The sequence below is a fragment of the Ambystoma mexicanum genome, chromosome 4p (genome assembly GCF_040938575.1).
Source record: "Ambystoma mexicanum isolate Mex_15411 chromosome 4p, UKY_AmexF1_1, whole genome shotgun sequence".
Taxonomy (NCBI): domain Eukaryota; kingdom Metazoa; phylum Chordata; class Amphibia; order Caudata; family Ambystomatidae; genus Ambystoma; species Ambystoma mexicanum.
This window is the reverse complement of record NC_090927.1, coordinates 1,075,191,711-1,075,263,799: the sequence shown is the minus strand read 5'-3', so window position 1 is coordinate 1,075,263,799 and position 72,089 is coordinate 1,075,191,711.

Below are 72,089 nucleotides of genomic sequence, written 5' to 3'. Positions count from 1 at the left end.
TCGGTTCGGGAGGGCTGCCGTTGGCTCCTCAGTCCGAATGGTCTTTCTGATCAGAACCACCTGTGTCCTCTTGGTCTTGTTGATAGGGATCATCCGAGATGTAGTCAATGGGGACAGTCAACCTTCCACATAGTCACCGTGACCCTGATGAGGGGATTCCCTTGAAGTGGGATGAGTTGCGGGTGATGGAACCTCCCATTCCTTGAGCAGTGACCATTTATCCCTTCTTTGCGATGATGAGCAAGGGCTCTTCGTGAAAGACAGTTGTGCTTGTGAGTCTGTTGCTGTTTCACGGTCACTACGTCGCCCACCCCGATCTGGGGTTCTCTTGCCCCTCTATGCATGTTTGCGTATGCTTTCATGAGTTCTTTCGCTGCTTCATCGCGCTCTCTCACTTCTCTGTCTACGTCGGATCGACTGCCGGTCATCTTGGAATGAGGTATCCTCGTTTGGATGTCTCTTCCAAATATTATTTCAGCTGGGGTCTTTCCGGTGGTGCTATGCGGAGTACTCCTGTAGTCCCGCAGTAGCTGATACAGTACTTGCTCATATGTCTGTCCATTGAGCTTGGCTACTTGTAATGCTTTCTTCAGGTTGGCCATGAATCTCTCGATCATGCTGTTTGCTTGGGGCCATAAGGGAGTGATTTTCCGATGATGAAATCCCATGTATTCTGCGAATTGTGCAAAGTGATGTCCATTAAATGGGGGGCCCATTGTCCGTCTTTAACACCTTCGGAATCCCATATGCGGTGAAGATGCGATCCAGTACTGGTATTACATGCTGGACCGCCATTAACTGGGCTTCGGGGTATCTGGAGTACTCGTCTATGATGGCTAGTACATACTGCCCCCTTCAATGGGTCCAAAGAAGGCAGCCGCTACAGCTTCCCATATCCCTTCGGGAGTTCTGACATGTTTAGGGGTTCCGGGTTCCTGTTGGGAGTGATGAGACTGCACATGGGGCATGATTTCAGTGTTTCCTCCACCATGGAGTCGAGATGCGGAAACCAGACCGTCTGGCGCAGCATGTGCTTGGTAGATACCATTTCTCGATGATTTTCATGGGCAAATGCAATGATTTTTTTTTTGCAGGGATGTGCAAATCACTAATTTGCAGTCAAACAATACTATATGATCGTCTGAGTGCACCAGCTCCTATTTCACCTGTAATAATTGTTCTAACTCTATGCGCACAGCTTTGCCCGCTGCCCGGCCTCTCTCTGGCCCTCCTCTAGAGACCTGAGCCTAGTCCTTCGCAAATGATTTGGCAGGCCGTGTCATTTTCAACTTCACGGGCTATCTGTGCAGTATCGATTCTCTCTGGTGCTGCCTGATGTATGAGATATCGGACAAATCTGTCCGCCACGGATGGTTCCGCCACGCACCCTCCTCTGGGAACTCTGGAAAGGAAGTCAGCGGGATTCTCACCTTTACCAGGCCGATGAGTGATCTCAGAGGAGTAATCCTGCAATCGTAGACCCCATGCGGGGCGGTATCTTCGCTTGCAGGTTGCCGTATAGAAATAGCAGAGCTTGATGTTCTGTTATTATTCTAAACGGTTTGCCGTATAAGAAGAGGTGGAAGTGTTTGGACGCCCACACACGGCCAAACCTTCCTTTTCAGCCTGAGAGTATGCCTGCTCAGTGGTGGAGAGGCTCCTGCTGGCGTACGCAACGATGTGGGTCTGGGATGGATCTATCGGGTCCACTTCAGCAAGGATGGCTCTGGGGCCTACTGTGCTCGCATGAACCGTTAGTTCAGTCTTGCGGCTGGGATCGTAATATGACGTGTTTTCAGTTTTTGCAACCCTCTCACGGATGATTTCGAAGGCCTTTTGGCATTTGTCGGTCCAGTTAAACGTGGCCTCTTGCTTGGTCAACATTCTCAAAGGCTCACTCACTGTGGCGAAGTCCTTGATGTAGCGTGGCATAAAAACGATCGCAGCTCCGACACGTTTGAAGGAGGTTTGAAAGAGGTGTTTCATTCAGCGATGCAACCTTTTTGGGGTCAGGTGTCATGCCGGTCTCCGTGAAGATGTGCCCGAAGAACCGCAGTGTGCTTTTTCTGAATTCGCATTTGTCAAGATTTAGCGTGAGATTGGCAGCTTCCAGTGCCTTGCATACCTTTAGTAGAGCTTTGTCATGCTTGTTGGCATCTGTTCCGAAGATCAGGATATCATCGCTATAATAGAGGCAGTTCGGAATGTGCTTAATCACGTTGTGTACCTCAGCCTGGAATATCTTTGTTGCTGAGGATACACCGAAACTTAGCCTCTTGTAGCGGAATAGCCCCAGGTGGGTGACAAAAGTGGTGATATTTCTGCTCTCAGGGCTCAGCACGAGTTGATGGTATCCCTTTTGTAAGTCTAGTTTAGAGAACACCTTCGCTCCTTCCAGTAAATGGACCATGTCGGTTATGCCGGAGCCATGTGCCTCTCTCTTTGTATCGCCTGATTGGGTCGCCTCATGTCGACACATAGCCGGATGGCTTCAGATCCCTTTTTTGGGACAGGCACTATCGGTGACACGCAGGTGGTGGGCCCGTGGCTGGCTTAATTATGTCCTGTTCCAGCAACTTGTGCAGTTCATCCTCCACTTTTTTTTTTTAATGTTGATTGGGATGCCTTTATAGTGCTGTGCTATGGGGTGTATTGATTCTTTTATGTGAAGCTTCACTTGTCTGTTCTTTATTCTTCCAATACCCTTGAATAGGCTGGGGTATAGATTGTTGATCATCTCGACGGGTCGATGTATTCGTGGACCATGATGTTCTATTGTATGCGTATAAGCCCCATGTCAGCAGCCGTCTTGAAACTGAGGACACAGCCACTTTCTGTTTCGGTGGGTAGGACGTGTATGGGTATCTGCTTTTCATGACCTTTGTAGCAACAGAGACCGTCAAATTGTCTGAGGCATTTGAGGGGCGCCTTAGCTCCATATGCATAAATGTCTGCCGTTGCTGGGCTTAGTTTTGGCCTTTGAGGCAGGTCTTTGAAGACTCTTTCACTAACCACTTACACTGTGGCCCCAGTATCGATGAGGAATTTGGTTGGTTGTTCATTCAACTTGATGATCAGGGTTGGACTGCGCTCCGTGGCGGTGGGATTGCCCAGCGCTTATATACGTATGCTTTCTTTCTTTGATCGCTTCCTGATGAACTGGAGTCTGACAGGGATTGTTCCACTAGGTACCGTATGTGGCGCCTGCATCTGCGTTCTGGCCTCAAGCGCATTACGTTTCTTCTACGTTCTCTTCTTTCCCGTCTCTGTCTGTCTTCTCCTGAATCCTTTAACCTTTGTTCCGGATTTGCATGACTTTGTGACCTGTGGAATGTGGAGCCAGGATGTGTTGGCGTTGGAGGGGTGGTCCTCACTTTGACTTTTACCAGTGTTTCTGTGGTCCATTCCTTTCCTTTTTCCCAGGACAGCCTGCATACTGATTTGAAACGACCCTCCTCACCGCATGAGGCGCACCGCTGGCTAATGGCTGGGCATGTGCCGTTGTGGGGGTACTGAAATCCGCACTTGTAACAGAACGGTTCCTGTAATCTCCTCTCCAGCTGGAGTCTATGTACCGTCTCTGTTGGTGTGGGGGTGTTCAAGCACTCCACTTGTGAGTCGACAGCTCTCTCGGCACGAGCCAGTGCCAATATCTTGTCCAGAGTGCAGGCTTTTTGCAGTAACCTCCGCCTGAACGTTTGTGATTCACACCCCACGATTTGTGATTTTAAGGCCTCAGTGTTGGAGTAATTGGCAAAATCACAATGTTTCATTTTTGTGCGCAGCCTCATCACATATGCATCCGTTATCTCTCCTTTGGTTTGTTTGGTTCTATGGAATAGATGGCGCTCATAGTCCACGTTTGTGTCCGGGGTGAAGTAAACTGCCAATGCGTCTTTCAAGTCCTGAATGGAGTCAATGGTATCGGGGGGGCATCTCGTCAATGATGTCACTTGTGGCCGGTCCCACCGCTAGCTTAAAGGCATGGTCTAGTAAAAAAATGTATTTAAAAAATAGATGGGCAACATAAAAAAAAAATACTAGCATTCTACTAGCATTGTTTCAGGCAGAAACAACGCAGCATTGCGGAAAACAACCGCATTGTTTCTGCCTGAATCTGCTTTCCCTTTTGGGGCTCTCGGGTTGCCCACGGGGAGCCCGAGAGCCCCAAATGGGAAAGCATATTCAGGCAGAAACAACGCAGCATTTAGCATTTCCCATTTGGGGCTCTCCGAGAGCCCCAAATGGGAAATCAGCTGTAGGCAGAAACACTACGCGGCGACCCAAAGTGATAGCCACAGCAGGCAAAAACACAACGCGGTTGTGTTGGAAAACGCTGCAGTTTTTCTTTCTGAGTTTCTCAGGCTCCTCCGAGCCGGAGGAACCTGAGAAACTTGGAAAGAAAAACAGCAGCGTTTTCCAACACAATAACGTTGTATTTATGTTTGCGGTCGCTTCAAAAGCGACCGCAAACATAAATACGTTTTTAAAGCTGCGCTTTTATTTCTACGTTTTCCAGGCTCCTCCAGCCCGGAAAACTTAGAAAAAAAAACGCAGGTAGTGCTTATTTTTTTTTTTTTAAATAAATAGCACTTACCGAGATTCAGCTGCAGCTTTCCTGCTCTGGTCTCCGGTCCCCGTCCTCCGCGTACAGCACTAATGAAGGGAAAGCCACCCAGCGGTAGCTTTTGTTTACTACAGCTGGCTGGCTTTTCCTTCATTAGTGCCGCAAAAGCCAGCACAGGAGGGCATCCATTTCACAAAATGGATGCGCCCATGTGCTTGCTTTTGCGAATTTAGAGCTTGAATAGCTCAAAATTTTACATAGGAAGTTTTAAAAAAAGAGAATGCTAGTATTTTTTTTTATGTTGCCTATCTATTTTTTAAATAACATTTTTTACTAGACCATGCCTTTAAGGAGACATTTTTGTCTCTCATCGGCTATGGGCCCTGTGGACCCCATGTATAAGTCAAAATCCCTTATCCATTGGGCCTACCTGGGCCCCATGTTGCTTGTATCGTCACATCAAATGTACCAGGCATCTGGGCTGCGAGAGTGTCCAGTAATCTGTATGGGGCCTTTTTGTGTGCCTGTGGCCCTTGGTCTGGTGGTCCTTGGATTTGGGCTTGTGCCACCTGATTTCCATCTGGGTTAGACATTCTGGGTGCTTAAAAGTTCCTGCTCCTTGAGTAGTGTCCCTCTGTGGCTCCTCAAGCCACCTAGAAAGACACTAGCACTGTGTCATGGGTGTGGGTGGCAACACGAGCCACTGGCACTTCCTGGTGATGGCCGCCTCCTCAGGCACGAGCGCCATCAGTGTTTTTCTTTTTTTTGTGTGGGGCCCTTCTCACCTTGTAGGGGTTCTCTGCTGGGCTGTGGCTGGGTCTGCTCCGTCAGGCGTGTGACCCTGCTCACCACCACAGCTCATGGTTACGAACGCTGCATCCAGTGCTTAAAGTGAGCCGGGGCCGGGCCCCGGCAGTCTCCAAAAAGTGGGACTGAGCCGGGGCCCTGCCGGGGCCCCCCATCCCACACAACATTGGCGGGATGATTTATCCCGCCGTGGCCGCAGCCGCGGCGGGAGATGCGCCCGCCAGTTTAATTTCAGGCGAGCTGACAGAAGTGCCAGCCAGGCACAGCGTCACTGAGGCTGGCTGGCACTTCTGTCAGTCACTGTAACTTCCCTGATGACCCCTCATTTGAGGGGTCATCAGGGAAGTTACAGTTCCTTTATTTGCCCTCGCCAGGTCACTGACCCTCAGCGAACCTGCGGGCTCCATGATCTAATATGCAGATTAGATCACGGAGCCCGCGGGTTTGCAGAGGGTGAAAGGCACCTCGGGCTCAGTGATCTATCTGCTCTGAGCAGAGATCACAGACCCCGAGGCGCCTTTCTCCATCGGCAACGCTTTAGAAAAGATTCCTTGAATTGTGTACGTTTCAAGCCATCTTTTATAAACGTAGAAATATTTCTGTTTATAAAAGACCGCTTGAAACGTGCACAATTCAAGGCATCTTTTATAAAGCCTTGTCGATGGACAAAGCCACCTCGGGTTTTGTCCGTCCTCAACGCTTTACAAAAGATGCCTTGAATTGTTTACGTTTCAAGCCGTCTTTTATAAACATAGAAATATGTTATAAATCTCTATGCTTATAAAAGGTGGCTTGAAAAGTGCACAAACCATAGTAAGGTAAGCACACAAGTGTGCGTAAATTACTATGGTTTGTGCACTTTTCAAGCCACCTTTTTATAAACATAGAAATACGTAACATTGGTATGTTTATAAGGCTTGAAAGGTACACAAACTATAGTAGTATGTATACAAATATATAAATGCTCACATACATTTATATATTTGTTTGCGCACCTTACAATGATTTGTGCACGTTTTAGGCCACGCCCACAATGGGAGCCACGCCCCCAAACGAGGCCCCCCCCCCCTCAATTTCTTACCCCACTTAAAGCACTGGCTGCATCCAACGATTTGCGCACGTTCTAACTCAACGCTCCAGGCCGTGCCTCTGCCTTCTCAATAGTAGGGATTGAAGCACTGGCCTATCGCTCGTGCACCAGGATACACGGCATCGCACCTCCGAGTGCTGAACGTCGTGCGCGGTCCCTCCAGGCAACCGCTCGAGGTGCAGCTGCTCCATCCGTGGTCCGCATCGGCTTTCACACCGCCCGCCTCGTCGCCAGTGTTATGGCCTCGGGTAGACCTCTCACTCAAACTGGGACACGCACAATAAATGGCTGGACACGGAGCGTTGCATTACACGTCCTCTCGTTATTTTCTCGTAACCTCATCTGCCCAAGTCCCGCCCTCACGCGTCACTCCCCCGCCCCCCAGCCTCCCGCCTCCCTCCTCCCTCGTTCCTTCTTCTTCTTCTTCTTAATTATCGGAAGCGTGGGCGGACCCACGCAGGCGCTTCCCCATCCTATAGGATGATGTGCACCGTACCCACTAATTATTATTTGGCTCCATTTAAGCTCACAACTCCTCCCACCTCCCCGTCTGCCTCACAAAATCCAACATCACACTATTCCTCCTCCTGCCTCTCTCCCCATCACCTCCCAGTATAATCCTCTCACTCAGCTCAGCTACACCCAACGCAGTCAACCGAACCCTCATCAATTCTCTCTCTGTAACATGTCTTTCACACCTAATCAAAAAATGTCCCACCGTTTCAGGCACCCCACACACCGCACAGTCCCTTGATTCACGCTTCCCTATTCGAAATAGACAGTCATTCAGCCCCACATGACCTATCCTCAACCGATTCAGCATCACCTCCTCCCCCCTCCTCCATTCTGATCTCCCTGCATCCACCTTCACCGACACTTTCCCATGAACACCGAACATCCACCTGCCCTTCACCCCATTCACCCACCTCTCCTGCCACTCATCCAGGACCCGTCTCATCATCACAGCCTTCACCTCATCCACACTCAAAGGCAACCTCACATCAATCGCTCCCCTCCTCATACCCTCACCCGCCGCCAGATCCACCAACTCATTTCCCAAAATGCCACTGTGACTGGGAACCCACGCCAACTCCAAATCCATACCCCCACGCACACTCCGATCAATCTTCATCCTAATGTCCAAAATCACATCCTTCCTATCACCATCCCCTGCCACAATCGCCTGTAACCCACTCAATGAATCTGAGAACACCACCACTTTCTCATACCCCAACTCATACACCCTGTCAATCACCAATGCAATCGCCACCAACTCAGCCGTACAAATAGACACATCATTCGTCAATCGTCCTATTTTATACTCCCCAATGCCTTCTAGATAATACGCCATTCCCACTCTCCCAGACATAGGATCCTTTGAACCATCCGTAAACACCTTGTATCCTTCCTTTCCTGCCACATACTCCTGACCCAAAGCTTTGATCTCACCCCGCATACCTCTCTTCTTCGATACCACATTCGCCAACTCCAAACACACCTTTGGAGATCTCATCATCACCTCGGCCTTCTCTCCAAATCCGTATCTGTCACAATCATCAAATCACCCACACTCCACTGCACTCCCTTCTCCCACATGTGAAACCCAAAAGTGCCCCCCTTCCTCCTCCACCGATCCCTGTAATAGTCAAACCTCCAATTATGCTTCAAACATTCACGCACCGGATGAGCCACACTCTTCGCACTACACTTCACCCACCATCTCATATTTAACGCATCCCTCCTCAACCCCAATGGCATCTCTCCCACAAGCACCTGAACCGCATTCACTGGGGAGGACCTCTTCACACCCAAACACACTCTCAATGCCCTCGCCTGTACTCTATCTGACCGCAACTTCTGACTCGACGTATAACCCACTGACACCTGACACCCAAAATCCATCACACTCAAAATCAACCCCTTATACAACATTTGTAAACACTTCTGTTGCGCACCCCATTCTTTCCCAGTCACCGCCCTCAACAAATTCAGCCTGCGTTTACACTTATCCACCACACCATCCACTTGCATATTCCAATTCAACTTTCTATCCAGAATCACCCCCAAGTATCGAAACTCTTCCACGCTCTTCACCCTCACACCTTTCAAAACCAAATTCAACTCCTGCTGCACTCTTTTCCTTGAGAACACCATACTCACACTCTTATCCACAGACACCGAGAAACCCCATTTCCCACACCACTCCTCCATGCGTACAATCGCAGCTTGCAACCGTCTCTGTACCAACAACAAACACCGCCCTCTTACCCAGACCACACCATCATCCGCGAAGAAATCCACCTGACATCCAATTCCCGCCAAAGCTCGAATCAACCCATCCACCATCGCATTAAACAGCATCGCACTAATCACACTCCCCTGCGGTGTCCCATTCTCCATCTTCCAAACTTCAGACAGCACCCCCCTCACTCTCACCTGAAATGTCCTATCTGCCAAGAATGCCTTGATCCACCGAAACATTCTTCCCTTCACACCCATCTCCAACAGTCTCACTAACAACCCTCCCTTCCACACCATATCATACGCCTTCTCCAAATCCAAAAAGAACGCTCCCACCAACTCTCCATCACATAATGCCTCCTCCACCCCAGTCACTAATCTCACTAATGGATCAGCCACCGACCGATTCCTCCTGAACCCACTCTGAAAGTCACTCAAACATCCATTCGACTCCAAATAAAACCCCAATCGCTCAACCACTATCCGTTCCATAACCTTACACAACACAACAGTCAACGCAATCGGTCTATATGACTTACACTCTGTAGGAACCTTGCCACCCTTCAAAATCGCCACCACAATCGCTCTTTTCCACTTCTTCGGCAAAACTCCATTCTTCCAGATCTCATTGAACAACGCTAATACCTCCAACTTACATTCCTCAGGCAACTTCTCCAAAAATACATACATAATTCCATCCACCCCAGGGCTAGACCACTTCCCCTTCCGAATCGCTCCATTCAACTCTACCATCGAAAATGAAACCTCATATTGCTCCTCCCAAGGCCCAACATTCGCCACCACCTCTCGCGTTTCCTCCTCTACCACACCCATTCGTATCCTCACCTCTCCTGGGAAGTTCCTTGAACTGTGAACCCCCGCAAAATATTCCCCCAACAAATTCGCCTTATCCCCATCCTCACTAATCACCTCTTCTCCTTTCAACAACACAGACATACCACCCTGCGACCTCATTATTCCGGACATCCGCTTGAACTGTTTCCAAACCTCACTCACACCAGAATCACTTCCCAGGGACCCACAATAGCCTCTCCAATATCCTCTCTTTTTTTCCCTAATCACCCTCTGCACCACCGCCTTAGCCTTCTTATATGCCACCAAATCCACCAACATTCCCGTTCTCACCGCTCTTGCTCTAGCCTTCTTTCGTGCCGCCACTGCTCTTGAACATTCCACTGACCACCAAGGAACCTCGATCTTCCCACCCTTCCCCTTCTCAACCTCCGGAATTGCTGCCACAGACGCTGCTTTCATTCCCTGCACCAGATGCTCATTCCATTCATCCAACCCCCCTCTCTTCCCCTTGGAACAATCAAATCCCGACACACTCCTTTGTACACCTCCCAATCAGCCTTGCTAAAATTCAACCGACTCCCAGTCATACGTGACCTGATCCCTACCTCACCCCTCACAGTTACCAAAATAGCAGAATGATCACTCCCCATGTCTCCATCCTCACGCACCTTCCAATCACATTCTCCTGCAATTGCAGCAGTCACCCAGGTCAAATCCAAGCACAACAGCTTCCCAGTCCTCACATCCAACCTCGTACCCGACCCATCATTCAGCAATACCAGACTCAATTCATCCGCCATGTCTTCCAACAATTCTCCATTCATATCTGTCCTATCACTACCCCACAACGTGTTGGCACTGTTAAAATCGCCACACAAAACACACGGTCCCACATGTCTTCTTATCACTCCAGTCAACACACCCACTTCCACCACCTCACACGGATTATAATAATTCAGCACCAATACTTCCGATCCTCCTACCCGAATCCCTGCCCCAATCGCCTCTACTGCTCCATCCACCACAATCTCCCTTGCAATCAACCAGTTTCGAACTGCTAAAGCCACACCCCCCCTCGCCCCTCCAACCTATCCTTACGAAACAACTCAAAACCTGGTATCACAAATCTCAAATCACCCCTCAACCACGTCTCCTGAATACAAACCACGTCAACATTCAACTCCTCACACAACACGGCTTTCAACTCCTGTCCATTCCTCAACAAACTCCTTGCATTCCACTGCAAAATCCTCATGCCGGCACCCCACTCAGCTTCCGCACTTTGGCAACCTTCTTAAACACATCTTCTTCTGATACATCTACAACATTCAAAAACCTTCTCCCAGCTTCCACTACTCCTTTCGTAAGATCTGATGAACTGATAGATGTATTCCCCTGAACCAGATCCAGCACATTCACTATAAAACACAAAAATTCAGTTTTCGGAACAACCACCATTTCTACACCTTTCACTTCACCCAGCACTTTCTTTCTTCCCACAACCTCATCCACCACCAACTTTTTCTCACTCACCTCACTCACTACCCGTACTGGTTTCACCTTTGCAACAGCCTGCGCATAGGACAGACCTTCCGCCGCCCTCACCTGTACCACTTCTCTCGCCACCCTGTAACTCTCACATCCCCTAAACGCGGAAGAATGCTCCCCCCCACAATTCACACATTTCTTCGGAGTCCCCACCTTACATTCCTTTATATCATGCTCTCCACCACACCTCCCACAATGTCTCTCATTCCTGCATGCTCTCGCCACATGTCCAAATCGTTGACATTTATAACACCTTAATGGCATTGCCACATATGCTTTCACACGATACCTCTGATAAGCCATCTTCACCACCTCCGGACACTCCGTTCTCTCAAATCTCACTGCCACAGTTGTAGACACCACATCCCCATGTGCATCCCTCCTCCCCCAACCTCCACGCCTCCACCACCCCCACTCCCGCTAGTTGCTCCTCCACCTCAGACATACTCATAACCACTGGCACTCCATACAGCACCCCCTTACAAGACACTCCACTTTGATCAAACACTCTTACCGCATGCCTACCCAGACAATGCATCTCCAAAATCTTTGCTTTGCTATCAGCATCCGACCCCTCCACCAACAACCGACCCCCAGCCACCACTTGTACCCGGGAAACATCTCCCACTGCTGCCTTCAACCATCTAGCAATCTCCGTCGGATTCACCCCCAGAAACGTCTTGTCACGATTTTCAGGTTTCAACACTACCTTCCACACACTATCAGACTGCATCTTCTCTTCAGACATACTGCTCACTGAGGCTTCCAGCCCCTCCAAAATGCATTTTTCTGGAGCCCCCGACCCTGAGATATCCCGGACCAGCCCCCCTTCATCATCCCTCTGAGGGGATCTGCTGCGATGCCGTCCCTCATTTCCCCCCTCCCCCCCTCCACAGGTGTAAATTTCACAGAAGATGCCTTTCTCCTCTTTGCCTCCTCCTCCTCCACCCCCCCTTTCTTTCCAACCTTCCCTTTCCCCTTACCCATTCTTACCGCCTCCTCTGAGCACTCTCACTCCTTGCATCCGACTCCAGAGACCGCTCCTCCCCCTCGAACCCAGCACCCTCCACCCAGTCACTGCTCCGCCCTGCCTGGGTCCGCCTTTTCTGAAAGTCTCCTCTCCTCTGCAACAGAGCCGCCGTCCCTAGTTCCTGTTAGAGGAACGGGCCTCTGCTAGCGTCCCTCCACAGTGTTTGCAGCTTCCTCCCTCGTGTCTCGCTCGGATCCTGAAATCGCTCTTCGCACGTGTCTAGCCCAACAACCACCGGTAGCAGTTCCTCCCACGTTGGTTTTCTAGTTCCAATTCCAGAAACGGACAATAGCAACACTCCGCCTCCACTTCATCACATCTCCTCTGCTCTTACGACCAGGGGAGACACACGCAGCCCAGAGCCGCCGAAGCGCTCAGTCGTGCAGCCCTCTAGGAATCGCTCCAAGTCTGACACAGCGGCCCTGCTCCTCTCCCTGCCTCTCACTCCGACACCTCCCAGCGTCTGTCTCCAAGTCTAGGAAGGCGCAGGAGGAAAACCTCCCTCGTTCCTGGAGCACGTCAACGTGACAGCAATAAGCACTGCCGTTGACGCACATGATTTTCAAAGGTTCACTCGGGCTGTGAATCTGCTTCGTGCAAAATTGAATCATAGAGTATAGTTATTTTTTTAACTCTTGACTTCTCACTAGACCATGACATGTGCTTGTTTAATGTAGGAAATGTTCTTGTTTTTGTAGCACTGTACATTTTTTCACAATATTCATAGCAAGACGTCGCAAGCCCGTACAATAATGAAAGCATGCGACTATCACAGGGGTGCTTCTGGGCTGTCTCTTTATAATTTAAAATAAGAATAACGCAAATGACAGTTTACAGCTATCAGGTGTAATATAATAAACCAGTCCTGGTTTTTAGGCCCATTACATTGCATTGTGGTACATGTACTCCCTGTGTATGATGTGAACAAACTACAAGTACTGTACAAGAATGCAAAATGTGACTTGTACGCTTTTCTGTGCTGTGTTTCGCACCATGTGTTTCTCTCTAGCGGTATTAAGTGAGAAAAGTGGGCAGTGGTTGGCTGGCACTATTGGCTTTTGTGGCCTTTTGTATTTGTAGTACTTTACACTAGCATTTGTGTTGTGTTACTTCACTTTTTATACTGTTATGAAGCAAAGCTCTGGCATTTGCAGGTATTTCTGGTGTATGTATATGGTGGAAAATGGTAATGTGGACATTAGTGTGTACTAAATGACAGTGTAAATCTGATGTTTCTGGACAGCTTGTGATCATTTGGAATGCCCTTTTAATTTGTCCTATCTGCCCCCCCCCCAAAAATGCAAGATGGCTCCAGCCATTCGCAACTTAAATGTTACATCTGTCATTTATAAAATATACCATTAAAGATGTGCACGGCTATTCCTCCGCCAGCTCGGCTCGCGTTTGGCTCCGACACTCTGGCCCCTTAATTGTATGTCGCCCCTACTTCTGCTTAATTTATTCTGTGGTTTCATCAAATGTGGTCAGCAGTGAACATAAAGTAAGCACGCTTTATAGTTTTGTTTGCACGATGTCACCTTTAACTAAAGGTGAAAGCATTAGTCTTCTCTGCACCATGCGTTAATGGTGACGTCGTGCTATCCGAGTTAGAATGTTTGATGGGTTTTCATAGTAGGCCACATAGGACAAAGAGATTTATAAATCCCGAAATGTTTTGTATGCGCCGCACGGCCATCTAATCTACGTCGTTCAGAATATTTTAAGAGCAAACTCCACTGCCAAGTACACGTAGAGAAAACCTCCTTTTGGTGTTCCACCCTCCACTTTAATAAACTACACACGAACATGTGCTCAATGTCATATCACCTGTCCTTTAGTAGAGCATTATAAATGACTAAAATCGCTATCCTGTACTGGCAGCCAAGAGTAGAACCAGGCCTGCCCACAGCCACTCCACTCAGGGCTACCATTCTGCATCGGTGGTCTACCTGAGTGACATGCAGTTCCTCCCACCTCTGTCTTATCATCGGCTCCTGTAGCCTTGCACATGCATGCTCAGGCAAACTGCTGACCAATTCAGAAGCCACCAGGCTTGCCAGCACACACCCAGGCACTAGCTCTGCTACAAGAGTGGTGAATTTTGCATGAAAATGACACACAACAAATCTAAGTGAATGTATTGGTAGTAATGTTTCGCAATATTACAACTCATTTCATGATTATCCTTTTAGGAATGGGATGATGTGCGTAAAGGGACATTCTCTAAGGACTTCGTTGGAAAATATCCCAAAGAGGTAAATTGATCTCGTTATCAGTGGTTTCAGTATGAATGTTGGTCACCTTGCTTTCGACAGTAACTGTATACTGTGTGTTACATTTTACAGGTGAAATTGCTTGAGAAAATGCTTTCCGAAGCGCCTGAGAAGAGACCCCGGGCAGCCGACATACTGACGAGCTTGCAAGAAAAGGAGCCAACATCTGCAAAAACATACTAGGCACTTGATTCACACAATGCATAGTGCCCAGGTGCAAAGTCACAGCTAGTCCATCACAAATCATGTGTTGTCCCAGTTATTTCAGATTTAAAATCGATAATAATGTGCTCTCATACAGCGCTGCATGCCAGACTCGTACACCCTCTAAGCGCTGTAATAACAGATGTTATTACCCTATTTTTAGTTTGGGATATTGTCGCATGGTACACCTAAAAGCTGAAACTATTGTATTGGAGTGCAGGTAGGGAGAAATGGCACATTTGGAGTGCCACAGAGTTTGTAGGTGTTGGTTGGTTATGTGCCTCCCCCATTGCCTGCCCATGACTGTTCTAATCCCTTTCTTTGGCCATTGCCACCCATTCCTACCTCTGCCCGCCCAAAACACCTCCTCATGGGAACTCTTTAAGCTCACTATAATCAAGCCTTACCATCAGGCTTTGCATTCAAAGTGCTTGCCAGTGTTGGTTCAAAGCAGTCTTCTGAGAGTTAATTGCTTAATTGGAGTTGTAAGCACGCTACTGGTGTAATAAAAATGTCTTACCAGGTCAGCCTTCAGCCACTCGATTTATAAGCACTCTGCGTGCCCTTCACTGAAGTCCTGTTAAAAACAAGCATTGGCAAAGCCAACATTTTTGGCTCGTTCATAGGTTTTAAGCTTTTGCCAGGCACGGCTATTAGATGCCCAGGTACTCGCACCATTTTGCTCCTGCTACCAACAATAGGTAGTTAATACCACTACGGCTGTTCCTGGTAAGTGCCTTTCCCATACCTACACAAAAGCCCAAACTGTTGGCATTGCCAATGCTTGTTTAATGACTCTTTAATATTTTGCACCCTAAAAGTTTGTTTAGCCGGTATTTATCTTAAAAGATGTCATTCCCTACAGAACTGAAACTCTCACTCAAGGTGTTCGTTTTTATTTTGCTTCATGGCACACTAAAACTTGAGCAAACTATTCAGTTGATAGCACATTTAAAAAAAAGTGGGGAAGGCATCGTCTATGTAGGTGGAACTAGTGTACATATAGTACTGGTAAATGTACTCCAGCTTTCTCAAGACCACCAGACTAGTAGCGGCTATTCATTTTTGTTTTTTTGTATAGTTGTTTGGCGTAATTGTGCGTCCTGAATTACATAATGCAACCTAGGAAAGTAAAGATGCCTGCCCCAGTCTGGTTGTTCCCCACCATAAATAGTGAAAATAGCATTGGCAAAGCCAGCCGATTTTGTTTTTGTACAGGCAGTCATGTTCCCCAATTCATGTTTTTCAACATTACAACTTTTATATGTTAGAGATTTACACAAATCATCCTGAAAAAATGAATAACGTATCATTTCACTACAAAACAAACCCACTAATATGTCACTGACAGTATTTTGGCCTCATTACATGTTTGGCAGACTGGAAATAAGTGTCGGTAATAACGTATAACGGCACTTTTCCAGACTGGCCACCTACAAGTTTGCTGGTAGGGTGGAAGATTCACCTCCAGCTCTGTGCTCTGACTTCATGGAATGGGGATTTACTAGCATTTCCGCTACTTGACATCTGCTGGTAATTCCGGCAGACCAATTGTCGGAAACAGTATTACAGTATGCCGGTATCCCGCTGGTAATACCCCATCCCATGGTGTCCCAGAGGACTCCATTGGGGGATTTTCAGGTATTATCGGCACCAGTTTTTGCCTTTCTGCACGAACGAAAACATGTGAAAAGGTAAGTACTTTAATTCAGAGCTCTCTGGTGCAATGTTTTATTACTTAGAAAAAAAAGGTGCTGATGCCGCACTTTGTAAAGAAGTTTCTATTTTACCCGGAGCTCTTTAACAGCAGCAGCAAGTAACTCATTACATTTCATACAGATTTTTTGCTGGCAGATATCACTGTTTATAATAATCCCTTTCTCCCACAGATTCCTCATTTTAGAAATGTATTCTCCACCAGCACGCTGGCTTCAGAATTTCTTTTCAGCCACCAGAGGCTGCAATGCGACTCCGCATTGGTTCCGCTCATTGTTGGTTGTGCTTAGAACTCTGGATGTGACGTAATGGGCAGTATGTATGGAACCAGTTGTGACAATATCTTCTGTTTATTTTTTCCATGTGGGTACCACTTGGCCTCAGGGAGGGCATTAGCTCTTTGGCTTAATCCTACTCTGTCATTCATAATTCCTTGAAGGTTTAGCCCTGCAAGGTTTGCAGGAGGCAGTCTGACCCTCAAAAAGTGGGTATTTACTGCCTGGGGAAATATCACAACACAGGACTGTGGCTCCTTCCAGGACTTGTGCCGAAGTCTTGCCTTTCGGTCTTTCTTCGGCGCTCAGGATCTTCACCAAGCTGCTGGCAGTGATGGTGGCTCACCTCAAAAGGGAGGGCATTCATGTCTTTCCCTTATCTTGACAACTGGCTCGTCCAAGCTCACTCCTCTGACCATGCACAGCTTTGCCTTCTCCCTGAACCTAAAGTCTGTGGTTTCGCCTTACTAGTTCCTCAGGTTCATCAGGCAGTCTTGGACACTCACCTGGGATGGGCCTACTTGCCCGACGACCGAGTGGCAAATATATTCAGGATGGTTCCATTCCTCAATCACAGGTGTCGGTTCTGGCCTCTGCCTTGCTGGGCTTTATGGCTTGCTGCATTATGATGGTCTTGGAAGCCCTGCTGCGCATGAGGTTGCTTCAGTGGCTTCTCTGTTGTCAGTGGTCTCACTTTCTTGGACACCCATCCGATCTTCTCCGGATCGCTGCGAAGCTGTCCAGAGACATAGGGTGATGAAGGGGGCATTGTTTCTCAAGGTGAGGCTGGGGGTCTCACCTGGAGAAACTGATGGTGAGCACCATGTGTTCTCTGTAGGTATGTAAAGAGAACACATTAACCTGCTGAAGTTAAGAGCGATCAGGCTGGCCTTGGTCTCCTTCCCCCACCATTCAGAAGAGGGCAAATGTGTGTTTCTCCTGACGGACAACACTGTTGCCATGGAGTACCTCAATTTACGGTGTGTTGTGAGGTCCTTGCCTCTGTTCAGAGAAGCTACGTGACTGTGCTTCTGGACACTGGAAAACAAAGCATCTCTGACAGCAACCCATCTGACCCGGAAGGAGAACATCAGAGCGGACGCGTTAAGGAGACAGAATTTGGCCTCCCAATCTGTCGGGAAGTTTGGAGGTGGCTTTCTCTTGTTGGGCGACCCCTCGGGTGGATCTCTTCAGTTCCATTGTGAACAGGCAGGGCAACTGATTCTGCTCCATGGAATTTCTCGACAGGGGGGGCTCTTGGAAAGCACTGATGGTCGAGTGAATTTCAACCTGCTTTATGCGTTCCTGCCCATCCTTGGCATTTCGCTGGTTCTCAGGAGACCTCTTAGGCTCCATGATGACCTTGACCGCTCCAAAATGAGCTCAGAGGAAGTGCTACACAGAGTTGCTGGAGATTTCCATCTGCCCTTCCTGGCGCCTGCTCACCCATCCGGAAGGACGAGTCCTCCACCCAAATCTCAGCAGCCCGAACCTTCATGCCTGGCTGCTGGAATGTTAAGGTATAAAGTGTGGCATTTGTCTGTAGACATCTTAGACCTGCCCCTCTCTGCCCAAAGGCCCACCACCAAATCCATGTATACCTGCAGGTGGCATACATTTTCGGCTTAATGCCTGCAGAGCGATCTGGACCTTTTTACTTGTTATGCACGCTCTGGTTTGGATTTTCTGCTTTCTTTGTCTTTACAGGTCTGCGGGTTGCCACTGCAAAGGGGTATCATGCTGCTATTTCAGTTTTCCAGAGAACCTCAGGGCAGGGCTAGTCTTCCATGATACCCCACACTCGTGCAATTTCTGCCAGGGTTATTTAATTAGTTTCCCCATGCCACTTTGGTTGTAATCTGTATTTAGTGTTAACATCTAGTTAACATCTAGTTTGTTCACATTGCTTACCCTTGAGGTGATTTTGCTGGTCGCCATCGCTTCCATTAGACCGGTGAGTAAGCTCCAGGCATTGCCACTTAAACCTCCCTATTTGGTTTTCTCCAAAGAGAAGGTGACATTAAGAGTGACCTCTTCCTTCCTTCCTTCCAAAAGTGGTCACTGATTTCCATCTTTCTGAAAAGATCCATCTTCCGCCTTTTTTCCTTCGACTCATCCTTCCAAGGCAAAGGAATGATTCCATCAACTGGACCAGGTGCTGGCTCTCAACTACTATCTCTCCCGAATGAGGGAGACCACAAAAGATGACCAGCTTTTTGTTGGCTATCCTGGTGCACGTGCTGGCAGGGCACTCACCAAACAGACCCTGTCAAAGTGGATCATCCTCTGCATTTCAGAATATTATGATCTGGTTTGTAAGGATGTGCCTGAGTGTGTCAGGGGTAATTCCATGACAGGACTGGCTGCCACCTCAGCTCTGCAACGTGGAGTCCTTGTTGTGGACATTTGCCAGTCGACTACTTGGGCGTTTCTGCACACGGTTGCTAAACATTACTGCTTGGATTCTCAGTCAGAACAGGATGCTAGTTTTGGTAGAGATATTGTTCAGAGTTTTGTTTGGTTTAGGTGGGTTCCTTGCTCTCTTCTCCCTCCTCCAGATCTACATACTGCTATGGGAGTCTATCATAGAAGAGGAATCTGAGGAGGGTGACTGGGGGGGGGGGGGTAAATCTATTAGAAGAACAAATGACTTAACTCTCGGATTTTCCTCCCATGGATTCCTCCTCGCCCTCCCTATCTGCCCCTCAGGTGGAGAGCTAGTGCGCCTTGGTTCTGCAGTCCCGCAGCATCAGAGTGCAACGGGAAAAGGGTGGAACTGAGGTCACCAGATTTAGTGCCTCAATATATACTGCCCCCCAACGTCATGACTTCCAAGGGGTGTGTAGAGGCATCGGGTGAAGCTGACGCAAATCCGTGCAGCGGCCCCCTGGCATCGGAAAAAGTTTCTGAAGAGCAGCTACGCTGTGCCGCGTGATATAGATGAGGAATCCGTGGAAGGGACATCCAGAAGAAAGAACATAACCAAGATCTAAGTAATTTGTTCTTTATAATCCTCCAAAATTGCCTTTGAATCCCAGTGCGTATATTATCTCAACACTTACTCTTCAACATTACCTCTCTTTAGAAGATAGTCCATATATAATGGATGCAGATGCATTCTGACTAATACAAGCACTTAGCCCTGCCTAGCTCCCTCCCTGTGTCTGCAAACTCTTTTCCAGGGTTTCCTCCCTTTTACATAACCCTTGCACATGCTAGCCTTCCCATCAGCCTAAGGTCTGGTGACCCAGAATAGAGGCACAAAATGCCTAAACCATCGGATAAGGATTCAGCGCTTTGAAACTATTACATTAGGGACTTGGTGGAGTACAAAAGGACAGTAAGCTAGCATAACATGCAAGTCCATTTGACAGAAACCTTTGATTTATATTGCCTTTGCTCATGTCTGTGATGTGTTTATCAAATACAGTGAAATAGCAAATTCACTTGACCTGCATTTTATATTCAAATTTTTAGCTAGCAGAAAATCAGTCTTTTTACAAGCTTTGTTCATTCAAGCCACTCCACGCACTTTAATAAGCTGAGGTTATTTGCTGTCACAGTGTTCCCTGCTAGTTCCTGCTGCGAACGCGCACAATTTCCTTCCTTAGCTAACATCAGAACTTGTCTTGGGGTTCTAATACTTGCACATTCTCCAAGCCGAAAATGAAAGCCAAGCAACTTCCTAACAATCCCTCTAGTTTCACCATCACCAGAGATGCCTCATGCATAATCGCAAGTCATGGCACCCAGACTTATTTCCCATCAAGCATTATTTCCCACTCAGCTGTTTAAAGCTGTGAAAATAACAGTTTATGTTGTGCTTCATACCAGATTCATTCCAGACTGTAATAATAGGGGTTATTACTTCTTTTAATGGTAACCAATGTATCAACCTTGTAAGGTTGAAGAGCTGAATTGGTCCTGCTGGGATTTGAACTTGTGAAGTACAGGCTTGCTTCATGTCAGAGGTACTCACTTCCCCTGGAATGAGTCCATCAAGATGGCGGCTGGAAAGCATCCTGTCAGACCCACCTCTATCTGCCCTTCTTGCTAGTGAGATCATTTCACAGTGTTGGAATTTCTTCTTCAGGTTCTTTTGGATGATGTTAAATCTGGGCATTTTAATTAATGAGAAAAGGTCCTTTCTTTAGTAATTCCTCTTTCCCCTCTGAGCAATTGCAGATTCAGGGTTAGACCCCCATAATAAGGGGTAGTGGCTCAAAAACAAGTTTACCTTCTTGGCCTTTCCACTACTGCTCTCATGGCATCCTACATCTAGATGGCGTTGCTCAGACAGATCCAGTTAGGATATCCCTGGTCAGGTAAATAAGGTCACAACACAATTGCATTATTCTATATGAATGATCAGGATGATATACACTAATGTTGCATTTGCCTTCCTTCCGAGGAACTATGGTCATGTGTGACCAGATCAAATGGCCCGTCCTGTAATCCAATTGTCTGGTATTAAGAACTAACCAGGTATACTTCTAGCACTCAAAACTGAGAACTCAACAATTCAGTGGTTTCTAATCTGTTCCAACTCTGGGGGTTTCTAGATATAGGTGTTTTTGGGGTGAGTTTGAACCAAAAGTGCTTTGAGTTTGCATCCTCGGAGACCTTTTCAGGAGGCAGTTATGCGCTCAACTGCTAATTTGATGGTTCTAAGCATCTTGGAATGCTACCAAAAGTAGCAGTTCTTCCCAATTCAGGGATACATGCCTTGATGTCAAGGCAGCTTCCATAGTCTTTCAGTGCCATGTCCTTTTCAAATGTAATCTGGCTACTTTGTCAACATGGGTGTTTCATTCAGATCAGATGCTGTGTTTGGGGAAACGCCCCTCAATATTTCTGGTAGTTGTGGTGGTTAATAGACTAACTTCCTGCCCATCACATTCATACTGTAGAGACAATCAATTTTGGAGCACATTCTTTGGTGCTCAATCGGTTGTTATCACTGCAGCTGGCCATAATATTTGAAAAGAAGCTTTAAAGTTGATTGACATTTCCTAACTCGCCAACTCTAATTAATTAGCTGCTTTGGCCAAAGCGATGCTTCAACATTAACTAGTAGTTCCTTGTTTTTAGCACAATTGATATGGCTGATTGTTAGAAAATTATGAATGATGATATGTTTGATTTTTAAAAAATGTTATGATGGGGAAATTTAATTCCAAATGTTTGTTCTTAAACAAATTTTATTTATTTTATTTAATGGTTTTAGATTTTATTTGTAAATGTGCTTAAGGCTTGTTTAAAAACTAAATGCACAATAAAGAACAAATACCACTTATGTACAAGATATTCAATGTTGTAACTCTTGGTGTAGTAGTCCTTATACTCATATATCCCGTCCCCTTTCCTCCATCCTTGTGGCTGTCCCCCAACATGGCGACGGTACCAGAATCTTTGGCAGCGAACCATTGAGCTTCCCCTTTAAATTTAGTATTGCGAGCAGGGGGGCTGCCTCGGACGTGCAAATACCCTGCTGAGGCCCCACCCTCCAGTGCCTCACATCAGTCCCTTTCTCCACACGGAAAGTGTCGGACCTAGCAGCCAGCGTAGAGACTTTTTTAACTCTCCGCTTGCCCCCTGTTTTTAAAAAAAATCTTATTTAAATTCCCTTTGGTGCCTCGCCTCTCTGGCGCGTGTCGGCCGCCGGAAGATTCACAAGATGTGCCTCATGAGACCGCTTGTTCCCGGCCTCAGTCCCCAATGTACTCTGTCTTGAGTGTTTGGGGCCTGACCACCGCTGGAACGCATGTTCGGCTTGCAGCTCTCTCGGTCACAGGGCATTGACGAATCAGTTGTCTCGGTGGAGGGAGATCCTGCATACTTCCTCCTTCCCACCTTAAGGACTTCATCTCCAGGACTTCTCGTCAAGTCAAATTAAGCCCTCTGTTCAGCACGGCTCCACAGTGCTGCAACGCCTTCCCTGGGGTTCCCACGGATCGGGGTTCCTCAGATTCAGGTTCTGGCAGGCGCGAGGCCTATAAGGCTACCGGCTCTCAAGTCGAGACCCCTGGGACTCTTCCAGGTGCTCCGGGGACAGACCTGAGGCCTTCCAGGCTACCAGCTCCCAGGATGAGGGGCTCAGGGGCCCTACCAGGCTGTCTTCGGAGGGACAATCAAGTTCGTCCTCTTCTTCGATCCTGGGGGTAAGGGATCATTGAGTGCCACTTCAAGAGTCTGTCCTCGGCTAGATCCAGCACGGCTACCGACACAGGTGCCGAGGGCATCCAGCCTACCAGAGCTTGCTCCGAGGTCGTAAGGGCGATACGACTACCGGCTGAGGGCTCATCGCCTACCAGAGGAATCTCTGAGGTGGACGCCTCTGCTTCAGGTGCAAGTCCCAAGATGTATCCTCCAGTGTCTGATGCCTCTCTTGGCTCAGGGCCTCTGCGCCCTCCCACCCAGCGCGTGATGCATGGCTTCAAAATAGCAGAGAGGCACATGGTGGAGCCTGCCAGGCCGGTGGCCATCTTGGATCCGGCTCAGGGCCTGCCGGTGCTTTCGCCCATCCAATGGGCTTTGCAAGATTATCCCAGCCCCCTTCCCTCTGGAAGCGGCAGCGGATCCTACAGTGCAGGCTTCTGGTCTCCTCAGGAATACATCTACCCATCATAGCCTTATGGCCACACGCACCAGGCGCCTTAGCGCTTAGACCAGGAGCGGAGACCCAGCACCTCTTATGGCCGGGCCCCTTAGGACCCAACGGCTTGCGAGGACCGCTCCTTCAAATGCTTCCTTTTCCTCCTGCATTCACCTCAGATGAACTTGATGTACGGAGGGCGGTCCTGCACTATATGAACAAAACTAAACCTAAGGAAAATAGACCAACTCTTTATTTCCATAGCACCTGGAACGGAGGCTAATCACGTATTAAAAGAAAGCCATATCCAGCAGATGGATAATCAAATGCATACAGATCTGCTATTCCCTGTCCAAGAAAGTCTTACCTTTCACCCCCAGGGCACACTCTATCAGGGGTACAGGAGCCACCATCTTTCATTGCAAACGTCCCTCTAGACGCCATTTGCAAAGCTGCTACATGAAGTTCCATCCATACGTGCACACAGCATTATTGATTTGACACACTCTAAACCAGATTCACAGGTGGGACAAGTAACCCTAAAACATCTTTTTGCGGCTGTAACTTCTAACTGCCCACCTCCTTCTCCATATACTGCTCGCTAATCTATGCAGGACATGTGATCTAAGCAGATCCACAAGCTCCAGAAGGGATATATTACTCACCGTAATTGTATTTCTGGTGCTTGCATCTGCTTAGATTCACATGCGCCCATCCTTCCTCCCCTTCTGGAGTAGAAGGCGCATGGATGTTTTCTGGGTTATCACTGTTTATGCTTTATCACATCTGTACTCGCACTGTACTTCATGCAACCTCGTGTCAAAAACAATCTGAGGGACCTCAACACGTCAAGGACCATGGGTACAGTACACGTCACACTAGGTATATTTTTACTAACACGCCCTCTCGGCGTGCATTTTTTGAGTTTCGAAAACAAATCTTGTAATACTCTTGGACTACCACTAGATGTCGGACTATACAGAGCATGTGAATCTAAGCAAATACAAGCACCAGGAATACGATTATGGTAATATTTCATATATATATATATATATCTATATATATAGATATATATAGATATATATTTATTTGTATGCATTGCTCCATTATCTAGAACTCAAAACATTGATAAAAGCAAAACAGCTGTGTAGAATCCAGGGGAATCTGTCTGAAGACAACATTTAAGATGTATTGCCTATAGAGAGCACAAGCCTATCTAGGGGCACTTCCTATACTCCGAGAAGGTGCACATATTCGGCGCTCAGGGTTTTACTGTGTCTTTACGTTTAAAGAATGGAGAATAGCCCTTCTTAAGCCCATACTAACAGAAGTGGGCAAAAAGACAATGGAGACGGCCTTTTGAATATAGGTTATCTGGCTTGAATTTGTCAGTACTAGTTAGCTTGAAAAAATATCTGCATTTTACAGAGAAATTCCTCATAGAGTAGCAAAAAGCTTATAAGAAAAGTTCACTTATATTCGGCCAGTTGACTTTAGGCACTTGATTTTGTCCAAATATATTTTCCAGCATCAAATTGCTTTTTAGTGATTGTATTCATTGCAAGATATATGGTTACACAGGCAGATCTGAGATGGGAAAAAATCGATATCTCTGAGATAGCATTATTGCTCAGTGACCTCTCGTACCTGGTAAAAAGCATGTCACTTATCGTGTATCAGTCCAAATAATACTGAAAATAATTGTATAACAATGTAAGCTGAGGAGAAGTGTGAGAAGTGTGAGAACTAACGAAAAAGCGGAAGGAGCTGCATTTGCATACAAGTGTGGGAACAAACCTTTGACAAACCAGCCTAGATTTCTCTTTGGTATGGATCAGCATAACAGATCAGGATATCTGTTGCTGGCCAAAATCTGAATTTTATTAAAAAAAATGTATTTAAATGTGAATGTACAGCAGACATCACTTCCAGTGCCATTGATGCTGTGCCAATTCACCTCCGGCTGGAGTGTGGGGAATTGAAAAGCTTTCTGAGACCTGGTTGAAACTGATGAAGGTCCTGTAGAGCAGTCTCTCTGTGACAGCGACCAGCTGGAACACACTAGCATTCCCACAAAGTTCCTGCAGCGCCATATCTAAAACCACTTACACATAGTGACCTCAAAATGAAAAGAAAAATAATCCAACTTCCACCACAATAAAAGATTTGTACGACAAGCAAACACTACTAATTGAAGAGCCCCTTATTATGAATTGCTTCCTGCCTACCTCTCTAATGCCAGTCGTCCATGCAATTTGATGCCATGCTTTCTGTTAGTGTTTGCATTTAGTTTAGAGAACACCATATATGGATGTCATAAGAAATTAATGTTGTGCCAACGTATTTGTTGCTAGGGAGACATCTTGCCTTCTATTTGTTCGAGATTTTTTTCTGCCTTGAAGCAAAGTAAAGAAGAGCACCTACAAATATGTGATTTTGATGCAATTTAATTCAGTAACATGGCTGCTAATTGGCACAGTCGTCCTGGAAAAAACTGTGCACCTTTTATTTTTTTACACTGTAAAGTGAACTTGTTATAAATATAAAGACACTTTCCGTTACAATATGTAGCATCAAATACATAATGGAATATTGATTGGCATCGTGTGTAAGTAAACATTCAAATTGCCCAGATCTTCCCCACCAGGTCTGACATGGTCTAGGACTGTAAATTGTATTCCTCTGCATTAATTTCGTGGTACTCAACCTTTCAGTCAGTATGTTGGGTGCTCTTTCCTGTCCTGCTATTTCGGCCGAGTACCATTCTGATGTGCAAAATTTGCTGTTAGCTACTAGTCCCACGCATCTCTACAGAGAGATGGATTTTCTTGGGTCATCTCTTTTCACACTTTACCTGGTGTGCTACAACATGGCCTTTTGAATACATGCCAAGATGGGAGTATCAGAATTAACTGCGGCTGAAATGTTATGGATGTGTTTGCCCAGGTGCAACCATTGGAACAGCAGTCATCTGTTGATAAATGAACATGGGCTTTGCTTTTCCAATATATCTGCATTTTAGAGTTCGACCTTTAGATTTATCATAAGTTGTATGTATTTTGGTATGAAACAGTAATTGTGACCGAAAGCGAGCTTGACAGCTCGTTTCAGCAATTGGTAAACTTAGCAAATGCCTAAGAAAAATGAAACCAACAGTAAAATAACCAAAACAGAACATTCAATTGACACATTCTTCTGCAGGAATATGTAACTATATATGTTGATTGCACAACATGATTAAGGTTCATAGGATTTTAAATGTAAGCAAATGCTTTGCACTACCCCTATTGTTACGTACAATAACCCCCAAAATACCCTAACCAAGTCATATGATTTACATAACCACTAAGCGCCAGAAGGCAATACAAGTTGAGCACTAAAAAAGTTAATGCTGTCATAAAAGTGGTCTAGTCTTTGTATTCAAATGTGCCGGGGCATGAATTTGCCTGAGAACAGATGAAGCTGGATGTTGCAATACTTAGTCACTTTTACCCACATATTTGATCAGATTGTTTTGATTTGTGAAACATTTGTTTTTATAGATATTTGTGTAGTGTCAATCATTTATTTTAAGTGGGGCCTCTGTGTCACAAAACCGACATTGTGCTACCTTTTGTGGGAGCACAGTTCAATCACAAATTCGGTTTGGTCTTCAGAATCTCACTCAGGACCCATGGACCCTTTTATGGGCATCCAGAGGTTCAGGCTTCTCTTTCTCCTTCTTTCTTTTTCTGTAATACCATCATGACCTCTACAGAACCCTTTAAAATGTCTAATCTCTTTGAGCATGAGCTAAATCCCTTGGATAAGCATACTTCTGTTCATGTTCACTGTGTATAAATGAAAGATAGGTCTTGCTACCTTCCTGGACATGGTGCTCTTCAATGCTTTTTTGCCCATGAAATTCAGAAGAATGTCCACTGTGAGCTTGATCCTTTCAGCGTTGCAGGAGGATGTCTTGGTGCATGCAGTCAATCTCAGGGGTCCTTACTTCTGTATCCTAATCTGAAAGAGGGCTCTAATTGCTCAATCTAACAATCTACCCCAAGAGATATGTTTGGTAGTGCAAATGAGGAAAAAATAAGGTAGGTTTTATTTGTCTGGAAGTTCCATTACCTACCTTCATCAGACACTCACCTTCGCCCTACAATGGGGAACAACCAGGACAAAGGCAGGTGCAGAAACACTCTCTGACATGAATGGTAAAACTACAGGCTAGAAGCCATTTATTGTGGCTCATAGGACCAAGAAAATGTCCCTTAGTTTAACATAGTTTTCCATCAAGAATATTGGCAGGATGCTGTGCTGCCCCTTTGAGGTCAAAAATACTCCACAGAACCTTTCCATAAGTGATGGAGTGAGTTTACTGCCTATCTCCTAAACCCTACTATTCTTGCTAGAAACCACACAGCATAAGATTTTTTGGCCAGAGTGTCAAAGACCCCTGTCTAATTCTGGTTACCATGGGTACTTACTGTTACCCCAGGCTTAATGGATCATGTGCCTGGGGTGGTATGGGAAGGACTCCAAGGTCACTCCCACCTAGCTCCTTTCATAGGTGAAGGCTTGGTCACATGGAGCCTTTCTACCAAATGACAAGTCGGTAGCGCTAGTCCAACCATGACGCTACAACCACCAAGATCCTTTCCCTACATATACCTACAAGCGATGCAGTTAAGCAACAACTTGGATCCTATGAAGAGCCACCCTTTAACCAGTTGTTGTGTTCCTTCAAATGTATCTAACATCTCGACATGGACATAGAGCTTTACGAGTTTGAAGTGATGCATCAAAATGTAGGGGGCGACTTTCATGGGTGGGAGAGATAACACCTGAAGAAAACACACACAGTCAATGAATAAGCTAACCTTTCATGAAAATGGACATCGTCCACCAGAAAGCACAGTTTTACAACACACAAGGGTGGACAATATGTATATTTCTTATAGTAGAACCTAATTCTAAACTTGTCCTGTCCCTCAGGAAGAAATAACTTATCCTGAGTCTCTGCTGACCCTAGTCACCGGTGATCTGGCACTTGTCTGATAGGGATAGCGAGAAGAATATCTCTCTAAAAACTAATCTAAACTCAAGTCCTAAAATTACCTAATCCCACAGACCCAAGACTACTGCGGTTTCAAGTAAACTATTATCTCAGAGCAGTCAAACGGGGATTTTAGTCATTGATTTGGCCCTTGCCTGAGTGTGCGCTGGGCATCCTAATATTCTGTCAGTTAAAAAGAGAGCAAACCACTCCGCAGTTGATCACAAAACTGGGAGAGAAGTACATAAAACTGCTGTGACTTTCTAAATGTATCCCAAATAATGAAAGGATATCAGAGGCAAATGGTCGTATCCCAAATAGTGAAAAGGATATCAACAACAAGTGGTTGACTTGTTTCAGTGACTTATTATAAATTATGTCACCTTCATCAGGACCAGGGAAATCATTCTGTCATGTCAGAGATCATCATATCAACTGCTCATTAGTTAAGCACGTCTAACAATGAACTGGAATCTCACAACAGGCGAAAAGAGGGGATGTCTGTGTCCTTCATCCTTCAATAAAATCATCCATTATTTCAGCTGTTAACATTGGAATAGAAGGCGGGTTGCCGCCAACCTGTACTATAGGAGCCTATGCACGATGCCTGATGATCGTATTCCTCTTGCCTAGGCGAGTTGTGCTGAGATTACAGGTCATCGATAGATGTGATCAAAAAGTTTAGAATTGGGTTCTCCTATTAGAAATATACATATTGTCCACCCTTGTGTGTTGTAAAAGAAAGAACACCTGGACAATATAGGACTGCTAGTCAAAAAAATCAGGACTGCATCAGAGATCGCACCTGGCCAGAGATAGATGCCTAGGGGTGAGACCCTGATCTCAAGGGGTTAGTCCTTTGGCAGGAGGAGGAATACGCTTGTGGCATGGCTTTCGGGAGGGAAGAAACTGCATAGAATTAGATCGGCGGTGATAGATCAGGACCCTATAACAGGGAGGTGGTTTAGCCCTCTGATGTGCCCAGCAAGTCAGGATAGGGTTTTAGCAGAGGTTAAGAAAGGCCTCAGTTATGCTGACTCCTCGCAACTGAGACCTAGCGGGGTCAGCTGCAGCTAGAGGAGGAACAGATGAGGCAAAGCCCCAGAAAAGCTCCATAAGCCACAAGGGAAAGGCAGTGAAGTAGTAGGGTTCAGGAAGCCCTCCAATCAGAGAGCCAGGTTGAGGGACACTTAAAAGCAAAAGAAAAGCAGGGTGCCGGAAGACCAGGACAGAGACCTGGGGATGCGGGAACCCTCAGATGACAACAAAAAGCAGCATGTGGCAAACCCTTAAGCCCAAGACTCAGATGCAGGGGTGAGGGGACCTCAGATTGAATCAAGAAGCCGAGAACCCTTTAGGCCGAACGACGAGACTGCAGAGCCATACTTTCTTTTTTCCTCCAACATCCCCTCCCTTTTATTTTTGTCTGATAAATTCTATTATTTGTTTTGGCAACTGTTTTTCATACACCCAAAATAAACAAATGTGAACACTGTGCCTTGGCCTACTTCTTGATACCAAACACCTCTCTAGAGACAAGTTACTATGAGGGTGCACCCAGTTAAAATGATGTCATCAAAAAACAGATGCATAACATCTAACATATCTGCTGTCTGTTTTTCAGCACAGCATGAGAAGAATAATACCAGATAGTACAAACACCAATAATGAGACAAATCCCATAAAATGTGGTGAATAAATCATGCAAAGCACTCTACCCTGCTTTATTTCATTCTTGGATGCCAACACAATAGCTGATATACAACAAAAAACAAGCGAATAAGTTGGTGCCTAATTTGACCACCATTCTCTCTTGTGCACACTTCTTTGTTCATGTCTGTGGATTGCCCCCATCTGATCGGCTTCCCTTACTCTACTGCCATGAATCCAATAATACTTTAGGTGATGAGGGTTTCAGAAAATGTATACCTTATTGTTGTTGAGCCACCTTTTAATGAAGCAGGTAGTCTGATACTGCCATAGCTCGTGCTATAGGCATTCCTTTATGATCTAGGTTTTGTCTCCTTTGATTGACTGTTGGATAAGATCAGATGCTCTCTAGGTGACTGAAAAAAACTTTGTTCTTCTTTGCATTTATTCGAATTCTCTTCTTTTCCACCCTTCAGCCAAGCTATCAGTGCTTGACATCTAAACGTACTGCCTCTATCTTGCACCTCGTTTCTGTTTTATTTCGTTCAGTTTCCATTATTTCTGTAAGGATCTACATGCTCACTGTGTGTCCCGTTATTGCAAATGTGAAAATGCTGAATCAGAAAACAGAGGCACGCTGTGATCACATAGATCCCACTGCCATGCATTACCCCTACCCACAACCCCTCTATCCTCATGCACCTTTTCTCTGCGGTCCTTTGTTCCCACTGGCAGCTCACCTCGGCCATCTTCCTGCAACTAAGGCTTCCTATTCCTAAAGTGTGTTGGGACTTCCGTTGTAGCGTTCTCTTCCTTTTTTTTCCAAATCTTTGTTTTCCTTCCGCTTTCGTTATAAGCCTGCAGAGGTCACCCCTGCTGCCTCTGAATGACATTACACCGTAAATGGGGAGTGGGGGATACCCTCGTAACCCCTGCTCCCATTGTTTGCTATAGTGGCATTCAACATTTTTGTCACTGCTGAATGTACGGTAAATAGACATTCTGCATGTTATTTCTGCAGTAAACGGGTCATTTGTTTCTGTAACATGCCACAATACTTGGCATATGACCACTGGGGTCCTGGTCCAAGCTTCCCATCCGTCCGCCCCTAATGAAGCACTTGGAGTCTGGATCCTACATTCGAGGAGACTTTATGCCATAATGTTTTTTCTCTCCAGTCTGATCTCCAAAATGTGTTTTTATTAATCTATTAAAGGGTTGTTTAACCTTTCAACGCATCACATCTAGATACCCTAACAATTAATTGTAGCAGTATGATTTCATGTTTAGCTTTTTCAAGTACAAGTGTACTCTAATAATATCATAATTTACTTATATTTGAACAGCTTTCAATCCAAGAAGGTCACAATATGCCTAGAACATTCCTAATGAATTTGACGGGGATGCATTTCACATATGTACATTCTGAACTTTTGGCTTTGACCTTTTCTCGTTTCAAGCGCAAGCAAATAATGTACAGACAATTACTGTACCCTTTCAGATTGGAGTATAGGGTTACAAACACACCAATTTCAATTGATATGAGAGGGAGCTAGAAGAGCCACAAAACAGATGTGCATTTGAGCTGCATTTTCTTCCAAGCGGAAAGCACAGATAAATACGTACCATGCAAAGGCCTAATCTATATCCTGCTTTGCTTACAAATTGTTTTTCAAAGCAAATGCTCCATGTTCTGCCGCAAGGGCGCATAGCCATTGTTTCTACTTTGATAATACAGTGGTGACAGCATAACAAAAGTATGACTGTTTGTTAAACATGAGAAGTATATTTTGAAAAGGTTTCATTAAAACACTGCAAAACATATGCAACAATTAATAAACATTCATAGCACGGCTTTGTAAAATAGTCTGTTTTCAATGATTCTCATTTTAAAAATGAATGCAACTCAAAAACTATTAAATCCAACATATTGGAATGTGATATAATGCAAAGAGCAAGGGCTTTTTCATGCACGTTCCCTTTAAGGAAGCAGATGCTGATTGGCTGTAAATGTGAAAGGTGCTAGTACATGCGGGAGTATAGCTCGGGGGCAACACGCTCGCCTTGTAAGCAAGACGACAGGAAGACAGGAAGCAACACAGGTTCGATCCCCGGGTCCGACTTTTATAAAAAAAAGAATTACAATTACAAAAATGTTTATGTAAACTGAAAATGGCAGACATCCATTTAAATGTACATTCAAACTGAACCAGTGCATACATATTATTGTGATGTGCTGATGCAACCAGAAATTATTTTGTTGTGAGCGGTTTAACCATTCTGGTTTCTTTGGCAAGATCAATCTCTAGTGAGATACACTGATCTTGCACTTCATTGTTCAAAGACAAACAGACATACATGCCAGCTTTTCTGATCATTTGCTACTGATTACATGAATAACATCTCATCTGTTAGGGCTGGATTTGCCATCAGGGAAACGGCTGGGACAAGCTAAACGGGTAGGAAGTGTACCACAGGATTTGACCTGCCAGGGTAAGAGCGCAAGCAGAACAGTTAATGACTTGGCTAAGACTGTAATTCTACTCTATGGGCCTACAAAAGCATTTTGTTAATTGTTCTAAATTGTGATTTTTAATGCATGCTTTGAATGGATTGTGTCCTCCCACGTATTCCTCATCTTAGATATATTCTTACCTCAGCTTTGCTGCTTTGGATAAAATGTTCTCTCTCCACCAGAGGCTGCTCAACTTGAGGCTGCGGCGTCAATGTCCCTAAGCCGCATCCGTCGAGCGCCAACGTCATCCACTGTATAAATGCCTCGAGCGCACCCGTTGGCCTCAGTTCTGTTTTTCCGTTAGCTTCGTTTCGGATCGAGAAACGGTGCTTCGGTTTGTAGAAAGGTCGTCTTCATCTAATCCTTCCATGCCGAAGACTGGATTCGAAAAAAGGTGCCAGAATGTGGGAGAAAGATGTCGCTGACTGATCTCCATCGGAATTGCCTCTGGTGCCTCGGTTCCGACCACCATATAGACGAGTGCGGTTCCTGTCAGTCAATGACCCATAAGGCCTTAAAGGAACAGAGAGGTAAACTGGTGGTAGGGGAGGAATCTTCGAAGTTTTCTTCGAGAGGGAGAAAAGACTCAGCTGTGTCTTCATCAAAAGTCACAAAAAATCTAGGTCAAGGAGTAGATCCAGGAAGTTCTCTTCTTCCTCAAAAAGGCGAAGAAAAGACAACACCAGTGTCCCTCTTCCTCAACGTCTTCTGAGGAAGTCATTACATGTTTGTCTAAACATGATTCTCCAACAAAGTAGGAAGCGTTCAGAACATCTAAGCTAAAGATTTTTGAGAATGTGGCCCAGACCCGCTCAAAAAAGTCTAAGGCGAAGAGAATCTTACCAGGTGCCTCATAAAAAACACGTACCGGTGCAAAAATCGGGGGTAGAACTCAAAAGAATGGCATCAGATACTCGTAAACCATCAAAATCCTCGTCTAAAACTTCCTCGAAACCTCTATCGAAGGTGGTTGAGCACAAGGTGTCCACAACCCATCCCAAAAATGTTACGTCAGTTGCACAGTCAATGGTGTCGAAGGCTCCTTCAACAGAGTCGACAATTCCTTCGAAGGTGATGACTACAACGTCGACACCATCTGCGGTTTTGTCGACGTCTTTGTTCATTCCAGTTACAAAATCGACACCTGTGGCGAAGCCTATGCCACCTGAGAAGGTATTTCATCCAGAAAATAGACAGGATTTCTTTAGAACCATGTCCTCCATTTATGAGGGAGATTCATCAGCAGAAGATGTTTCACCTTCTGGTGTGAAATTTGGTACAAAACAAGTCCCTGAGGAGTTGATTGACTCTCAATCTAAGATGGCGGACTTATAGGAGTGCTTGCAGTCAGCAAGTGGTCTGGACACATCTCCAGAATATGAATTTGAAAAGCCTGACCTGGTTCAGCATGCTGATGCAGGATATAGAAAGTTGATGAACAGAGTAACTGAATTCATGGGGTGGAGTAGAAATTCACCTGTTTATCAGGAGGATGATATGACTGACATCCTTTCAGGGGGACCTCAGCAAGACCCCATACTTCCTTTTCATCTAGCTTTACAAAGGAGGGTGAACACTGCATGGGAAAACCCTGAATCTATTCTGGCAGTGAATAAAAAATATGTTTCAAAATATAGGCCCTGTTATTCAGATCCTGAATATTTGAGTAAACACCCATCACCTGAAAGTCTTGTAGTTCAGGCAGCTACTTCTACTAGAAATGCTGCATATCCTACAATTCCCCCAAATCGAGATGATAAAAAGATTGATGCATGGTCTCGAAAGATTTTTATGTCAGGAAGCATGGCTTTAAAATCTACAAATGTAGCTTGTACTCTTGCAAGATTTACATATACAATGTGGGACTGTGTGACAGTGGAACATATCCCGGAAGAGGAGGAACGTGAAGGGTTCCTGTCCATAGTAAGGGATCGAAAGGCGGCTTCGGGGGAATGCCTTCAATCAGGTTTGGAAACGGCTGATGGTTTGGACACAGCTGACAGTATCAGTAGATTCACGTCTACCTCTACCTGGACGATTGGATGATAAGGGCACGTTCTCCAGAACAAACCCAGGAGCATCTGTCCAAGACCTGGTACTTCCTTCACAAACTATGTTTTTCTCTGAATTTAAAAAAGTCAAACATGATACCATCACAGAAACTCCAGTTTATCGGAGCAGTCCTGGATACTTGTTCAGGCAAAGCCTTGCCTCCTGAAGAGAGAGCTCACCACATTCTGCAGATGGTGACAAAATTTCAGAATGCCCAGCATCTACCAGCCTTCGATTTTCTCAGGTTGCTTGGTCGTATGGCATCCTGCATTATTCTGGTGCCAGAAGCCAGATTGAGGATGAGATCCCTTCTATGGGCCCTCAGGACATAATGGCCCCAATTCTCAGGGGAAATGTCAGATCTTTTACAAGTTCCAACCAGAGTCAATGGTGGGCTTGCAGGGAACATATCCTCAGGGGAGAATCTTTTTGGTAGCCATGGCCGGAGAGAACGGTAGTGATGGAAGCCTCACTCACGGGGGGTGGCGGGGAGCTGACACCAACGAGTTGACAATCAGCAGTCTTTGGTCTCCATCCGAGTCCAAACTACACATCAACCTATTGGAGCTGAGGGCAATCAGACTACCGCTGAAGGCCTTCCTGTCCTCTGTATGGGGAAAGAATATCCTGATAATGATGGACAACAAGGCGGCCATGTACTACCACAACAAGAGAGGAGGAGTAGGGTCACTACCACTGTGCAGAGAAGTAATGCAGCTCTGGTTCTGGGCAATGCAAGAAGGGATCTCTCTGTCGGCAGTTCATCTAGCCAGAGAGCAAAACACAGCAGCGGACACTCTGAGCAGGCAGAGCACAGTCTCCCATGAGTGGGAACTAGGTCAGGAAGTCCTTCAAGAGATCTTCACCCTTTGGGGAACCCCACAAGTGGATCTGTTTGCAACCAGTGTCAACAGGAAATGTGAACTGTACTGCTCAAGGGAATTTCCTCCGAGAGGAGCTCTACGAGACGCGTATGTGGTGGACTGGGAATTTCAACTCCTGTACGGGTACATGTGTGACTTCGACATAGGTGTCGATTGTGTAACTGAAATGAATGAAGACGTCCATAAAAGCGTTTACGTTGTAGTCATCACCTTCGATATAGTCGAGGTAATTTTCTACACCTTTGAAGGAATTGTTGACCCCGTCGACACAGTCGAAGGAGCCTTCGACACCGTCGACTGTGCAACCGATGTAACCTTTTTGGGATGGGTTGTCGACACCTTGTGCTCGACCGCCTTCGATAGAGGCTTCAAGGAAGTTTTAGACAAGGGTTTTGATGGTGTATGAGTGTCTGACCCCATTCTTTTGAGTTCTACCCCCGATTTTTGCACCAATTGGTGTTTTTTATGAGGCGTCGGGGAAGATTCCCTAGACAACACCCTAGACGATTTTTTGTCGGATTTTCTTGTTTTAGATATTCCCCCGTCACTTTTTCTATGAGCAGAGCCATAGCCTTAGCTGGACTTTTTTGAGGGGGTCTGAGCCGCATTCTCAAAAATCTTTAGCATAGATGTTCTGAACGCTTCCCACTTTCTTGGGGAATCATGTTTAGACAGACATGTAATGACTTCCTCAGACAACGTTGAGGAAGAGGGAGACCGGTGTCGTCTTTTCTTTGCCTTTTTTGAGGAAGAAGAATAGGACTTCCTAGATCTACTACTTGACCTAGATTTTTTGTGACTGACGTTTTGATGAAGACTCAGCCGAGTCTTTTCTCCATCTCGAAGAAAACTTTGAGGGTTCCTCCCCTACCGCCAGTTTACCTCTCTGTTCCTTTAAGGCCTTATGGGTCATCGACTGACCGGAACCGCACTCGTCTATACGGTGGTTGGAACCGAGACACCAGAGGCAATTCCGATGGGGATCAGTCAGTGACATCTTTCTCCCACATTTCTGGCACTTTTTGAATCCAGTCTTCGGCGTGCAAGGATTAGTTGAAGACAGGATCTACGAACTGAAGCACCGTTTCTCAATCCGAAGCGAAGCTACCAGAAAAACGGAACTGAGGCCAACGGGCGCGCTCAAGGCATTTATACAGCAGATGATGTCGGCGCTCGATGGATGCCGCAGAGGGACATCGACGCCGCAGCCTCGAGTGGCGCGCCCTCTGGTAGAGAAAGAATCTTTTCTGAAGCACCAAAGCTAAAGGTAAGAATATATCTAAGATGAGGAATACGTGGGAGGAACATCCAATTGAAAGAATGTTACAGTTGGTAAGTAACTTGTTCTTCTATAACTTGGAGGCAAACCTAAATTACAAAACTGAACTGCCTTGGAAATAAACAGCAAATATCTTTCAGATGCCTCCCCCTGAGTCAGTAAAGTACTAACAGGGATAAAAATGTGCACTTTACCAATAATTAGAAATTCTAATTTTTACTCCGTTCCAATATTTCAAAGGCTGAACTATGTAATTTTTACCGCTTTTTGCAACATATATTTTTCTTTTTCATTGTTACCCCATTAAGATACACCATGATGTATTTTTGATAGGTTAGCCTATCAACTATCCCTTTTCTGGTGAAAGACTGCGTTTAAGGGTATCCCGGGAGGATAGCTCAGCAGCAACGTGCTCGCCTTGGAAACAAGACAACACGAAGCAACACAGGTTTGATTCCCTGGGTCCGCGCTTAGAAACCTCTGGGTATTAAGCGCGTTATAAATATGCAACTAAGTCATATTCCTGTAACAACGCCTCGATGCCCCCGGGCTGTGTGAGCGCTTTAAAAATGCAAATAAAATAAATAAATAAAATAAGGTGGTATTGAGTTTCAGCACAGCATCCAACTATAACCTGTCCTGTCCCTCGCACTTCTTTGGCCAGGATACATGGATTTATTAAACCACAAAGAGAGGGCTAGAGGAATCCTTGCAGGAGGATTTAAACTGTTTTTCCTGTAATATTTTCGATCCATGGGTGTAGAACGTTTTTTAGGTTGTTTCTAGTTAACGGCCCATAAAAGCCATGAACCTTTTGGCAGAGATTTTAACCATTTCCACCTAATGGGTTATTCAGAGGTTGGTCTCTATAAACTCACCTGTCCCCTGGCCTTCCAATCCACAGCATCACAATTTTGATTATGATTTTAAGTTGCACTGTGCCACAATATCTACACACACTGCTGATTTGTTGTAGGTAGTTTTTAACAAATTAGGATTGGACTGAAGAGTAAGATACTGGGTATCTAACAACTACATTTTGCTGGTATTAGGAACCGTACATTGTTTTCCTCTTCTATGTTTAAGGGTCATGTAGTACCCCTGCAATAGAATAATTATACAGAAATGCTGAACAAGAGAGTGAAACCATCCTTAATGTGTTGCTATGTTTGAATATAAAAGACATTCTGAGGGAAACACTTGTTGGTTTAGTGATCAAACTGTATACGGAAGATATTGATAATTGATAGCATCTAATGTTTATCATATGTATATCGGTAATAAGCATTGGTATATAGATAGTCTAGAGGTAGACCCACAACAATATTGCTGTCCAAAAGTAAGCATGTAAGGTCCTCAGGGGTTTGAGTTTCTCTTGCATTAAAGTGCAGAGAGACCACTTTCCTCAGCTTTGCTCCGGGTGGAGCACTATTCTCTGCCATAAAACCTACCACAGCCGCCTGTGTGCATTTAAACCACCTTTGGGCTGAAAGTTGGGCTCTGACATGCAGATATTGATATACATCATTACAGTTGGCGCTCATACTTTAAGAAACGGTTTTGGGTCTTGGGAAGCCAAAACAGTTGGCTCCCTATACCTTTAATAGCAACTCTAGGTAGTGTGGCTACCTGGCACCCTTTACGTTCAGAATATAGGTCACCATGACAATTGGCAACCTTAATGTTTAATGAGATGTGGGTAGAAATAGCAGGTGCCCATACAGTACCTAGAACAATATCTCTAGAGTTAAAATCTAGAACGTCTAAGAAATGTTTATTTTTCCTTCCTACAAAAACATCTTTGTTGGGGAAAATGATTGTAAACTCTCCCTATTTAGTCACTGCCAAAGGGCATCTAGGGTGTTGAAACTTGACATTAAAAGATAAATAAATCTAGTCAAAAGAGATACTAAAATGGCCAAACTACAACATATTGATGTTCCAATACCTGCTGAATGCCATCAACTGGTCAATAAATTACCGTTGGTGATAACACTAATTTTACTGTGGCAGTGGTACAACAGGAGATCTGCTTAAGGTTAGACGTTTCACTTACATGAACAAACCTGCTGCAAAAGTAGTGGGTTTGTTTGAAACCCTTTGCTTAATAAAGGATATAGGACAAACAGAAAATGCCCCATACTGGTATTCTGAATTAACCTTTGAAAACGTACACCATACAAATTGGTTTGGGTCAATTTAAGATATCCTGAAAATGCTGCTAGAAATGGACACTTAACATCAGAGGAATTGGCACCTTGTCAGATTTCTCCCAAACAGAAAGCATACAGATCCTTTTTCTAAACATCAGTATATAATCTTGACTAGACACGTTGACACAGTCAGAGCATGTGCTAGGATCTTCTCCAGCAACAGCTCATGCTTCAGAAAGTGAAGAACTTCCATTCCGTACCCTCAAAGCTCTGATGGGTTCCTACCCAACATAGCAAGAGGAGATACTCAGATGGTACTCCACTAAATTAAGTCATCTTAAGGCAGCATTTTCTCAGGTTATTTCATAACAAAGATATAGATCACTAGCCATGCTCATGCCAGCAGGATGCAGTTTAACATTGGAAAACAGCAATACCTGGGTTTCAGTTTATAGTTGGTTATATTTGGCGCTCATAGACAGTACAAGGGTCAACCACAGAAATTAGTTTAGTATTAGCCATAGCTGGGGCAACTACACCCTAATAGAAGGAACAATAATGCCACTCCTAAAAGGAGAACCTGTCAAATTGGATATTGCAAGGAGAAGGGAAAGTTTAAACAATAACTTATAAATACATTATGGTGTCTCTTAATGGTTCGACCATGGAAACGAAAAAATATATGTTGCAAAAATGAGTAAGAATTGCTTATTTCAGCCCATAAAATATTAAAATAGTAAACAAATTAGAACTTGGAAAACTTTGAAAAGTGCCAATTTTTTGCCCAATGGGTAGTTTACTATCTCAAGTTGAAGGTATCTGAAAGCTGTTTGCTCTTTTTTTCTAAGCCAGTTCAGCTTTGTAATTTAGGGTTGTCTTTAAATTATTGAATGAAAAATCAAAATTTGGAAACATTTGCACAAAGTCCCACCTTGTAGGTCCATAGACTAGAATTAGTGTTCGCCTAGTCATTACATTTTCGGCTTGTTCTATTACCAAGGTGGGTCGAAATCATGTGGTTCCGCTGTTGTCCTACAGGTTCTGATCTTCAGTAATGCAGCCTCCGGCCGTCTTTTTGGAATAGCTTATGGCTGTCTGAAAACAGCTGGTTTATAAAGGAGTAGTGTCTCCCTTTCAACTTAGTTTGTTGCACCCCTGTTTCCCTGTTAGCCAGTCTAATCCTAACAGATGAGATGTCATTCATATAATAAACACTGTGCACATATAAACTGTCTGTTTTTGAACGAGGAAGAGTACGACCAGTGTTTCTCATTCATGACCGAATTTACCAAAGAGACCAGAACGGCCATGCCACTTAAAACGAAATAATTTTTGACTGTATCAATTTATCACAATAAAACGCTATGGATGTCAGTCTTTTTTTATGTAAACCTCTTCATCTGTGGACATTTGTAAACCCATACCACAATTACATCCCATCAGAATCTGTTTCCTTGAACTTCTAGTTCATGAATAAGCCTTTTCTCTTTTGACTGGCATTACATTTCAATATGATGGATTTCCTAGTTCTCGAGTTGCATGGTTTTAAAAATCAGAATAATTTAACACGTGACTATTTTACAATGCCGTGCGCATGGTTTCGCGTTTGTTTTGCGGTGTTATTAAACCATTTCAAAATATGCCTCATGTTTTATAAATACTCACCCTTTTGTTTTGGATTGCTCTGCTTTCCGTTCTGTATTTTTAAAATATGAGCGAATGACAGATAAAATGCTTAAGTGCGCTCATGGTGGCATTTGCTTTAAAAATCGATTTGTAAACAGGACAAGTTAGAAATTAGTCATTTGCGTGGTCCATCTATGTCTTTTCCGCACTGAAGAAAATGCAATTTGAACGCACATCTTTTTTGTGGCTTTAACAGCTCCCTCTCACATCAATTGCAATGAGTGTGCTTTTAACCCTGTAATGTAATCTGTAAATGTTCAGAAATGCTCTGTATAATTGTTCATATGTGCTTGAAAAGAGAAGATGCAAAAGCCAATCATTCAGAATGTGCATTGTGACGAATCGGAGGATGTCCTCCCTTCCTTCCTAAGGGTAGACCTTTTCCATGTGGCAGGTCCGGTGTATCCACAGTACAATAGTCCCGCTGGTGGTGGTGCACCAAGGGAGGATCACATGGGGAAGGAATCCCCCTATGCGATTGGAGACGAGCATCACCACAGAATGCGGTATCACCCCACTTTGCCAAATCCCTTTTCCAAGTCCTTCTGCCCCCTCCCTGGATGCAGCTAATATATATATATATATATATATATATTTCTGAGGCTTGTGGAATCTGCTTAGATCACATGCTGTGCATAGGCCGACATCTAGTGGAAGCTGCGGAGTATTACAGTTTGTTTTTCGAAACTCGAAAATGGGCGTCGACACAGGCGTGCCAGTAATACTATCCCTAGTGTGACGTCCACTGTACCCAAGATCCCTCACGCGTGTAGGATCCTCAGATTGTTTTTTTCCGCCATACTGGTCGGAAGCATCTTGCGGAGTTCCCTGGCCTTAGCCATACTTTTGCTGTTATTATAATTATAATTCTTATTCTTTCCCTTCCCCACCCCAACGTCGACCCTCAACCTCGACGACGGCTGGAGAAGTCATCGACCGTCGACTGCTGCACGACGGATCTGGGCCTTGGAAGGCCGCTGGCCTCGGCCCGGGCCTAGTAGGCCGCTGGCCTCGGCCCTCACAAGTAGGGAGAGTGGGGGGTGGTACATACTCTTCACTCTTTATATAAAGTTACATTTATATATTCCTACACTTAGCAGCCCGCTGCCTTAAGGTGCGTATGGAGGGTACCCCTTTTCAATTCTGCCCCAAGTGCAATCGCAAATACCCTTGGGTCGACAGGCACGCCACGTGCAATCTCTGCTTGCCGAGAGATCACCTCGAAGCGTACTGCAGAGCGTGTAGTAGGTTTAAACCTAAGACACTTAAGGACCGTTCGACAAAGCGTTGGGCCCACCACGCCAGGCAAGAGGCCATGGCAGCGGAGGGCGCCTTCAGCGATGGCAGCGACGCCGTACTTTCGGACGGCGAGGGCATCACGGCGTCTAAAGACAGCCGACGAGCGCAGGTCCCCGACCTCGGAAGGTCGTCCGGCAGGGCGGCTATGGGGAAGACCCCCGGCGACGCAAGCGCTACACACTCAACACACACTAAACACACTAAGACCAACCGGACCTCGACGACGTCGACTTCCCGGAAAGAGGCACAAAAAGAACGGTCCGACTCGGCGTCCTCTGGGCGCTCTCGATCGAGATCACCTCACGACGCAAGGCAATCATCCACTCTTGCCAAGAGTGCCTCGCTACACACATTAACGGAAGTTCGATCGTCGGGAGACGAAGACGACTTCCACCCCCAGGCCGCGCTACTAGATACCGAGACCGCGGTTAACACCAGTGAGGCCCCACGCTCCCTAGACCCTCGACGCCAGGCGCCGAAAGTCTCGGGGGGCCCCCAAGGGACAAGGAAAACACTTTTCCACACACGGGGAGGGGGGGAAACAGCGGAAAGCACAGCCTTCCACCCCTGTAAGGCCATCCTCTCACCCTGGGCAGACAATCAAGCACAAGTCTACCCCTAAAAAGTCCCAGAAATCACCTGCTAAAATAATACCCTGTTCCAGGGAATGGTCCAGTGAGGACATAAACAGGGTTATGTCTAGGATGTCTTCCTTAGCTGATTTTTATGATAAGAACCCAGAACACTTTCTTTCATATAACCCTCAAGGGGCCACTCCCTCAGGCTCCTCCGATCCCATCCCGCTAAGTAAAAAGCCCCGGTTCGAAAGACCTGAACCCTTCGAGGTTCAACCTTACTCCACTCCATATTCTACTCCACTCCCCAGTTACCAGGGACAAGCTTTCCCTGAAGAGGACCAGGAGTTTGACATTATGGAAGAACAGACCAGGACAGATTACTATGCAGAGGATGAGGACTTGGAGGGGGGAGAAGATGAGGAAATCTACAGAGTAGATTCCCCAGTACAAAGCGAAGCCCCAGTTACTGACTCTCCAGTAGATAACCAGCCCCTCCTTAACGAGGTTCTCGCGCGAGCAGCGGAACACTTCCACATCGACACCCACGGTGTACAGGAGGAAAGGGACTTCGCGGAAGAATTTGTAGGAGAGAAAAGACCGGTCGCTCAGACCATCCCTATCCTCAAATCCATCCAACGAAGAATAGATCCTTCCCTGGTGAATCCGAACCTCACCAGAGCTGTCAACCCCAGAATTGAGAAGATTTTCCGGGCAGCCCAGTCTGACCCTCTATATATAAGGGGACATCTTAAACCAGATTCCCTAGTGGTTACCAATACTAGAAAAAGGGCTGGCACGCCCTTATCTTCATCAGAAGCTCCTCCCGACAAGGAGAGCAAAAAACTTTACGGGTTTGGCAGGAAGGTAGCCTCAACGTCCGCCTACCAAACAAGGATTGCGAATTCCACCACCCTGTTGGCTAGTTACAATTGCCATCAATGGGAAGAAGTCGCGGCGCTCATTGCCTCTGCTCCAGAACCGTTAAAAGGCCAGCTGGCTCGGATCTCGGCAGAGGGGAGAGCCGTGTCGGGTTGCATTTTAAAAGCAACCTTCGACGCCGCTGACAACGCAGGGAGATTGATAGCAGAAGGTACGGTTATCAAAAGACATGCGTGGTTACGGCAGTCGGGATTCAAGACAGAAACCCAGGCTTCTTTGATAGACAAGCCAGTGGAACCCGACCTATTGTTTGGGAAAGCGGTCGAAGACGCACTTAAAAATGCCAAGGAGGAATATGAGACTCTCAAATCCCTTGGCCAACTTACCAACAAACCCCCTAATCAGAGGGGGAACAGTAATTTTCGTCGCCCACGCGGCCAAAATTCACAAAGAGGCAACTATGCCCAGGGACAGGGTACACAATGGAATAACAACCAGCAGTCTACCCAAAGTTATGGCAGGGGTAACAAGAGAGGTCGTGGAAAAGGCAGAGGCAGCCCCAACAAGGGAAGTGCCACTCCTCCACCAAAACAGTGACGCTCAGTTCAGGGTCCCTTCTCACGCAACCCCAGTAGGGGGACGCATTTCCACCTTCACCCAGGCTTGGGAAGGGATCACCTCAGACAGATGGGTGCTGTCAACAGTATCCGCAGGATATTGTATAGAACTACTGCAGCGTCCCCGGAACCATCCTCCAAGACAAAGAGTGCACTCCCTAGAGCATCAAAGGATCCTTCTCGAGGAGATTGCCATTCTGCTAGAAAAGGACGCGATAGAACTCGTCCCAGGACTCCAGGTAAACAAGGGTATCTATTCAACCTACTTCCTTGTGCCAAAGAAAGATTTGACAATGCGCCCAGTATTGGACTTACGGCCTGCCAACAAGTATGTCAAGCCCCAAAAGTTCCGTATGACCACGCTACAAGAGGTAATCCCCCTCCTAAAAAAGGGGGATTACATGGCAACCTTGGATATGAAAGATGCTTATTTTCATATTTCCATGCTCCCAGCGCACAGAAAGTACTTGCGCTTCAAGGTGGACAGTCGCCACTACCAATTCAAGGTACTGCCCTTCGGGATAGCTTCAGCACCAAGGGTATTCACCAAGGTACTGGCGGTGGCGGCTGCACACCTACGCAGGGAGGCAATCCCGGTATACCCTTATCTAGACGACTGGCTCATAACGGGGGAAACCCCAGGAATTTGCAGGTCAAACATTCAGAGGACTATCGACCTCCTTCACGAATTAGGCTTCTCGATCAACGAGAAAAAGTCAAGTCTAGTGCCAAGCACCTCAAAACAGTTTCTAGGAGCTATCCTAGATACTCAGGAAGGACTGACCTTCCCTTCAGAAGAGAGAATTCGGAATATACTCCAGCAAATTCCGCATTATCAGTCAGGTCAACAGATAACAGTACGCAAAGCTATGCGGTTACTGGGCATGATGGCGTCATGCATTTACCTGGTTCCCCACGCGCGTCTGCGCATGCGTCCCATGCAGGAATGGTTGGCGAAACAGTGGTCTCAGGCAAGTGGTCATTGGGACGATCTAGTGGTCGTTTCGCCAACACTCGTACAGAACCTACACTGGTGGACAAGAGACAACCTCGCAAAGGGGAAACCCTTTTACGATCCCGAGGTACAAGCCGTGGTTACTACGGATGCATGCCTGACTGGGTGGGGAGCGCACCTTCTCCACCACACAGCTCAGGGGCTCTGGTCCCACTCAGTAGCCAAAAACCACATCAATCTGCTAGAGCTTCTGGCAGTATTCCGAGCGCTAAAGGCGTTCGAGCCCCACCTACGGAACTTGTCGGTGCAGATCAGGACGGACAGCACGACAGCCATGTTCTACCTGAACAAACAAGGGGGGACTCGTTCGCCAAATCTGTCCAAGCTTGCCCAGAAAATCTGGATATGGGCACTCAGACGGAACATCTTCCTGTCATCGCAACATGTTCCAGGGGAGCTCAACTTCCTAGCGGATGCGCTAAGCAGAGACTCCCTCCCAGGAGAACACGAATGGGTCCTTCACAGAGACGTGGTAGAAGATCTCTTCTCTCAGTGGGGTTTCCCCACTATAGACCTATTCGCCACAAGCGAAAACAAACAATGCCCAGGATTTGCATCCAGGTTCCCCCAACCGGACTCCCAAGGGAATGCCCTGTGGATGAACTGGTCAGGGATGTTTGCGTACGCTTTTCCACCAACTCCTCTCATCAGGAAGGTGGTGTACAAGATGAACAAGGAATCGATGACGCTCATTCTAGTCGCTCCCATGTGGGCGAGACAACCATGGTTTCCACACCTACGCAGGATGGCGGTGTGCGAGCCCATCAGACTCCCAGCCTGGTACAACCTACTGTCCCAGCAACAGGGTCAAACAGTGCATCAGGAACCCAACTCTATGAACCTAGCAGCATGGCTCCTGAAGTCATAGAGTTTGGACATCTCAAATTACCACAGAGGTGTATGGACATTCTAAAGGAGTCCAGGAAACCAAATACAAGGCACTGTTACTTTGATAAGTGGAAAAGATTCGTTATCTGGTGCCAGAATAAACAAATCAACCCGGTTGATTGCACTCCTTCCAACGTTGTAACTTACATGCTCCACCTGCTGGATGCAGGGTTGGTTTTTAACTCGCTGAAAGTACACCTGGCAGCCCTCTCGGCTTACACCACATCCCATAACAAGGTCTCGTGGTGGAAAGTACCAGTAGTTAAAGCCTTCATGGAAGGAGTAAAGAGACTTCACCCTCCTATTTCGAACCCACCGCCAGGATGGGATCTCAACGTGGTGCTAGCTAAGCTCATGGGACCCCCATTCGAACCCATGCATAAAAGTAGTCTCAAACACCTGACTTATAAAACGGCCTTCTTAGTAGCCATTACCTCCATAAGAAGGGTCAGTGAAATTCAGGCTCTGTCAGTGCAAGATCCTTTCTTTACTATCCACAAGGACAAACTGGGTTTACGCACACACCCTAGGTTCTCACCTAAATTCATATCCAAGTTCCATGTAAACCAGTCCATCGAGCTGCCGGCTTTCTTCCAAAACCCGCAAAGCTCGGCTGAGGTGAAACTACACACCCTAGATGTGCGTAGGGCGGTCCTATACTATGTAAATAAAACCAGACCGCTAAGGAAAACAGATCAACTGTTTGTCTCCGTAGCTACAGGCAGAGAGGGAGATCGCGTCTCTAAGGGCGCTATCTCGAAGTGGATTATCAACTGTATACAGCTGTGTTACTCTCTTTCTGAGAAGACTCTGCCTTTTACGCCAAGGGCCCACTCGACTAGAGGCATTGGTGCCACTCTGGCTTTCATTGCAAATGTTCCCCTCGACACCATTTGCAAAGCGGCTACTTGGAGCTCTATTCACACTTTTACTCAGCATTACTGCATTGACACTCATTCCAAGACAGATACACAAGTGGGACAAGCGGTTCTAAGACACCTGTTTGCTCATGACCCTTCTCACTTCCCACCTCCTTCTTCTGGTACTGCTCGCTAATCTATGCACAGCATGTGATCTAAGCAGATTCCACAAGCCTCAGAAGGGATACATTACTCACCGTAATCGTATTTCTGATGCTTGTATCTGCTTAGATTCACATGCGACCCACCCTTCCTCCCCTCCGAGAGAAGGCGCATGATTGCTTGTAGTCTTACCTTTCTGTCTATCTGCTTGGATTATCTGTACTCACGCTACTCCTCATGCTTCCTCATGTCAGAAAAAATACAATCTGAGGATCCTACACGCGTGAGGGATCTTGGGTACAGTGGACGTCACACTAGGGATAGTATTACTGGCACGCCTGTGTCGACGCCCATTTTCGAGTTTCGAAAAACAAACTGTAATACTCCGCAGCTTCCACTAGATGTCGGCCTATGCACAGCATGTGAATCTAAGCAGATACAAGCATCAGAAATACGATTACGGTGAGTAATGTATCCCATATATATATATTGCTGTCAAGTTAGCTAGACTACATACCTGACAACACTGAACAAACAGATAATACAAAGTATTATGCATATAGCCAAACAAACCTAAATGACGATATAAAAAAAAACAGATAATGTAAAGTATTATGCATGTAGCCTTAAGGATTGTACTGGGACGAAGAAGATGGCCAGGAGTATAAGGATCACTCATGAGCAACCAAGCACGCAGTCTAGTTTCCAAAGGCCAGTGATTGGCTCTAAGGAAAACATCAGTCCGACGCAAGAGTTCCAACAGTGTTTAAGCTCAGGCTCAAACGAAAGTGCCAGAGAGAGGGAGAGCCGTCCCCCAAAGAGGAATAGTGGGAGCCATACATGGACACGAGGTGGGCGCAGAGATAGAACGCGCAACTGGCGAGAAGCCTCACTCTGCAGTTACACTTGCAGAAACCTTCTGAATGCCCGAATGCTCCTGGATTCGCCAGGAAGGATACAGCTGCCTGCGAACTAATGATACTGCCAAACAAACAGGTACACAGGTTGCCCAGGAGCTGTGAGATGTCCGGGGAAGTATCGGGGTGAGCTAAGGAGCCAGAGAAAAAGGGTCTGGGACCCTAGAGAGCATAAGAGACAGTTGTATACTTGGCAGGAGAGACATTAGAAGAGGAAACACTTGCTTGGCAGGGAAGCGCACTAAGCCGAGAAAAGTATTGCAAGTCTGTGAACCGCACTCGCATGCGAGATTGAGATCTCCAACAATTTAAGACTAGAAGAAATATATGGGAAAGGAGCACAATCTGGAACATTATTTTGCATCACTTTGTACTACTAGTGAAACTGGAAACCTTTCTGTTGGTTGAAAGCCCAATGGGCACTTTTTGCTTTGAGAAGAGACCATCCTTGAACGGTTTACCTTATATTATTAGTGTTAGGGACAGAAGTAGATTTTGGGACACATCAATGACAGACTTTTTAGTTTGGGACTTCCTGACAATTTCATTAGTTTCCTTTGAGGTAGGGAAACCCCTCTTAGCTTTAGGGACATTCATTTTTCCAACCCTCTTTATATTAATAAAAGTCTATATCCAAAAGCATGACACCATTGTGTCTGAGCCTTACTTCTGTACCATTACAGCATATGCAAAATGCATCCCGGTCAAATTCAGTTGGAATATTCCAGACATATTGTGACCTTCTTGAATTGAGAGCTGTTCACATAGGTAAATTATACAATTTACCATTTCCTTTCAGTTTCTGTGCAGTTTCTGTTAAGCTTGTTCAATTGCTGTCAGTACTGGATCTCATTCCTTCAATTTTGAAAGTTGTTTTGGTGAAGATGCAACACTGCAGTTGCCCCTCACCTTTGTTTTCAGTTGCTGTTTATGGGACCTTTCTTGTGGCCTGAAACGCTAGTTTGATATTGTAATTTTCAGTCAAGTAGAGGGTTGCGATTATGGAACCAAAGAAGGGAAGTTCCTCTTGCAGGCAGGAGGAAATTCAGTGCACTGACAAGTCTCCAACCAGAAATGTGAATAGAAATAGGTTTCCTTCACCACTTAAAAGAAGCTATGGGGGGTCATTACAAGTTTGCCGGTCCAGAAACAATGGTACCGGTAAGCTTGCCGGTACTGTTGTTTCTGGACCAGAAAACTATGAGTTCTGCGAGCGGGTGCCTTTCACAAGGTCTGACCTGGCGGGTGGAACAGCACCTGCTCGTAGACCTTGACGGATGCACCGGCCGGCACCATTCATAAATGGTGCTGGTGCGTCCGTCCTCCCCATTCCCCATGGGACTCAAATGGGAATGGGGAGTAATATTTTCCGGTGCCCGGGAATGGGCAATTGCGGGGTGCGCCGGGGCTGTAATGCCCCGGTAATTGCCCATTCCGTGGCGCCGGAAAATGCATGACGCCGGCGACAGCCATACAGGTGTTTACTGGCACGGCTACCGCCAGAGTCATAATGAGGCCCAATGTCTTGGTTCTGACACAATAGTTACGACATGTTGAGTTACACATTGTATCAAGTGCCTTCCAGTATCTTCTATCAAAGCCCCAGTAACAATAAATACCTTGAGTTTTTCACATAGCGCTTGCTCCCGTAGTTTTGCCATGTTATGGTGGTCTGAATTTCAGGAGTTTCTGTTACCAAACTTACTGGTAGTCAATGTATCGCCCTCAGAAGGACAAAGGGCAAAGTCGATCCAAGCAGAGTTTGTCTCTGTGACCTGAAAAGGGCCACACTGATGTCAACAAGGGATAAACTGCTTTGGCCGTGATTATTTTTGCATTGATTAGTGTTTCTCTACAACAGTAAGACAGTTCAGAATTTAGCTAATCTGTGCCATGTTTCTCCAACTTCCACCCTGTTAGCTACTCGCAAGTAAAGTCTAATGCATACGCACTTACGAAATGTGGCTATATTATCCTGATTATTTTTGATAAAAAAGCATCCGAAACCCCAAATTACAATTTCTCCCTGCAGATGACCAAGACTTCCCAAATACAATGATGTGCGCTTCAGCAAGTTCTGGTCCTCCTTGCCAATGGGGTAGCCTTGAAAGGTTCAATGGGCTGGGGCTTTCACCCTTGGTGTTGAAACATGGAAAAGAGAACAGGGGTGATTCCTATGATCGACTTGCATTTAAAAAATAAAGTGAACTGGCAACCCTGCATACTGTCTTCCATTCAGGCGGGAGGGCGGTTGGCACAATATCTGCTTCTTCATTCCAGTCTGCATAATTTAAGCAATCTCCTTCATCATGCACCTTTTCCTCCCTAGAATGGGCTATCCATTCCCAGGAGGGGATTGTTATCCTTATGATATGGAAGAAAAGTGATTGCGAACTGCACAGGCCAAGGTTGCTATAGTGATACATTTCATTTAATATGCTATTGTCTGTTTATGAATTTGTAGCCAATTTATGGTAATTTGCAGGAGCTTGTCAACCCCGCCATTTTCTCTAATTGAACTTTCATGCAAATTCCAGTTTTCCCTGTTTCACTCATAACCATTTAAGCCCTAAACCGTTTTGCTATTAAATTGTGGAATTTTGTAGACCGACAGAATGTTAATTTGTCAGTGGAGGTCTTGGATTCTAACTGTTTTATAAATTGTTAATTTGTGTCAAATACCTTCCAATGCTGAAAAAGACCTTAATAAAATGTTTTACTTTGCCATCTTCTGACTTGGTTCATTCAATAGTCTTTCTTCCCAAATATTTTTCCATAAGCTGCACACTAGAGTATATAAACACTTTACTTAACTATAAAACTGATAATGCAAATTGTGTATGTGCAATGCCCAACAGTATTGTGAGATTGCCTGCAAGACATTAAAGGATCGATGAATGCCACCAAAGAACATATGCAGCATCCTTACAAGTTTGACGGTGCAGTAAAAAAGTGGTGAGTTTGGCCATGAACTGGAGGTAAAACCTAACAGCAAAAATCAGCAGATTTACCACAGCAGAATTACCGCTTGGGGTAAATCTTCCAAAATCTGCATGGAATCCTATGCACTCCAAAAATGGGGACTAACACCACCTGGCTACCACTCTGAAGCCCTGGTAAGTATATGGAACTGAGTGGTGGTAACGGTAACCGATTTTGGCAGTAATTCTGTGTATTAGCTGCCAAATTCGGAATGAGGCCCCATGGTGCTCCATCATTAAAGATATCAGATTGTACTTCCTTAATTGAACTCGGTGTATAACTGTTTGAAGTCCATGCTGTAAGGTAAGGTGGTTTCTTAAGGTCATGAAAGAGCTGTTTTCAATGGGTATGCCTCCTATGTTGATTCTTCGTTTTAAGTGTCCTGCGGCCAGGTTGGGTACCTAGGAAAACCTTTAATCACAGTTGCATGGTACAAGAGATAGCTTTCACACACATCACTGCGTGGGTGCCTCATAAAACTTACCGAAGTGACAGTGGCATGTTCATAAATAGCGTAACTGCCCTGAGCCCAGCGGCTCCTTTTCCATTGCACAGATATCAGGACTTTGGAACACACCTATTGTCTTTGAATCCAACATTGACGGACAAATGTTGTTCCAACTGCTCTCAAGGCTGCTTGGGTCACACCATTGTTGAAAATAGCCGTTGTAGACCCTCTGATCACAGACAACATAACCAATGTACCATTCATTCTGAAAATATTAGACAAATTGGCATATACTCAACTCAATGCACACATTGAAGAGCACAACATCTTGGGTATGCAACAGTCTGGATATAGAGCACAGCATGGGACAGAAACTGCCATGCTTGACCTTAAGTCCACCTTGGCTGTCATGGCAGACACAGGTCATCCTGCCCTGCTGATTCTCTAAGACCACTCCGCAGCCTTCAATCTTGTTGATCATGCACTACTAGTGACCAGGCTTTGGGATGTCGCCCATTGCTCCACCTTAGCATCCAACTGGATTGTCTCTTTTTTGGGTCCTCGCATTGTGCAGGTATGTGTTGGGAATGAACACTCCTTTCTTTTCCAAATATACCAACTATGCTGATGATACCCAGGTTGTCCTTCAGCTCAGCGGGCACTATAAACAGGACCTTGACATCCTTAATACCATCTACAATGCCATTCAGAACTGGATGGCCTGTAATTCCTTGGCACTCAATTGTAAAAAGACTGAACTTATGATTGTTGCCACCAAAGCAGGTTGGAGTAAACTTACATCCGACTATTCCAGCTTTTCCATTGTGGGTCACGATATTCTTGTCTCCAAGAAGGTAAAAACCCTGGGAGTTGTTTTAGATGATGAATTATCCATGAAGCCTCACGTATCAAACATCCGTTCTACATGCAGTCTTATCACCATCCATCCCTTTATCACCACAGAAAATATCACCACAGAAAATGGTGCCCTGCTTTCTTTTGCTTTGGTCAATTCCAGGCTTGATTCCTGCAATAGTCTGCTGGCTGGTACCACCGCTTTCAATATTAGAGCTCTGCAAGTCACCCAGAACAACGCGGTACGAGCAACTTTTGATCTCCCCCGCCGAACACATGTTTCAATATACAGGAAAGTCCTATACTGGCTTCCCGTAAAACAAAGAATTTCACCCAAAAAATGTTAAATTTGCGCCCCAAATATTTATCCCACTCGTGTCCTGCATATCTATCTGATCGTGCCAAGTGTAATATACCTACCAGAAATCTTCGATCATCCTTGGCACCCACATTTGGCCAACCAAGAGTTAAACTTGTGAGTACTGCACACTGCACTAGTTTTGATGTTCAGGCACCCCTTCTTTGGAATGCTCTTCCTGCTTCCATTCGTCTTATCAACAACCTCTCTTCATTCAAGAAAGCCATTAAAACACACCCTTCAATCTTAGCCCTGACTAATCTGTAACTATGTCTTGCTGCTGGGTTTCTTGGTATATCTGTTTATTGCTTTTGTTGTTTGTCTTGCATTGTTTTCTGTGCGCCCTGAGGCCTACGGGCATGTGGCGCATTACAAGAATTTAAATAAATAAATAAAATTCACAAAAGTTTTCGAATTCAGATTTTTTTATTTTTTTTATTTTGCTAAAGTACTTTATCAAAATGAGCATTAAAGCTTCAGGGTTTAAGGCTTCTGCCAAGCGATGATGATAATGATGACTGTCTGCCATGACCGTGTATTTGGTGCTTTGATGCCCATTATCACAGTGAAAATGGTGAGGCCTGTTGCAGTCAGACTTAAAAAGCAACGTGCGCCACAGAGTATAAGGTGTACATGTGCCATGCTAAGGTGACTGGCTTGCAGCTGGAGGGACACAAGGATCAGTGGAGCTGGAACAGGCATGTTCAGAGTACTTGCAAGGGAGGTACTCCAGGCATAGTCCTTCTACTCGTTCCAGCCATAGGAAGCTCAAGATGAAATAGGACTGCAAGAGAGTGTCTCCAGATACAAGCATTCTGAGTAAAAGAGAAGTTGTCACCACGTATTGATTCCCCACAATTGCTGTTCAAGGCGTAGAAAGCTGCCTTTATGAAGCTTCAGATGGTGTTAGGGCCATCTTTGGCAAACGTTTGGGGATAGGGAATACTTATAGGGAGTGATTCTGTGTTGTCAGACTGAAGCAGCTGTTGCCATGCCTGCTTCTAAGCGTGGATGCACAGTGCACAATTTGCCATCGTCTGGGGCTCCTGATGGCTAGGCTAACGAGCTAAATGCTATAGTTATAGACTGGCATGGCTCTGTGGAATTCCAATGAATCATCACGGTTGCAGGCTTCAGATGCAATGCTAGAGGGTATTGGCCTGGTGTCTGATTAGACGCTGGGGGTGTCATGTGGCAAGGGGACTCCAGGTGTGAAAATCCCAGTATGGTAGCATCCTTTGCTGGCTATTACACCTAATTAGGGCATAGCTGATTCAGGGGATGCTTTCTCCAGAGCTAAAGGAAGATCCAGAGATTGCATCCCACAAGATGAAATTGTGGCTGCTTAAATGCTGCAGGACATGGAGGATGCAAGTTGATTGGACATCACTCCAGAGCAGATACTTAGCAAGCTGTAAACTTTGTGTCAAATAGATTGAGGATGAGATCCCTTCTATGGGCCCTCAGGACATAATGGCCCCAATTCTCAGGGGAAATGTCAGATCTTTTACAAGTTCCAACCAGAGTCAATGGTGGGCTTGCAGGGAACATATCCTCAGGGGAGAATCTTTTTGGTAGCCATGGCCGGAGAGAACGGTAGTGATGGAAGCCTCACTCACGGGGGGTGGCGGGGAGCTGACACCAACGAGTTGACAATCAGCAGTCTTTGGTCTCCATCCGAGTCCAAACTACACATCAACCTATTGGAGCTGAGGGCAATCAGACTACCGCTGAAGGCCTTCCTGTCCTCTGTATGGGGAAAGAATATCCTGATAATGATGGACAACAAGGCGGCCATGTACTACCACAACAAGAGAGGAGGAGTAGGGTCACTACCACTGTGCAGAGAAGTAATGCAGCTCTGGTTCTGGGCAATGCAAGAAGGGATCTCTCTGTCGGCAGTTCATCTAGCCGGAGAGCAAAACACAGCAGCGGACACTCTGAGCAGGCAGAGCACAGTCTCCCATGAGTGGGAACTAGGTCAGGAAGTCCTTCAAGAGATCTTCACCCTTTGGGAAACCCCACAAGTGGATCTGTTTGCAACCAGTGTCAACAGGAAATGTGAACTGTACTGCTCAAGGGAATTTCCTCCGAGAGGAGCTCTACGAGACGCGTATGTGGTGGACTGGGAATTTCAACTCCTGTACGGGTACATGTGTGACTTCGACATAGGTGTCGATTGTGTAACTGAAATGAATGAAGACGTCCATAAAAGCGTTTACGTTGTAGTCATCACCTTCGATATAGTCGAGGTAATTTTCTACACCTTTGAAGGAATTGTTGACCCCGTCGACACAGTCGAAGGAGCCTTCGACACCGTCGACTGTGCAACCGATGTAACCTTTTTGGGATGGGTTGTCGACACCTTGTGCTCGACCGCCTTCGATGGAGGCTTCAAGGAAGTTTTAGACAAGGGTTTTGATGGTGTATGAGTGTCTGACCCCATTCTTTTGAGTTCTACCCCCGATTTTTGCACCAATTGGTGTTTTTTATGAGGCGTCGGGGAAGATTCCCTGGACAACACCCTAGACGATTTTTTGTCGGATTTTCTTGTTTTAGATATTCCCCCGTCACTTTTTCTATGAGCAGAGCCATAGCCTTAGCTGGACTTTTTTGAGGGGGTCTGAGCCGCATTCTCAAAAATCTTTAGCATAGATGTTCTGAACGCTTCCCACTTTCTTGGGGAATCATGTTTAGACAGACATGTAATGACTTCCTCAGACAACGTTGAGGAAGAGGGAGACCGGTGTCGTCTTTTCTTTGCCTTTTTTGAGGAAGAAGAATAGGACTTCCTAGATCTACTACTTGACCTAGATTTTTTGTGACTGACGTTTTGATGAAGACTCAGCCGAGTCTTTTCTCCATCTCGAAGAAAACTTTGAGGGTTCCTCCCCTACCGCCAGTTTACCTCTCTGTTCCTTTAAGGCCTTATGGGTCATCGACTGACCGGAACCGCACTCGTCTATACGGTGGTTGGAACCGAGACACCAGAGGCAATTCCGATGGGGATCAGTCAGTGACATCTTTCTCCCACATTTCTGGCACTTTTTGAATCCAGTCTTCGGCGTGCAAGGATTAGTTGAAGACAGGATCTACGAACTGAAGCACCGTTTCTCAATCCGAAGCGAAGCTACCAGAAAAACGGAACTGAGGCCAACGGGCGCGCTCAAGGCATTTATACAGCAGATGATGTCGGCGCTCGATGGATGCCGCAGAGGGACATCGACGCCGCAGCCTCGAGTGGCGCGCCCTCTGGTAGAGAAATAATCTTTTCTGAAGCACCAAAGCTAAAGGTAAGAATATATCTAAGATGAGGAATACGTGGGAGGAACATCCAATTGAAAGAATGTTACAGTTGGTAAGTAACTTGTTCTTCTATAACTTGGAGGCAAACCTAAATTACAAAACTGAACTGCCTTGGAAATAAACAGCAAATATCTTTCAGATGCCTCCCCCTGAGTCAGTAAAGTACTAACAGGGATAAAAATGTGCACTTTACCAATAATTAGAAATTCTAATTTTTACTCCGTTCCAATATTTCAAAGGCTGAACTATGTAATTTTTACCGCTTTTTGCAACATATATTTTTCTTTTTCATTGTTACCCCATTAAGATACACCATGATGTATTTTTGATAGGTTAGCCTATCAACTATCCCTTTTCTGGTGAAAGACTGCGTTTAAGGGTATCCCGGGAGGATAGCTCAGCAGCAACGTGCTCGCCTTGGAAACAAGACAACACGAAGCAACACAGGTTTGATTCCCTGGGTCCGCGCTTAGAAACCTCTGGGTATTAAGCGCGTTATAAATATGCAACTAAGTCATATTCCTGTAACAACGCCTCGATGCCCCCGGGCTGTGTGAGCGCTTTAAAAATGCAAATAAAATAAATAAATAAAATAAGGTGGTATTGAGTTTCAGCACAGCATCCAACTATAACCTGTCCTGTCCCTCGCACTTCTTTGGCCAGGATACATGGATTTATTAAACCACAAAGAGAGGGCTAGAGGAATCCTTGCAGGAGGATTTAAACTGTTTTTCCTGTAATATTTTCGATCCATGGGTGTAGAACGTTTTTTAGGTTGTTTCTAGTTAACGGCCCATAAAAGCCATGAACCTTTTGGCAGAGATTTTAACCATTTCCACCTAATGGGTTATTCAGAGGTTGGTCTCTATAAACTCACCTGTCCCCTGGCCTTCCAATCCACAGCATCACAATTTTGATTATGATTTTAAGTTGCACTGTGCCACAATATCTACACACACTGCTGATTTGTTGTAGGTAGTTTTTAACAAATTAGGATTGGACTGAAGAGTAAGATACTGGGTATCTAACAACTACATTTTGCTGGTATTAGGAACCGTACATTGTTTTCCTCTTCTATGTTTAAGGGTCATGTAGTACCCCTGCAATAGAATAATTATACAGAAATGCTGAACAAGAGAGTGAAACCATCCTTAATGTGTTGCTATGTTTGAATATAAAAGACATTCTGAGGGAAACACTTGTTGGTTTAGTGATCAAACTGTATACGGAAGATATTGATAATTGATAGCATCTAATGTTTATCATATGTATATCGGTAATAAGCATTGGTATATAGATAGTCCAGAGGTAGACCCACAACAATATTGCTGTCCAAAAGTAAGCATGTAAGGTCCTCAGGGGTTTGAGTTTCTCTTGCATTAAAGTGCAGAGAGACCACTTTCCTCAGCTTTGCTCCGGGTGGAGCACTATTCTCTGCCATAAAACCTACCACAGCCGCCTGTGTGCATTTAAACCACCTTTGGGCTGAAAGTTGGGCTCTGACATGCAGATATTGATATACATCATTACAGTTGGCGCTCATACTTTAAGAAACGGTTTTGGGTCTTGGGAAGCCAAAACAGTTGGCTCCCTATACCTTTAATAGCAACTCTAGGTAGTGTGGCTACCTGGCACCCTTTACGTTCAGAATATAGGTCACCATGACAATTGGCAACCTTAATGTTTAATGAGATGTGGGTAGAAATAGCAGGTGCCCATACAGTACCTAGAACAATATCTCTAGAGTTAAAATCTAGAACGTCTAAGAAATGTTTATTTTTCCTTCCTACAAAAACATCTTTGTTGGGGAAAATGATTGTAAACTCTCCCTATTTAGTCACTGCCAAAGGGCATCTAGGGTGTTGAAACTTGACATTAAAAGATAAATAAATCTAGTCAAAAGAGATACTAAAATGGCCAAACTACAACATATTGATGTTCCAATACCTGCTGAATGCCATCAACTGGTCAATAAATTACCGTTGGTGATAACACTAATTTTACTGTGGCAGTGGTACAACAGGAGATCTGCTTAAGGTTAGACGTTTCACTTACATGAACAAACCTGCTGCAAAAGTAGTGGGTTTGTTTGAAACCCTTTGCTTAATAAAGGATATAGGACAAACAGAAAATGCCCCATACTGGTATTCTGAATTAACCTTTGAAAACGTACACCATACAAATTGGTTTGGGTCAATTTAAGATATCCTGAAAATGCTGCTAGAAATGGACACTTAACATCAGAGGAATTGGCACCTTGTCAGATTTCTCCCAAACAGAAAGCATACAGATCCTTTTTCTAAACATCAGTATATAATCTTGACTAGACACGTTGACACAGTCAGAGCATGTGCTAGGATCTTCTCCAGCAACAGCTCATGCTTCAGAAAGTGAAGAACTTCCATTCCGTACCCTCAAAGCTCTGATGGGTTCCTACCCAACACAGCAAGAGGAGATACTCAGATGGTACTCCACTAAATTAAGTCATCTTAAGGCAGCATTTTCTCAGGTTATTTCATAACAAAGATATAGATCACTAGCCATGCTCATGCCAGCAGGATGCAGTTTAACATTGGAAAACAGCAATACCTGGGTTTTCAGTTTATAGTTGGTTATATTTGGCGCTCATAGACAGTACAAGGGTCAACCACAGAAATTAGTTTAGTATTAGCCATAGCTGGGGCAACTACACCCTAATAGAAGGAACAATAATGCCACTCCTAAAAGGAGAACCTGTCAAATTGGATATTGCAAGGAGAAGGGAAAGTTTAAACAATAACTTATAAATACATTATGGTGTCTCTTAATGGTTCGACCATGGAAACGAAAAAATATATGTTGCAAAAATGAGTAAGAATTGCTTATTTCAGCCCATAAAATATTAAAATAGTAAACAAATTAGAACTTGGAAAACTTTGAAAAGTGCCAATTTTTTGCCCAATGGGTAGTTTACTATCTCAAGTTGAAGGTATCTGAAAGCTGTTTGCTCTTTTTTTCTAAGCCAGTTCAGCTTTGTAATTTAGGGTTGTCTTTAAATTATTGAATGAAAAATCAAAATTTGGAAACATTTGCACAAAGTCCCACCTTGTAGGTCCATAGACTAGAATTAGTGTTCGCCTAGTCATTACATTTTCGGCTTGTTCTATTACCAAGGTGGGTCGAAATCATGTGGTTCCGCTGTTGTCCTACAGGTTCTGATCTTCAGTAATGCAGCCTCCGGCCGTCTTTTTGGAATAGCTTATGGCTGTCTGAAAACAGCTGGTTTATAAAGGAGTAGTGTCTCCCTTTCAACTTAGTTTGTTGCACCCCTGTTTCCCTGTTAGCCAGTCTAATCCTAACAGATGAGATGTCATTCATATAATAAACACTGTGCACATATAAACTGTCTGTTTTTGAACGAGGAAGAGTACGACCAGTGTTTCTCATTCATGACCGAATTTACCAAAGAGACCAGAACGGCCATGCCACTTAAAACGAAATAATTTTTGACTGTATCAATTTATCACAATAAAACGCTATGGATGTCAGTCTTTTTTTATGTAAACCTCTTCATCTGTGGACATTTGTAAACCCATACCACAATTACATCCCATCAGAATCTGTTTCCTTGAACTTCTAGTTCATGAATAAGCCTTTTCTCTTTTGACTGGCATTACATTTCAATATGATGGATTTCCTAGTTCTCGAGTTGCATGGTTTTAAAAATCAGAATAATTTAACACGTGACTATTTTACAATGCCGTGCGCATGGTTTCGCGTTTGTTTTGCGGTGTTATTAAACCATTTCAAAATATGCCTCATGTTTTATAAATACTCACCCTTTTGTTTTGGATTGCTCTGCTTTCCGTTCTGTATTTTTAAAATATGAGCGAATGACAGATAAAATGCTTAAGTGCGCTCATGGTGGCATTTGCTTTAAAAATCGATTTGTAAACAGGACAAGTTAGAAATTAGTCATTTGCGTGGTCCATCTATGTCTTTTCCGCACTGAAGAAAATGCAATTTGAACGCACATCTTTTTTGTGGCTTTAACAGCTCCCTCTCACATCAATTGCAATGAGTGTGCTTTTAACCCTGTAATGTAATCTGTAAATGTTCAGAAATGCTCTGTATAATTGTTCATATGTGCTTGAAAAGAGAAGATGCAAAAGCCAATCATTCAGAATGTGCATTGTGACGAATCGGAGGATGTCCTCCCTTCCTTCCTAAGGGTAGACCTTTTCCATGTGGCAGGTCCGGTGTATCCACAGTACAATAGTCCCGCTGGTGGTGGTGCACCAAGGGAGGATCACATGGGGAAGGAATCCCCCTATGCGATTGGAGACGAGCATCACCACAGAATGCGGTATCACCCCACTTTGCCAAATCCCTTTTCCAAGTCCTTCTGCCCCCTCCCTGGATGCAGCTAATATATATATATATATATATATATATTTCTGAGGCTTGTGGAATCTGCTTAGATCACATGCTGTGCATAGGCCGACATCTAGTGGAAGCTGCGGAGTATTACAGTTTGTTTTTCGAAACTCGAAAATGGGCGTCGACACAGGCGTGCCAGTAATACTATCCCTAGTGTGACGTCCACTGTACCCAAGATCCCTCACGCGTGTAGGATCCTCAGATTGTTTTTTTCCGCCATACTGGTCGGAAGCATCTTGCGGAGTTCCCTGGCCTTAGCCATACTTTTGCTGTTATTATAATTATAATTCTTATTCTTTCCCTTCCCCACCCCAACGTCGACCCTCAACCTCGACGACGGCTGGAGAAGTCATCGACCGTCGACTGCTGCACGACGGATCTGGGCCTTGGAAGGCCGCTGGCCTCGGCCCGGGCCTAGTAGGCCGCTGGCCTCGGCCCTCACAAGTAGGGAGAGTGGGGGGTGGTACATACTCTTCACTCTTTATATAAAGTTACATTTATATATTCCTACACTTAGCAGCCCGCTGCCTTAAGGTGCGTATGGAGGGTACCCCTTTTCAATTCTGCCCCAAGTGCAATCGCAAATACCCTTGGGTCGACAGGCACGCCACGTGCAATCTCTGCTTGCCGAGAGATCACCTCGAAGCGTACTGCAGAGCGTGTAGTAGGTTTAAACCTAAGACACTTAAGGACCGTTCGACAAAGCGTTGGGCCCACCACGCCAGGCAAGAGGCCATGGCAGCGGAGGGCGCCTTCAGCGATGGCAGCGACGCCGTACTTTCGGACGGCGAGGGCATCACGGCGTCTAAAGACAGCCGACGAGCGCAGGTCCCCGACCTCGGAAGGTCGTCCGGCAGGGCGGCTATGGGGAAGACCCCCGGCGACGCAAGCGCTACACACTCAACACACACTAAACACACTAAGACCAACCGGACCTCGACGACGTCGACTTCCCGGAAAGAGGCACAAAAAGAACGGTCCGACTCGGCGTCCTCTGGGCGCTCTCGATCGAGATCACCTCACGACGCAAGGCAATCATCCACTCTTGCCAAGAGTGCCTCGCTACACACATTAACGGAAGTTCGATCGTCGGGAGACGAAGACGACTTCCACCCCCAGGCCGCGCTACTAGATACCGAGACCGCGGTTAACACCAGTGAGGCCCCACGCTCCCTAGACCCTCGACGCCAGGCGCCGAAAGTCTCGGGGGGCCCCCAAGGGACAAGGAAAACACTTTTCCACACACGGGGAGGGGGGGAAACAGCGGAAAGCACAGCCTTCCACCCCTGTAAGGCCATCCTCTCACCCTGGGCAGACAATCAAGCACAAGTCTACCCCTAAAAAGTCCCAGAAATCACCTGCTAAAATAATACCCTGTTCCAGGGAATGGTCCAGTGAGGACATAAACAGGGTTATGTCTAGGATGTCTTCCTTAGCTGATTTTTATGATAAGAACCCAGAACACTTTCTTTCATATAACCCTCAAGGGGCCACTCCCTCAGGCTCCTCCGATCCCATCCCGCTAAGTAAAAAGCCCCGGTTCGAAAGACCTGAACCCTTCGAGGTTCAACCTTACTCCACTCCATATTCTACTCCACTCCCCAGTTACCAGGGACAAGCTTTCCCTGAAGAGGACCAGGAGTTTGACATTATGGAAGAACAGACCAGGACAGATTACTATGCAGAGGATGAGGACTTGGAGGGGGGAGAAGATGAGGAAATCTACAGAGTAGATTCCCCAGTACAAAGCGAAGCCCCAGTTACTGACTCTCCAGTAGATAACCAGCCCCTCCTTAACGAGGTTCTCGCGCGAGCAGCGGAACACTTCCACATCGACACCCACGGTGTACAGGAGGAAAGGGACTTCGCGGAAGAATTTGTAGGAGAGAAAAGACCGGTCGCTCAGACCATCCCTATCCTCAAATCCATCCAACGAAGAATAGATCCTTCCCTGGTGAATCCGAACCTCACCAGAGCTGTCAACCCCAGAATTGAGAAGATTTTCCGGGCAGCCCAGTCTGACCCTCTATATATAAGGGGACATCTTAAACCAGATTCCCTAGTGGTTACCAATACTAGAAAAAGGGCTGGCACGCCCTTATCTTCATCAGAAGCTCCTCCCGACAAGGAGAGCAAAAAACTTTACGGGTTTGGCAGGAAGGTAGCCTCAACGTCCGCCTACCAAACAAGGATTGCGAATTCCACCACCCTGTTGGCTAGTTACAATTGCCATCAATGGGAAGAAGTCGCGGCGCTCATTGCCTCTGCTCCAGAACCGTTAAAAGGCCAGCTGGCTCGGATCTCGGCAGAGGGGAGAGCCGTGTCGGGTTGCATTTTAAAAGCAACCTTCGACGCCGCTGACAACGCAGGGAGATTGATAGCAGAAGGTACGGTTATCAAAAGACATGCGTGGTTACGGCAGTCGGGATTCAAGACAGAAACCCAGGCTTCTTTGATAGACAAGCCAGTGGAACCCGACCTATTGTTTGGGAAAGCGGTCGAAGACGCACTTAAAAATGCCAAGGAGGAATATGAGACTCTCAAATCCCTTGGCCAACTTACCAACAAACCCCCTAATCAGAGGGGGAACAGTAATTTTCGTCGCCCACGCGGCCAAAATTCACAAAGAGGCAACTATGCCCAGGGACAGGGTACACAATGGAATAACAACCAGCAGTCTACCCAAAGTTATGGCAGGGGTAACAAGAGAGGTCGTGGAAAAGGCAGAGGCAGCCCCAACAAGGGAAGTGCCACTCCTCCACCAAAACAGTGACGCTCAGTTCAGGGTCCCTTCTCACGCAACCCCAGTAGGGGGACGCATTTCCACCTTCACCCAGGCTTGGGAAGGGATCACCTCAGACAGATGGGTGCTGTCAACAGTATCCGCAGGATATTGTATAGAACTACTGCAGCGTCCCCGGAACCATCCTCCAAGACAAAGAGTGCACTCCCTAGAGCATCAAAGGATCCTTCTCGAGGAGATTGCCATTCTGCTAGAAAAGGACGCGATAGAACTCGTCCCAGGACTCCAGGTAAACAAGGGTATCTATTCAACCTACTTCCTTGTGCCAAAGAAAGATTTGACAATGCGCCCAGTATTGGACTTACGGCCTGCCAACAAGTATGTCAAGCCCCAAAAGTTCCGTATGACCACGCTACAAGAGGTAATCCCCCTCCTAAAAAAGGGGGATTACATGGCAACCTTGGATATGAAAGATGCTTATTTTCATATTTCCATGCTCCCAGCGCACAGAAAGTACTTGCGCTTCAAGGTGGACAGTCGCCACTACCAATTCAAGGTACTGCCCTTCGGGATAGCTTCAGCACCAAGGGTATTCACCAAGGTACTGGCGGTGGCGGCTGCACACCTACGCAGGGAGGCAATCCCGGTATACCCTTATCTAGACGACTGGCTCATAACGGGGGAAACCCCAGGAATTTGCAGGTCAAACATTCAGAGGACTATCGACCTCCTTCACGAATTAGGCTTCTCGATCAACGAGAAAAAGTCAAGTCTAGTGCCAAGCACCTCAAAACAGTTTCTAGGAGCTATCCTAGATACTCAGGAAGGACTGACCTTCCCTTCAGAAGAGAGAATTCGGAATATACTCCAGCAAATTCCGCATTATCAGTCAGGTCAACAGATAACAGTACGCAAAGCTATGCGGTTACTGGGCATGATGGCGTCATGCATTTACCTGGTTCCCCACGCGCGTCTGCGCATGCGTCCCATGCAGGAATGGTTGGCGAAACAGTGGTCTCAGGCAAGTGGTCATTGGGACGATCTAGTGGTCGTTTCGCCAACACTCGTACAGAACCTACACTGGTGGACAAGAGACAACCTCGCAAAGGGGAAACCCTTTTACGATCCCGAGGTACAAGCCGTGGTTACTACGGATGCATGCCTGACTGGGTGGGGAGCGCACCTTCTCCACCACACAGCTCAGGGGCTCTGGTCCCACTCAGTAGCCAAAAACCACATCAATCTGCTAGAGCTTCTGGCAGTATTCCGAGCGCTAAAGGCGTTCGAGCCCCACCTACGGAACTTGTCGGTGCAGATCAGGACGGACAGCACGACAGCCATGTTCTACCTGAACAAACAAGGGGGGACTCGTTCGCCAAATCTGTCCAAGCTTGCCCAGAAAATCTGGATATGGGCACTCAGACGGAACATCTTCCTGTCATCGCAACATGTTCCAGGGGAGCTCAACTTCCTAGCGGATGCGCTAAGCAGAGACTCCCTCCCAGGAGAACACGAATGGGTCCTTCACAGAGACGTGGTAGAAGATCTCTTCTCTCAGTGGGGTTTCCCCACTATAGACCTATTCGCCACAAGCGAAAACAAACAATGCCCAGGATTTGCATCCAGGTTCCCCCAACCGGACTCCCAAGGGAATGCCCTGTGGATGAACTGGTCAGGGATGTTTGCGTACGCTTTTCCACCAACTCCTCTCATCAGGAAGGTGGTGTACAAGATGAACAAGGAATCGATGACGCTCATTCTAGTCGCTCCCATGTGGGCGAGACAACCATGGTTTCCACACCTACGCAGGATGGCGGTGTGCGAGCCCATCAGACTCCCAGCCTGGTACAACCTACTGTCCCAGCAACAGGGTCAAACAGTGCATCAGGAACCCAACTCTATGAACCTAGCAGCATGGCTCCTGAAGTCATAGAGTTTGGACATCTCAAATTACCACAGAGGTGTATGGACATTCTAAAGGAGTCCAGGAAACCAAATACAAGGCACTGTTACTTTGATAAGTGGAAAAGATTCGTTATCTGGTGCCAGAATAAACAAATCAACCCAGTTGATTGCACTCCTTCCAACGTTGTAACTTACATGCTCCACCTGCTGGATGCAGGGTTGGTTTTTAACTCGCTGAAAGTACACCTGGCAGCCCTCTCGGCTTACACCACATCCCATAACAAGGTCTCGTGGTGGAAAGTACCAGTAGTTAAAGCCTTCATGGAAGGAGTAAAGAGACTTCACCCTCCTATTTCGAACCCACCGCCAGGATGGGATCTCAACGTGGTGCTAGCTAAGCTCATGGGACCCCCATTCGAACCCATGCATAAAAGTAGTCTCAAACACCTGACTTATAAAACGGCCTTCTTAGTAGCCATTACCTCCATAAGAAGGGTCAGTGAAATTCAGGCTCTGTCAGTGCAAGATCCTTTCTTTACTATCCACAAGGACAAACTGGGTTTACGCACACACCCTAGGTTCTCACCTAAATTCATATCCAAGTTCCATGTAAACCAGTCCATCGAGCTGCCGGCTTTCTTCCAAAACCCGCAAAGCTCGGCTGAGGTGAAACTACACACCCTAGATGTGCGTAGGGCGGTCCTATACTATGTAAATAAAACCAGACCGCTAAGGAAAACAGATCAACTGTTTGTCTCCGTAGCTACAGGCAGAGAGGGAGATCGCGTCTCTAAGGGCGCTATCTCGAAGTGGATTATCAACTGTATACAGCTGTGTTACTCTCTTTCTGAGAAGACTCTGCCTTTTACGCCAAGGGCCCACTCGACTAGAGGCATTGGTGCCACTCTGGCTTTCATTGCAAATGTTCCCCTCGACACCATTTGCAAAGCGGCTACTTGGAGCTCTATTCACACTTTTACTCAGCATTACTGCATTGACACTCATTCCAAGACAGATACACAAGTGGGACAAGCGGTTCTAAGACACCTGTTTGCTCATGACCCTTCTCACTTCCCACCTCCTTCTTCTGGTACTGCTCGCTAATCTATGCACAGCATGTGATCTAAGCAGATTCCACAAGCCTCAGAAGGGATACATTACTCACCGTAATCGTATTTCTGATGCTTGTATCTGCTTAGATTCACATGCGACCCACCCTTCCTCCCCTCCGAGAGAAGGCGCATGATTGCTTGTAGTCTTACCTTTCTGTCTATCTGCTTGGATTATCTGTACTCACGCTACTCCTCATGCTTCCTCATGTCAGAAAAAATACAATCTGAGGATCCTACACGCGTGAGGGATCTTGGGTACAGTGGACGTCACACTAGGGATAGTATTACTGGCACGCCTGTGTCGACGCCCATTTTCGAGTTTCGAAAAACAAACTGTAATACTCCGCAGCTTCCACTAGATGTCGGCCTATGCACAGCATGTGAATCTAAGCAGATACAAGCATCAGAAATACGATTACGGTGAGTAATGTATCCCATATATATATATTGCTGTCAAGTTAGCTAGACTACATACCTGACAACACTGAACAAACAGATAATACAAAGTATTATGCATATAGCCAAACAAACCTAAATGACGATATAAAAAAAAACAGATAATGTAAAGTATTATGCATGTAGCCTTAAGGATTGTACTGGGACGAAGAAGATGGCCAGGAGTATAAGGATCACTCATGAGCAACCAAGCACGCAGTCTAGTTTCCAAAGGCCAGTGATTGGCTCTAAGGAAAACATCAGTCCGACGCAAGAGTTCCAACAGTGTTTAAGCTCAGGCTCAAACGAAAGTGCCAGAGAGAGGGAGAGCCGTCCCCCAAAGAGGAATAGTGGGAGCCATACATGGACACGAGGTGGGCGCAGAGATAGAACGCGCAACTGGCGAGAAGCCTCACTCTGCAGTTACACTTGCAGAAACCTTCTGAATGCCCGAATGCTCCTGGATTCGCCAGGAAGGATACAGCTGCCTGCGAACTAATGATACTGCCAAACAAACAGGTACACAGGTTGCCCAGGAGCTGTGAGATGTCCGGGGAAGTATCGGGGTGAGCTAAGGAGCCAGAGACAAAGGGTCTGGGACCCTAGAGAGCATAAGAGACAGTTGTATACTTGGCAGGAGAGACATTAGAAGAGGAAACACTTGCTTGGCAGGGAAGCGCACTAAGCCGAGAAAAGTATTGCAAGTCTGTGAACCGCACTCGCATGCGAGATTGAGATCTCCAACAATTTAAGACTAGAAGAAATATATGGGAAAGGAGCACAATCTGGAACATTATTTTGCATCACTTTGTACTACTAGTGAAACTGGAAACCTTTCTGTTGGTTGAAAGCCCAATGGGCACTTTTTGCTTTGAGAAGAGACCATCCTTGAACGGTTTACCTTATATTATTAGTGTTAGGGACAGAAGTAGATTTTGGGACACATCAATGACAGACTTTTTAGTTTGGGACTTCCTGACAATTTCATTAGTTTCCTTTGAGGTAGGGAAACCCCTCTTAGCTTTAGGGACATTCATTTTTCCAACCCTCTTTATATTAATAAAAGTCTATATCCAAAAGCATGACACCATTGTGTCTGAGCCTTACTTCTGTACCATTACAGCATATGCAAAATGCATCCCGGTCAAATTCAGTTGGAATATTCCAGACATATTGTGACCTTCTTGAATTGAGAGCTGTTCACATAGGTAAATTATACAATTTACCATTTCCTTTCAGTTTCTGTGCAGTTTCTGTTAAGCTTGTTCAATTGCTGTCAGTACTGGATCTCATTCCTTCAATTTTGAAAGTTGTTTTGGTGAAGATGCAACACTGCAGTTGCCCCTCACCTTTGTTTTCAGTTGCTGTTTATGGGACCTTTCTTGTGGCCTGAAACGCTAGTTTGATATTGTAATTTTCAGTCAAGTAGAGGGTTGCGATTATGGAACCAAAGAAGGGAAGTTCCTCTTGCAGGCAGGAGGAAATTCAGTGCACTGACAAGTCTCCAACCAGAAATGTGAATAGAAATAGGTTTCCTTCACCACTTAAAAGAAGCTATGGGGGGTCATTACAAGTTTGCCGGTCCAGAAACAATGGTACCGGTAAGCTTGCCGGTACTGTTGTTTCTGGACCAGAAAACTATGAGTTCTGCGAGCGGGTGCCTTTCACAAGGTCTGACCTGGCGGGTGGAACAGCACCTGCTCGTAGACCTTGACGGATGCACCGGCCGGCACCATTCATAAATGGTGCTGGTGCGTCCGTCCTCCCCATTCCCCATGGGACTCAAATGGGAATGGGGAGTAATATTTTCCGGTGCCCGGGAATGGGCAATTGCGGGGTGCGCCGGGGCTGTAATGCCCCGGTAATTGCCCATTCCGTGGCGCCGGAAAATGCATGACGCCGGCGACAGCCATACAGGTGTTTACTGGCACGGCTACCGCCAGAGTCATAATGAGGCCCAATGTCTTGGTTCTGACACAATAGTTACGACATGTTGAGTTACACATTGTATCAAGTGCCTTCCAGTATCTTCTATCAAAGCCCCAGTAACAATAAATACCTTGAGTTTTTCACATAGCGCTTGCTCCCGTAGTTTTGCCATGTTATGGTGGTCTGAATTTCAGGAGTTTCTGTTACCAAACTTACTGGTAGTCAATGTATCGCCCTCAGAAGGACAAAGGGCAAAGTCGATCCAAGCAGAGTTTGTCTCTGTGACCTGAAAAGGGCCACACTGATGTCAACAAGGGATAAACTGCTTTGGCCGTGATTATTTTTGCATTGATTAGTGTTTCTCTACAACAGTAAGACAGTTCAGAATTTAGCTAATCTGTGCCATGTTTCTCCAACTTCCACCCTGTTAGCTACTCGCAAGTAAAGTCTAATGCATACGCACTTACGAAATGTGGCTATATTATCCTGATTATTTTTGATAAAAAAGCATCCGAAACCCCAAATTACAATTTCTCCCTGCAGATGACCAAGACTTCCCAAATACAATGATGTGCGCTTCAGCAAGTTCTGGTCCTCCTTGCCAATGGGGTAGCCTTGAAAGGTTCAATGGGCTGGGGCTTTCACCCTTGGTGTTGAAACATGGAAAAGAGAACAGGGGTGATTCCTATGATCGACTTGCATTTAAAAAATAAAGTGAACTGGCAACCCTGCATACTGTCTTCCATTCAGGCGGGAGGGCGGTTGGCACAATATCTGCTTCTTCATTCCAGTCTGCATAATTTAAGCAATCTCCTTCATCATGCACCTTTTCCTCCCTAGAATGGGCTATCCATTCCCAGGAGGGGATTGTTATCCTTATGATATGGAAGAAAAGTGATTGCGAACTGCACAGGCCAAGGTTGCTATAGTGATACATTTCATTTAATATGCTATTGTCTGTTTATGAATTTGTAGCCAATTTATGGTAATTTGCAGGAGCTTGTCAACCCCGCCATTTTCTCTAATTGAACTTTCATGCAAATTCCAGTTTTCCCTGTTTCACTCATAACCATTTAAGCCCTAAACCGTTTTGCTATTAAATTGTGGAATTTTGTAGACCGACAGAATGTTAATTTGTCAGTGGAGGTCTTGGATTCTAACTGTTTTATAAATTGTTAATTTGTGTCAAATACCTTCCAATGCTGAAAAAGACCTTAATAAAATGTTTTACTTTGCCATCTTCTGACTTGGTTCATTCAATAGTCTTTCTTCCCAAATATTTTTCCATAAGCTGCACACTAGAGTATATAAACACTTTACTTAACTATAAAACTGATAATGCAAATTGTGTATGTGCAATGCCCAACAGTATTGTGAGATTGCCTGCAAGACATTAAAGGATCGATGAATGCCACCAAAGAACATATGCAGCATCCTTACAAGTTTGACGGTGCAGTAAAAAAGTGGTGAGTTTGGCCATGAACTGGAGGTAAAACCTAACAGCAAAAATCAGCAGATTTACCACAGCAGAATTACCGCTTGGGGTAAATCTTCCAAAATCTGCATGGAATCCTATGCACTCCAAAAATGGGGACTAACACCACCTGGCTACCACTCTGAAGCCCTGGTAAGTATATGGAACTGAGTGGTGGTAACGGTAACCGATTTTGGCAGTAATTCTGTGTATTAGCTGCCAAATTCGGAATGAGGCCCCATGGTGCTCCATCATTAAAGATATCAGATTGTACTTCCTTAATTGAACTCGGTGTATAACTGTTTGAAGTCCATGCTGTAAGGTAAGGTGGTTTCTTAAGGTCATGAAAGAGCTGTTTTCAATGGGTATGCCTCCTATGTTGATTCTTCGTTTTAAGTGTCCTGCGGCCAGGTTGGGTACCTAGGAAAACCTTTAATCACAGTTGCATGGTACAAGAGATAGCTTTCACACACATCACTGCGTGGGTGCCTCATAAAACTTACCGAAGTGACAGTGGCATGTTCATAAATAGCGTAACTGCCCTGAGCCCAGCGGCTCCTTTTCCATTGCACAGATATCAGGACTTTGGAACACACCTATTGTCTTTGAATCCAACATTGACGGACAAATGTTGTTCCAACTGCTCTCAAGGCTGCTTGGGTCACACCATTGTTGAAAATAGCCGTTGTAGACCCTCTGATCACAGACAACATAACCAATGTACCATTCATTCTGAAAATATTAGACAAATTGGCATATACTCAACTCAATGCACACATTGAAGAGCACAACATCTTGGGTATGCAACAGTCTGGATATAGAGCACAGCATGGGACAGAAACTGCCATGCTTGACCTTAAGTCCACCTTGGCTGTCATGGCAGACACAGGTCATCCTGCCCTGCTGATTCTCTAAGACCACTCCGCAGCCTTCAATCTTGTTGATCATGCACTACTAGTGACCAGGCTTTGGGATGTCGCCCATTGCTCCACCTTAGCATCCAACTGGATTGTCTCTTTTTTGGGTCCTCGCATTGTGCAGGTATGTGTTGGGAATGAACACTCCTTTCTTTTCCAAATATACCAACTATGCTGATGATACCCAGGTTGTCCTTCAGCTCAGCGGGCACTATAAACAGGACCTTGACATCCTTAATACCATCTACAATGCCATTCAGAACTGGATGGCCTGTAATTCCTTGGCACTCAATTGTAAAAAGACTGAACTTATGATTGTTGCCACCAAAGCAGGTTGGAGTAAACTTACATCCGACTATTCCAGCTTTTCCATTGTGGGTCACGATATTCTTGTCTCCAAGAAGGTAAAAACCCTGGGAGTTGTTTTAGATGATGAATTATCCATGAAGCCTCACGTATCAAACATCCGTTCTACATGCAGTCTTATCACCATCCATCCCTTTATCACCACAGAAAATATCACCACAGAAAATGGTGCCCTGCTTTCTTTTGCTTTGGTCAATTCCAGGCTTGATTCCTGCAATAGTCTGCTGGCTGGTACCACCGCTTTCAATATTAGAGCTCTGCAAGTCACCCAGAACAACGCGGTACGAGCAACTTTTGATCTCCCCCGCCGAACACATGTTTCAATATACAGGAAAGTCCTATACTGGCTTCCCGTAAAACAAAGAATTTCACCCAAAAAATGTTAAATTTGCGCCCCAAATATTTATCCCACTCGTGTCCTGCATATCTATCTGATCGTGCCAAGTGTAATATACCTACCAGAAATCTTCGATCATCCTTGGCACCCACATTTGGCCAACCAAGAGTTAAACTTGTGAGTACTGCACACTGCACTAGTTTTGATGTTCAGGCACCCCTTCTTTGGAATGCTCTTCCTGCTTCCATTCGTCTTATCAACAACCTCTCTTCATTCAAGAAAGCCATTAAAACACACCCTTCAATCTTAGCCCTGACTAATCTGTAACTATGTCTTGCTGCTGGGTTTCTTGGTATATCTGTTTATTGCTTTTGTTGTTTGTCTTGCATTGTTTTCTGTGCGCCCTGAGGCCTACGGGCATGTGGCGCATTACAAGAATTTAAATAAATAAATAAAATTCACAAAAGTTTTCGAATTCAGATTTTTTTATTTTGCTAAAGTACTTTATCAAAATGAGCATTAAAGCTTCAGGGTTTAAGGCTTCTGCCAAGCGATGATGATAATGATGACTGTCTGCCATGACCGTGTATTTGGTGCTTTGATGCCCATTATCACAGTGAAAATGGTGAGGCCTGTTGCAGTCAGACTTAAAAAGCAACGTGCGCCACAGAGTATAAGGTGTACATGTGCCATGCTAAGGTGACTGGCTTGCAGCTGGAGGGACACAAGGATCAGTGGAGCTGGAACAGGCATGTTCAGAGTACTTGCAAGGGAGGTACTCCAGGCATAGTCCTTCTACTCGTTCCAGCCATAGGAAGCTCAAGATGAAATAGGACTGCAAGAGAGTGTCTCCAGATACAAGC